Here is a 72,089-nt window from a genome sequence, read left to right as displayed (position 1 = left end):
CCCAGTGATACTGTCTATTTAGCTTAACAAAGAGAAGGTTAAGGGGGATTTGTTTATTGTCTGTAAGTATTGTCATGGGGAACAAGTATTTAATAACGAGATCTTCAGTCTAGCAGAGAAAGGTATAACATGATCCAGTGGCTGGAAGTTGATGCTAGACAAATTCAGACTTGAAAAAGGGGTGAAAATTTTTAATGGGAATTAACCATTGGAGCAATTTACCAAGGGTCCTAGTGGATTCTCTGTTACTGACAATTTTTAATTAGGATGGAATGTTTTTCTGAAAGATCTGTCCTAGAAATTGTTTTGGGGAAGTTCTGTGGCCTGTGTTCTCCGTGAGATCAGATTAGATCAGGGATCGGCAACCTTTGGCACATGGCCCACCAGGGAAATTCGCTGGCAGGCCGGGATGGTTTGTTTACCTGCGGCGTCCGCAGGTTTGCCCAATCACAGCTCCCACTGACTGTGCTTCACTGTGCCAGGCCAATGGGGGCTGCAGGAAGTGGCCTGGGATGAGGGATGTGCTGGCCACCACTTCCCACAGCCCCCATTGGCCTGGCATGGCAGACTCTGCAGGTAAACAAACCGTCCTGGCCCCCCAGCGGATTTCCCTGGTGGGCCGCGTGCCAAAGGTTGCCGATTCCTGGATTAGATGATCACAATGGCCTTAAAAAAACAAACACACACACCTATGAACAGCTTTGCCATCATTACATCTTGGACCTGATCCTGTAAACCCTTTGTACATTGAGCTCTCTGATGACTTATGAGGCAGAACAAAGGCTACAGACATTTATTTACATTCTCTGTCTTTCTTTCTTATCACTAGTATATTATATTTTTATTAGATAATTTTTCTGGTTGGTCACAGGGGAGAACAAACAATTAGAGCTGCATGAATTTTTTTCAGCCAAGTCTATTAGCTGAAAAATGCAGTTCTGGTTTGACCAAAACTGTTCATGAATTTGGTCAAAAAAAACAAACAAACCCATAAATAAATACAGAAAACAATTGTTGAAATATTTTGAATTTTTCAGCTTTTCATTTTGAAACATTCTTTCATTTTGAAATTTAGCTAAAAAACAAAAAAACAGGGTCAAACACACTCCAAAGCAAAATAAAACATTTTGTTTGACCAGAAAAAAAATTTTTTTTGGTTTAGTGAAAAAAAAAATTTGTGTTTTCAGATCAAACAAAAATGACTTTTTTCCTGAATTTTTCACTTTGACCACCGAACTGCAAAATCAATTATTCACTGAACTCTACTAACAATACTGTATTTTTTACTATGAACTAAAACTAACAGAAGTTGTGTTTAGATAAAGAGTGCAGAACTGAGTTCTCACTGTGCAGGCGTCATGTGAATGAACCAATATTCGTCAGTTTATTTCATTGCTCTTATCTTATATCTCTTTACTATTCACTGACAAAATATTTTTATACAATCAGTGTATACTGATTCACCTCCACCTTTATGTTCAACAAAGCTCTCCTGTTCACTTTTGTGATTATTAACCGATGGAGTCCTCTCAGACAGTAGTCCGGTCCACCAACACTTGCTAAAATACACTTTCCTCCCAGTTTGCTGAATCAAGAAGTTTTATCATGTAGGCGAAGGCAGTCCATTGGCAGCCAAAACAGATATGTCTTACTTCACATTTTTTCTTGATTCCAGTACCTGTGAACAGATTTCTTCACAGATTTTCAGATTTACCTTTACATATCAGGTGTGAATCAGGCCCATTGGATGGAACTGTACATAAGAATTCAACTTGCATGTCAAGGGTTCAGAACAAAGGAAACCTAGAATCATATAAATGCAGGGATGGAAAGGACCTTGAGAGGTCATTTAGTTCACCCTCCTGCACTGAGGCAGGACCTAGTGTACCCTAGACCATCCCCGACAGATGTTCATCTCACCTGTTCTTAAACACCTCCTATAATGGGGATTCCACAATCTTCCTTGGAAGCTTATTCCAGATCTTAATGATCCTTATCATTAGAAAGTTTTCCCTAATATCTAATCTAAATCTCCCTTGTGCAGATTAAATCCATTACTTCTTGTCCTACCTTCAGTGGATATTGAGAACAATTGATTACCATCCTCTTTCTAACAACCATTAACATAGTTTAATCTTCTCTCTCAAGATTAAACATGCCCATTTAAAAAAAAAAACACCAACAACTTTCTTATAGGTCAGGTTTTATAAATCTTTTATCATTTTTTAAGCTCTCCTTTGAGCTCACTCCAATTTATCCACATCATTTCTAAAGTTTGATACCAGAACTGGACACACTACTCCAGCTGAGGCCTCACCAGTGTTGAGTAGAGCAGCACAATTACTTCCGTGGCTTACCTAGGACACTCCTGTTAATACACCCCAGAATGATATTAGCCTTTTTCTCAACTGCATCACATTGTTGACCCATGTTCAATTTACAATCCACTATACTCTCCAGATCCTTTCCTGCAGAACTATTACCTAGCCAGTTATTCCCCCTTGTGCATTTGATTTTTCCTTCCCAAGCACAGTACTTTGCACTTGTCTTTATTGAATTTCATCATGTTGATTTTAGACCAATTTTCCAATTTATCAAGGTCATTTTGAATTCTAATCTTGTCTTCCAAAGTGTTTGCACCCCCTCCCAGCTTGGTGTCATATACATTTTAAAAGCACACTCTCCACTCCATTAGCCAAGTCATTAATGGAAATATTGACAAGTACTGGATTCAGGACTGATGCCTGCAGGATACATCCTCTCAGTTTGATGACAAGGAATTGATAACTACTACTTCCCTAGTTGGTTTATGAGAAAATAATGTGAGATTATGTCAAAAGCTTTATAACATCAGGATGTATCACATCTACAGCTTCCCTCTATCCACTAGGCCAGTAAACCTATCACCTATCAAAGAAGGAAATTAGGTTGGTTTGGCATGATTTGTTATTTTCTTGTAATCAGTTCTGACTTTTATGCCTCATTATTTGTAGTCATTTAAAGTCTATCCTTCTCTAGTTAATAAATTTGTTTTATTGTTTTATCTAAGCCAGTGTGTTTGGATTAAAGTGTTTGGGAAACTCCATTTGGGATAACAAGGCATGTACATATCATTTTCTATTAATACAATGTCAGACTTTATATGAGCTTGTACTGTCCAGGAGAAAGCAAGACAGTACAAGATGTACATTTCTGGGGAAAGTCTGGGACTGGGAATTTGCTGGTGTTCCTCTGCAGTGTAATTCAAGGGTGGCTGGTTATAGCACTCATACAATATAACTGGGAGTAACTTACATGCTGTAGACTGTGTGAAAGCAGACCCGGAGTGGTAGCTCTCACAGCAAAGCAGTGTAAAAGCATCCCAGGCTGGAGAACTGAGGGGACACAGCTGGAGTCCAGGCAGATTTGTATGTGGGGTGGCTAGTGCGGGCTGCTGCTCCATCTGCCTGTGCTACCACAGCTACCGTACTATATTTAACTCACTAGCTCAGTGAGAGCTTGCACAAGTCTTCATTATTTGGGACTCAAACCCCACTCTCCAAGTGTACATGTAGCCTCAGTTACTGTATGGGAGTCTAACACTGCTGCCTACAAACATGAGGATTTATCGGTGTTTAAAGAAAGTTTACTGGGGCTACAGGTGACATTGGTGGGTGTTAGGAGGTATAATTTACCATCTGACCAGTGACACAGGCTAGAAGTCATTTACTTACAGTAGCACCCATAATGTGCTAGGCACTTTCCAAACATCAAGAAGGGATGGTCTAAGCTCCAAGTTGCTGATGGTCTAGTGAAAAATGGACAAGGAGAAAGAATTTAGAGCAGCGTTGGGCAACCTGTGGCCCATCAGGGTAATCCGCTGGTGGGCCGCGAGAGTTTGTTTACATTGGCTACCCGCATCTCCCAGTGGCTGCGGTTCACCATTCCCAGCCAATGGGAGCTGCGGGAAGAGGCGTGGGCCACAAGGACGTGCTGGCCGTCGCTTCCCACAGTTCCCATTGGCTGGCAGTGGCAAACCGTGGCCACTGGGAGCTGCAGGTGGCCATGCCTGCAGACGGTCAATGTAAAGAAACTGTCTTGTGGCCCGCCAGCAGATTACCCTGATGGGCCGCAGGTTGTCCACCACTGATTTAGAGGAAGGGGAACAACAAGAGGCAATTCATACACAAAAATGAGCGTGATTCACTGTAACCCACTTCACATAAGTGACTCTTTTAAGAGGGACTTAAATGTCCTTGGGTAGGGCTTTCACATGAGCTTAGCTGTGGCATTTTTAACCACCCTAATTGTAAACTTATTTCTGTCATAGAAGGTCTGAGCAAATTTAAATATCAGTGTTACATGACTTGGTCAGAAGATCTGGTTAGACTGACTGCTCAATGGCCTCACGTTTCTACATCACAAAAGTTGAAAAGCTTCGCCGTTCTTTGGCTGATGATGAAGACGGGGGAAAGAGATACTCAGTGACAACAGTGGTGAATTGCATTATGTTACAATAGCTTTCTTTAGATCTTTGAGAAAATGCTTGGACTTGTAGTCCCACTGCTCTGTTAAAATTGGTAAAGAGAGAGAGGATGAGAGGAAAATAACCTGAGTGCACAGAATGGGCCAAATTCATCCTATGTGGGACTTTGTTGAAGACTTCAGTGGCATGACACCAGGTTGATTTTGCTCCATTATTTCATTCATGTAGATTGATACGATTCTCTATAGGTGCCACACTATGCTCCGGGTATATACAATACAATGGACCGTTCCTCTCACCTAAACACATACATAGATATCCACTAGCACACTGATGGCTTAATTCTGCCACTCTTATTCATGCTCCCTAGTACATTAGTATGCAATTAGACCAACTGATGGGTGGGTTCAAGGTGTTGACCTATAAAGCATGAAATCATTTGGGACCTGGTTACCTGCAAGATCACTTCTGTCTTGATACCACATGGATGCAACTGAGATCTGCAGGGATGCTAAAACTGGACCTTACACACTATGAATATGAGTGCTGGCAGAATGTTCTCATTGAGGGGTCTTTATCTTTGTAATTCTCTTGCCCATTGGTGTGTGGTTTTGTTACCCTTACAGGTATGCTAGTCAACTTTTTCCTTAGGCTTTTGGGGTGAAGCTGCACTTAAGACTCACTGGTTTAGGATTTAGCCTCATAAATCTGATTTTCCTACTCTCATTTACATTGATTAGGGAGGGGAAAAAATATTACTGGCCAAGTATGATACTACTTAATACAGAATCAGAACTCTAATGAGCAAAATATGAGGCAGAATAAAGACAATGGTGTTGCACGTTCTGAAAGAAGAGCCTGACCCTGGGAAATGGTGAAGGTCTACTCAGAGTTGCTGGGATCTTCAACTGTTTTTTTTTTATTTAAGAACAATGGGAATCATGGGTATGCATTATCCCCAAAGATGAGTGCTGTGTGAAGCATGCACCCCATATTTTAAAGATCAAAATAAATTCTCCCCTGCAAGGTCATAAATTAATTTGTATCTATAGTCCAGTTTTTGTACACACTGAGCTCCCTCCCACCAAGGCTTGGACTCCCTCCCATCAAGTCAGCCCGTTCACAAAGCCTTATGCTTTCCCCTCATGCTTTCTAATGGAGAGGCTCCCAGACAGTCCTGGGCTTTTGCCTCCCTCAACAAGGAATCATCACTATTTCTTTCCCAGACCTCAGTTTACAAGAGCCACTCTAGCATATTCCCACTGGGAACAGGTTGTCTGTTACATCTCCCAGCAGGCCTGGCTCCCCGTCACAATCTTAATTCTCCAAGTCCCATTATTTAGAAGGCTACCTGAGAGCTTGACTTGAATCCCTTAAAGGTCCAAGATCATCCCCATGGTAAAGTCCCCAAAATTCTTGATAATTTTCCAGTGATTTAACCTCTGGAGTGTAGAATGGAAATAACTCCAGAGAGTATAAAATACTTGGCTGTGCAATTCCTGAAAAGGTTAAATAGATCCCAGCCAATGCTGAGAGACTGTGGGTGAGGAAGAAACATGTAGGAAAAACTTTTGCCTGTTCTAGAAGCAGTGTAAATGGAGGTGGTCTCTCTTCTATTCCCACTTTATTGTTTCTCCATTTCCCTTCCCTGGGCGTACATTTGAGCTGTCTTTGTTCATACCATTTCTTTTTTAAGATGCATAATTTGGGGTTTGACGTGTCAGAATCTGTTTACATGCTGAAAAATTCTGCTGGTGGAATGACTAGGGTTGTTATTTATTGCTGTTAAAGAACAGAGTAATTGCATAACAAAATCCTGCATTACTCTTACTGTAAATATATACATTAAAGTAGGATGACAGGAGGCTCACATTATAAACTATTATTCTGGTAAGTTTTTAGTGCTGTTATTAATTCCACCGTTTTATGTCTCCATTTATACCTGATTAAGCAAGCCCCTGTTCAGAGATATTTCCATCAGAACTACAATGATGCAGAGAGGGAAGTGTGCTGGCTACTTGTGTCAAGGTGGGTCCAATTTCGGTTTTGATATCGCTGGCCAAGTGATGAATGGGAATTATATGTAAATGAAAACTAAGATATTTAAAATCAGACTCTGATTGTCCCTTCCACCACAGCTGGGCTACACAACGGTTTGCTTAGGTAGGTTTAAATCGTCCTACCTAGAGAAAAAGTGCAGCAGAGGACAGTGCTGATGGGATTGCAAATAGTTTCATGTTCAAATACTGCCATCTAGTGGACATAAACTGTCTATATGTATTTGATTTTTAGAGAGAGAGTAAACCAGTGGTTTCATTGTAAGGTAATATAAACTGATGTGTCTGCAGTTGAGGGCAATATACTTGTTTAGTGAGAATATAATACTTGCCCTAGCCAAAAGCCTGGTGCACAAAAATATAATTCTAACCACACTGCTTCAGGCTGTCTTCCTTGTAGCATGTTGACTTTATATTTTAGGGCCATTATATATATTTTTTAAATGAAGCGTTTTAAATAAACAGAAGGCTATATGGTAACCAGTGAGACTGTTTAGATAGTTAAGAAATGTTACATTTTCTCAGCAGACTCTGACTTTGCATAGTGTGTGTAGGTGCATACTAGTGTAAGGCAAAGGGATGATCAAGACAGGGAAATGAAAAGGAATGCAATTATCAATTAACGTGAGAGCATTATTGTGCAGCTGCTAGAGCTGGGCAAAATGTTTTGACTAATTGCTTCTTCACTGAAACACACACTTTTTAGGGCCCAAACGTCTTTGCTGAATTTGGGGAGAACTGAAAATAGGATTTTGGTTAAAAGAAAACATTTTGAAAAAAAGAGGAACCATTTTGTTGAGCCTTTGATTCAAAACAGCATATCGGTTTCAAATTTGGACAATTTAAAGATAAATGCATAAAATAAGAGGTGGCTTGATAAAACTACTGTATCAAAACAAAAGACTTGAGAAAAAAATGCATTTTTAGTTGACTGACGTGTTTGGTCAACATTATAAAAAAATTAAAAAATTCATTTTCAATAAAAGTGTATTTCAGTTCAACACCCCTCTCCTCCCAGCTTTTCAGTTTGGCCTCCCAAACAAAACAAAAACAAACATTATTTTCTCAGCTCTAGCGGTTGCCAGGTTACCCTTTTCTAACAGGAGTAAGGCTTACAGTACGTCTGCACAGTGATAAAAGACCCATGGCATGGCCACAGCTGGTCTAGGCTAGCTGACTCTGGCAGCAGGGCTAAATATCGGTGTGCAGACATTTCAGAGTGGTAGCCGTGTTAGTCTGTATCAGCAAAAAGAACGAGTACTTGTGGCACCTTAGAGACTAACAAATTTATTTGAGCATAAGCTTCCATGGGCTAAAACCCACTTCATCGGATGTATGCAGTGGAAAATACAGTAGGGAGATATATGTATATACACAGAGAACATGAAAAAATGGGTGTTGCCATACCCACTATAATGAGAGTGATCAATTAAGGTGAGCTATTATCAGCAGGAGAAAAAAACCTTTTGTAGTGATAATCAGTTTCCATTTCCAACAGTTGACAAGAAGGTGAGAGTAACAGTGGGGGGAGGGGGGAAATAAGCATGGGGAAATAGTTTTACTTTGTGTAATGACCCATCCATTCCCAGTCTTTATTCAAGCCTAATTCAATGGTGTCCAGTTTGCAAATTAATTCCAATTCAGTAGTCTCTCGTTGGAGTCTGTTTTTGAAGTTTTGTTGTTGTAATATTGTGAGTTTTAGGTCTGTAATCGAGTGACCAGGGAGATTGAAGTGTTCTCCAACTGGTTTTTGAATGTTATTAATTCTTGACATCTGATTTGCGTCCATTTATTCTTTTACGTAGAGACTGTCCAGTTTGGCCAATGTACATGGCAGAGGGGCATTGCTGGCACATATCACATTGGTAGATGTGCAGGTGAACGAGCCTCTGATAGTGTGGCTGATGTGATTGGGCCCTATGATGGTGTCCCCTGAATAGATATGTGGACAGAGTTGGCAACGGGCTTTGTTGCAAGGTTATGTTCCTGGGTTAGTGGTTCTGTTGTGTGGTTGCTGGTGAGCATTTGCTTCAGGTTGGGGGGCTGTCTGTAAGCAAGGACTGGCCTGTCTCCCAAGCGTAGACATTGAGGCTCAGGCTGGAGCCCAAGCTGTGTGGCCTTCACTCTCACAAGGAGAATATTTTCTTTCAGGGAAGAGCATATATGCAGAGCAGTGAGGGATATCGCTTTATGATATCTGACATTGAACAATATGGTTTTAATATTCTGCTCAGATCCCAGAGCAGTGACTATATATATGTACTATATATTTGATACTGTAATACTTCCACTTTTTCCATAAACTTCTTAAATGGGATCATGTTTCCATCTCTTGTAAAGTTTTAAAAGTAGCATGTATACTTATTTACTTCCAGAAAGGGACACTACACCATAGAAAAGATTTTAGTTGTCGCAGACAAGAGGAAAATACTTAATGAGCAGCAGAGATATTGGGCCAGATGCAATGAGCCATCTATGCCCTTCAGTACAAGACTGGGCAGGAGGGATAAAGATGGCTTGATGTTACTTTTGTGAGCCCCCAAAGCTGGATTCAATTTGCACAGTCATGAGGCCCCAGTACAAATTAGAGCAGCCTTATGCTATCAGCGCCCAGCCCTTAAGGGGCTATTCTGACAAATGAAGATTACTAGTGCATAGAAACAACTCAGACCTTACCTCAGAGAGGGCAGCTGTTACTCTTCACCCTACAGCCTTTCTCTGTTTCCAGTCTCTTCAGTTTATGTGAACCCTGCCTATTCTCCCACAGGTGAACTTGCTTCCAATTAGCAGCCTCCTCCTCCTCTAAATCTCTCCCATTTGCTGTTTAATTGGTTGATTGGGCCTGCCTGGCCTAATTCAACCTTTTTAGGGCCAGTGTGGGAGCTGGCCCCATTACAGCCCAAAGGAGAGAGTGTACAAGCCCTCCACGATGGCTGTCGAGGCCAGCAAGGGGGCAGCAGGCTGAACCAAGGACTGACTGAAGGAGAGCCCGAGAGTGGGTGGAATGGTTTGTTTTGTGTTAAAGACATTCAGGGGATTTTTAGTTTAGACAACTGTGACCTGCCCGGAGAGCTGAGTCACTGGATGAGTAACTGGCAGAGAATCATTATAGTTTTGGAGTGACCATCAGCAGGGCCCTGCGAGAGCTGTGGTACTATGCCTGGCCACAAAGGGGCACCCAGGGGGGAGTGAACTCTGTCACATGTTTGCAAACAGTACAGTAATTGCTCAGAGAAGCGTATCTATGACTATATTATGAGCAGGGACATATGTTATTGCTACCGGTTAGAATGATCAACAATTAAAATAAAGAGAAGTGGCCATGTGGCATCTTTTTAATCTGTCATCAGTGCCCATCAGTCCAGAACATATCACATTGCAGAGACTAACTGTTGTCATCTGATGGCTCCTCAGTGGAGTATGTGAAATGAGCAGTTAAGGTCAGGCCAGATGTTTTTAGAAGATATGCTTTAATCAAGCACAAGTTATTGGAACTACAGGAATCACTGAGTGAAATACTATGGCCTGTGTTACACACAAAGTCAGATTAGATGATGTAATGGTCCCTTCTGGCCTTAACATTTATAAATATGAATCTATTCTGCATCACAAAACTCAGTTTCACATCTGTACTGGCAGCCTCATCAGAGTTCCCAAGGACTGAATAGGGATGGAAACTGAATTACCATTTTAGGTAATCTTAGACCCTTAGGATGTGGTCTGATCTCTTAGGGTTGATGAAGATTGGTGAGCCTAAGGCAAATTGCTCTTCCCCTCTTGATAATGTACCTGTTCTGTAGATAAACAGATTACTTAAATCTCCAGAGCTACCAAGCCAGCTATTTTTACAAGCAATATAATATTGGCTTGAAATGTGGCATATTAACTGCTCTTTCACATGCTTCAAGAGTTCTTGGGTGTAGTTCGATGCATTGAGAAGATACTAGCCTTACTTCTCTTCATTTAGTCAAGGTAGTTTGTAGAAGAACTCATGATGAGGTTTTAAGTAATAATGTGTGTGTTTTTTAAATAAAGAACATCAGAGATTATAGTCCACATCATGAAATTATCATCCATAAATTAGAACACTGTGGACTAGTTGGCAAGTCTCCCCTCCTACAGATTGTAGTTCCTCATCATTAGAAACAATAGTGTCTCTAGAGAGAAGGTCAATGATGGTGCAACATTCAAGGAACAAAGATCGTACCTGCCAGTATCCCTCTAGTCATGGATAGATAGCACAGAGTATTAGGGGATTGTCACAGAGTCTATTTCTTCTATTCTCTCAAAGAGTAAACTTTACGCTCAAACATGCAGGACTGGCAAAAACTATGTCTGCCAGGTCTTCATGTTCAATTCTTTTTGGAACAGAGAAGACAACTTTTTTTCCCTCCTGTAACATTTCAAGTGTCACTATGGTGAACAGCTCTGAAACCTGACCATAGATAAATCACGGAGAACTGGCATGATGAAAAGATGTAAAGTCATGAAAACGTCAGTATTTTGAAAGATCTCAATGGGCAGGTCTCTCAAATGTAATTTTTCTACAATAAGGTTTATGCTTAGGCTTGTAAGGATTAGATTTTTATTGATAAAAATCAGTAAACACACACAGACTAATGCAAAAATATTTATTTTGATGATAATGGAAATTCACAGGTAAGCAAAGTAAGAAAAATGCTGCTTGAGAATTTTAGTTTGGTTTAAGGATATTTACTTGGTACATTTTGCATGTGATGTTGACACTTGGTGTATTCATGATTGTAAAGCTTTTCACTTTTTGAATCTCAACATCTATCGTCATTAAATAATTATTGGCGGGCACCTCAGCCCCATTTTCTGCAGCTTTGGAAAAATCAGTCAATTAAAATAGAAAAAAAGTGCTGGAAAAATACACTTTGATATTATCCATTGAAATGATAAAATAGTCTACTTCTGCCAGATGTATCTATACAGAAACTCTGATGAAATGATAAAACATAAACAAAGCATTTATACCCTTTATATTGTTGCTATTGATCCTTTCTTCATCACTAATGAGATAGACAGCATAAAGAAATGTAGTTACTACACACGTTGCCAATGATGCTAGCCTTGTTTATCCATTTGGCCGCATGCAACACAAAAGTTTCTATGCCTTCTTCAGTGCTGTCCCTTATGCCTGGAACAACAACTCTGGATCACCTGCAGTCCCCACTGCAATATCTGTAAGTGAACTGCCAATTGATTACTAGGTTGAGAAGCAGATTGGGCTAGTGAGCACTTTATTTTTTTAAGAATAGCAAAATCCCCATAAATGTATTAATCTGTATACAGTTGTGTATACTTGATTTTTATCCCTCTCTCCTTCAGGCTTTTTAGTCCCTGTTCTTGCAGTTTTATCTGTATATAAATCTGTATGTAGACCTATATGCCTTTTCAGCAACCCATTGATTTCAGCAAACTCTGCACAGGTAAACTCTTCAAGGAAGGAATTGTCCTTTGCATGTAGTTGTACCACCCCTAACACAACGGGCCTTGATTGTGACTGGAGCTTCTTGGTGCTACGATGATACAAATATTAAATAATAATAATAAACATCTAAATTTTAACATTAGTGAATTTACTTGTTATTGAGAAAACATTAATGGAAGTTAAGGAATTATCTAACAGTTTAAGTCTTATCATTCCATTTTTTAAAATACAAACATCTGTTAATGTTTAATATTGGTATTTCACTCTGCACTCTCCACTCTATTCCTTCCCAGAGTAGGTATCAGAGCATGTGTTCTCATTATTGAAGAAGCCATAATCCACTATTTAGACTCTTCCGGTGAAAGATAAACTCATGTACTATAGAATTTAAGCTTGTAGAAATATTCAGTATGTTCTCAAGGGCCTGCAAAGCCCCAAACCTCACTGGGCACTGCTCTCCCTAAGGGGTTCCAAGTTCAGAGTTCTCTTCAATTACTAAATTGTTTTTCTTTCCCCACCCCATTAAGAACTTAACATTCTTGATGGAGAAGGATGGCAAGTTTCACAGGCAGCACTTCAATGGTGGTCTGCTCTGAAAAGTGATCATACAAAAATTAGAACTGATCAAAAAACAGAATTTCCACGGCATAGGAAATTCCAACATTTTGACATTGGTTTTCCTCCCAAATTAGGAAGAAAGTGGAATATCAAAGCTTTTTGCAGAAAAAACACTGATTTAGAAACATTGGAGCCAGTGCGATACCTCATGGGAGTTGAAGTTTTGGTACTTCATGCTCTTATTCTCCCCCTGTGGGCCAGGATCCCCAGCCAGAATCTCTCTCCTGTGATGTACTGCAGCCTCTCCTTTGGCAGATTCATTGCAGTGCATGATGGGAGATATAGTCTGGCCAGAGAGCCTGGTCTGTAGAGGAGAATGGGGGCCTGAGGCATCCAAACCATGCCTCTCAAGAAGCACCACAGTGGTTTAGGTGGATGCAAACATTCATGGTTACTCACTCCAGCCTGAAATGAAAAAAAAGAGATTTATTTTTAATTTTCCAGCAGTTGAACTTTGGGTAAAAATTGACATTTTCCTGTAGGAACCACAGGCTGTTCCTGACCAGCTCCAGTGAAAGTGGGACCTTTTTACACAGCAGATCTCTTCCTTTTGTGTGTTCAGAATCATAGTCACTTACTTCCTGCAGCCACCACTACAGAGCAGAGTCATGGAGGCTGACAGGTACTGGGGGGGAGGGAGGGTTGGCTCTTCCCTCTCAACCCACATACCACCCACCACAGCAGAGGTGGGAGAGATTGGTGTCACAATTTGCAGCTGGTATAGCCAGGCCAACAGGAAACTCTGTCCTAAGAACAAGAGGGAAACAGGAAGCGTGACCTGTACCCCAAAGGGTGTGTCTGAAGCACAATGCCTCCCAGAACTATTCCTGGAGTGGAGAAATTTAAACACATACATTCCCACCCCACATTGCTCAGGACTATGCCTAAAGTCACAGTCTAGCCAAATATATATATACTGTACCTTATTTGCCCTTCTTTCTAGTGAATGCTTGGGAAAGCAATTATACACCTGAATTTGTCACTTGCACTGTACCTGCTAGTACTTTATCGAAAATATACAAAAGGAGAGTGAATTCAAAGGACAAGAACTTTTGAAAGATAAGAGAAATGCCTCTATAATCAGCCCCATGCTTCAACAAGGAGAATGTACCCAATTGGTCTGATATGCTGTATTGCCCTATATACTTTCCTTCCACATGTATCTTGGAAGGACATTTGCTGAAAGAAAGTGCTACATCAGTTACGGCCACCTCCCCCCACTTTTCCATTTCCACTTGGAGAATAAGTATTTCTAACTATCTCAGGAGCAGAAAAGAAATATAAAAACTCAGTCCATGTGTGATTAAATGGAGGGCCTGATCTTTTACACAGGTATTAATGAGACATGATTCCATTGAGGCGAATGGACATTCACTAGCATAAAAGCAGTGTGAGATAGGTTTTCTGGTTCTGTTTTCTTTTTGCAAATTACTGTGGTATATGCCTAACTGATCAAGCTCACTAGTGTCACAAACCCCCTTCACGCAGGCATCACACTTAGAGCTAATATACCAAGTGCTCCTGGACAGGAGAGCTCAGCCTGCGGAACAACTAAGGAACTTGAAATTCAAAGACAGAACTAAATTTCCTTGTGAAATCTATCACAGAGAAAACCCCACCCCCTTTTGTTATTTGGAGTGGAAAGAAAAGAACTTTCAAACAGTGAAAAAATGACTTTTGACAGCAGTTAGATTTATTAAGAGGAAATTCTGGCAACAAATGTAATGAGAAAGAAAGATACGATGGGAAACAGATGCACTGCCACATGCAGACAGCAGCTCTAATCAGAAAACATGCTTCACATACCAAACCCCACCACTACCTGTTAATTCTATTGCCAAGAATGCAAGAACAGATATAAATCTCTTCTTCGCTTCTGGCTCATTAGAGCAGTCTGCTAGGTTTAATGCTAGAATTGGAACTTGAATACCAAAGCTGAAGTCCCTCAAACATGGCTTGACTCTAGATTCCAACCAGAAATTCTCAGTTTAGACCCAGCTTTATAAGATGGATCTAAACCGTTTTACTGGATCCAAACCCTCTCAGCTGGGTGGAGATTTAGTTCTAAATCCAACACCTTTGCTGAGGCCCATCTCCATTTAATGCCACAAACTGATTTCCTGTTAATGCATTTGTGTTACTGAGTAGATCACATATTGGAATATACTATATTGTATAATGTTTAAAAATAAATTGTCAACCACTTGCTCTTTTATCACTTTAGTCATGCTTTGGTGCTTTGTTTGCACCTCTAATGTCATCTGCTTCTTGCCATCTTTGCTAAGGTTTGTCAAAAAATTTCCACAGCAACTTTTTTCAACTGAAAATAGGGTTTTTGACCAAGCAAAACTATTTGAGGAAAGTTGCTGGCCTTGACATTTTCAATCTATTGACAAAATCAAAATTTTCTGCAGAAGCACTCCCCTGATTTTCCTATCTTTTCTAATCTTTGCACTAGAGTAATGCCAAAGTATACGTAAATATTGGGAATAGCTGAATGCCTGTTATGCACTTCAGAGCAATTAACAGGCATGATCCCAACAGAAAAATCCTGTGGTAGCAAGCTAACTTTTATTTAAATATATGAATAAGGAACTGTATTTTTAAACAGGCATTCTGAGTCTAGTAGAGTTAGTAGATTTGTGAACAGGGTAATTATTAGACTGCTTGGAAGAAGTTAAACAATTGTTATCTGGGGGTGGAGGGGAAATAAATTGTTAGGTAATGGCTCCTAAAGACATCCTTAGGAAATCAGTTAAAAAAGTAATCTCTCATCCTTCACAACCCTGTACACATTTACCATGTTGCTTTTGATCCTGGAAAATCTGATCCCTTACTGGATGAAGAAAAAGAGCAAAGAAGCTTGTATGGGGAATAAAAATTGCTCGATGCAAAGCTGCTGTCCTCCAGGTCACATAAGGCCATCTCTTCAATCTCTGTGGCTTATTGAAATACAGATTTAAAGGCATATTTGAATGTATGGTAAGCACTATGGCTGAACACAGAAAGTTTAGCTCCTGTAGGCTTCGTTCAAGCACTGAGTGGAGTATTTAAAGAGAAGCCAGTAAAAGATTCACTTAGGTCTGGGTGGTGTCTATAGAGAGAAGGGCTGACAAAGATGCTGAGCAAGTTCTCATACATTTGGCTGATGAAAGCCATATGTTACTGTCATTGGATCGAGCATCCAGTGGAGAGTTACACAAATAGACTGTATACCCAAAACAAGGGGGATAACCACAGGCATTAAACTAGGGAGACCTTTAGCCTGAAACTAGTGTAGCAGAGGCTCCTTGTTCAAGACATGCAAATGAACAAGGACAGACACAGGGATAAAGTTTAAGCCGCAAACTACAACTAACTTAAACTTAAGCTTGCTCTGTGGAAATCTCTCACACACACACACTCTCCCCACCCCTGCATGAAGGAGACAAAAGATACCAGTGAGGGACCTTGGTCTGCAAAGACTTCAGCTCTCCCATTTTCCCACCTTTTGATCTGCACAGGACACTGGCTGCAAGTTGAGACCAAGTAAACATTCATACAGTTTCTAATATTAAATTTCTAACTCCTATTCCTATTTAACCTAACTGTGTCTCCATGATGCAATGGGTAAAGGGGAAGAAAACCTATCAGGCATCAGCCAATTTGGCCTGATAGGAAAAATTCTTTCCTGACACAATGAGCAGGTGATCAGGCAGACGCACAACCACCTAAAAAAATGGTAATCATAATATATAAATAGAGGAAGAAAGGTGAGTTCCAATAAAGTGGGGCCGGAGGCTTGAGAAGCCCCAGGAAATTTAAAGTAATAATTGTGAGAAGCAAGAGCCAATCAGCTCACATATATCTGGCTGGCCAATGGACAGTAGCACAGCCATGGGGAAGAGGGCCCTATCCCTGAGTACACTCCCCCTTTCATTCTAAAGCTGGCCAGCACCTTATAGATCCAATCATGTCTCCCATGCATTAAACCAGTGGGTGGCAGCATAGCGGTAGTCTCTACAGGCAGAGTATGGCTTATAAAGCTGTTGAGACCAGCTTGACCCACTGGCTACATTGCTTTGCCTCCAGAGAACTCTGGGCTGTGGACTGATGAAGTAATTTGCTGTTGGCAGGTATGGCACCAGTCAAAGTTTGTCCTTTTTATATAGGGTGGCACTACAGTGGACGACAGAGCACTGTGTAAAGGTTGTCTGTCCATGAATGGTCAAATGGTGGTCTTAAGCACAAAAGCAAAATTTTCATCTGCACATAATTTGAAAAGGAGGACTTGTGGCACCTTAGAGACTAACAAATTTATTTGAGCATAAGCTTTCGTGAGCTACAGCTCACTTCACTGGATGCATTCAGTGGAAAATACAGTGGGGAGATTTATATACACAGAGAACAGGAAACAATGGGTTTTACCATACACACTGTAACGAGAATGATCAGGTAAGGTGAGCTATTACCAGCAGGAGGTGGGGGGGAAACTTTTGTAATGATAATCAATGTGGGCCATTTCCAGCAGTTGACAAGAACCTACAATACCCACCTGCTGAAGTGAAGAAACAGATTGACAGAGCCAGAAGAGTACCCAGAAGTTACCTACTACAGGACAGGCCCAACAAAGAAAATAACAGAACGCCACTAGGCATCACCTTCAGCCCCCAACTAAAACCTCTCCAATGCATCATCAAGGATCTACACCCTATCCTGAAGGATGACCCATCACTCTCACAGATCTTGGGAGACAGGCCAGTCCTTGCTTACAGACAGCCCCCCAACCTGAAGCAAATGCTCACCAGCAACCACACACCACACAACAGAACCACTAACCCAGGAACCTATCCTTGCAACAAAGCCCGTTGCCAACTCTGTCCACATATCTATTATGGGGACACCATCATAGGGCCCAATCACATCAGCCACACTATCAGAGGCTCGTTCACCTGCACATCCACCAATGTGATATATGCCATCATGTGCCAGCAATGCCCCTCTGCCATGTACATTGGCCAAACTGGACAGTTTCTACGTAAAAGGATAAATGGACACAAATCAGACGTCAAGAATTATAACATTCAAAAACCAGTCGGCGAACACTTCAATCTCTTTGGTCACTTGATTACAGACCTACAAGTGGCAATTCTTCAACAAAAAAACTTCAAAAACAGACTCCAATGAGAGACTGCTGAATTGGAATTAATTTGCAAATTGGATACAATTAATTTAGGCTTGAATAAAGACTGGGAGTGGATGGGTCATTACACAAAGTAAAAATATTTCCCTATGTTTATTCTCCCCCCCGCCCGCCCGCTGTTCCTCAGACATTCTTAAGGCTTTTCCCCCCCAGCTCTCCTGCTGGTAATAGCTCACCTTATCTGATCACTCTTGTTACAGTGTGTATGGTAACATCCATTGTTTCATGTTCTCTGTGTATATAAATCTCCCCACTGTATTTTCCACTGAATGCATCTGATGAAGTGAGCTGTAGCTCACGAAAATTAATGCTCAAATAAATTTGTTAGTCTCCAAGGTGCTACAAGTCCTCCTTTTCTTTTTGAGGATCCAGACTAACATGGCTGCTACTCTGAAACATAACAATTTGAGGGTTTTTCCCCCCTCCTCTATTTATTTAATACACTGGCACCATTTGTACAATAGATGAAAGTTTCAAAATAATGGGCCAGATTGTGATCAGTTTCTAAAGACTCTCACAGTGAGAGGAAGTACTACATATTAATGCCTGTGGTACATTTACCATAGCATGCTAGAATTCACAAAACTAGTAAATAAGCCTGTACAGCCCTCAATTACTGTTTATTAAAAAATGAGCATTGGCAAGTAATTTATGAAGACCATATTTGCCAAACAAGCTTACACAATCCAATAAAGCTGAAAACTGCTCTTGTGGCAAATTTCTTTTATTTTACAAAATATAGCTGCATTAAAAAAAAATCAAATGAACATTCCTTGCTCTGTAATCTGATTATGTTAAAGTTTTATTTTGGGAATGAGAAATTCACTTGGCAACACAGATACAACATATTTCTTCTGTACTTCCCAGCACAAATTACAGCAAATGTATGTACAAAACATCAAAGCCAGGCACAGGTAACAAGTTCAAAAAACTTTACATATTGCTACAAAACTCTAGAAGTTGCTGCAAGGCTTTCAAGGAGTCTAGATGGCGGTATAGTTCTTGGTGTAGTTAGTGAGTTTGATCTTCTCTGGGAAAATTATGTTAACTGAAAGGTTTTCCCCATTGTTAGACTGAAGAAAACAATTCTTTTTCTTGCGTAGTAGATGGCTATATTTGGCATTAGCAAGCCACATTTCACATTTGGAAAAAAATACAATCGCAGTTGTACCCAACACAACAAGACATGTAAGCAAGCCCAGAACAATGAAACATATGACCTGACTTTTATTAAGCAAGGGGTCTGTGTTTTGGATTGTTTCTTTCATTGTTATCTTCAAGACTTTATGTTCTTGGTGAGACACTGACTTCGGACGAGCATTTGGGGGTAGATTATAACTGTGCCCGTGTTTGGCCTCTGTATTCACACCATGGAGACTTGTGTTTCTGCGGAGATATGTGCAGGTTACACCAACAAATTCCGGCTTACATACGCATTCAAATCCTCCTTCAGGATGCTCATGACATGTTCCTCCATTCTCACATGGGCTGCTAGCACAGAATATGACACGGCTGCTGCAGGATTTGCCCATATAGCCAATAGGGCAATGACAGTTGAAACCTCCACCAATATCCGTGCACGTTCCTCCATTTTCACATGGGTTAGGTTCACAGTCATCGACATCTATTTCGCAAAAATTGCCAGCAAAACTCGGAAGGCACGAACAGGAGGCATGAGGCGCAAATCCATTGTCATCAACACATGTTCCCCCATTCTGACAAGGAGAGCTGGAACGCAAGACAAAACAGATGGGAGTTTAAAGAAAATGTAAGTGAAATAAGCAGATATGCAACATTTCAGATAATTAAAAAGGGGTAATTTTCTATATTAGATAATGAGCCATGTCAGTTCCTGGTGGAATGTCATTGACGTCCATGGAGTTGCATCAAGAATGAATTTTGTCCAACATCTTTATCAATATACGCGGTCCCCCTAATATTCCAGCATTGATTCCAATCTCTTCTGCACATCCTAATGTACAAATCCTATCTGAAGAGATTTAAAACTGTTTTTGAAATTAAGCAGCCCAATGTGCTTGTCTGGTTAGATCTAGTGATCTGAGGAATGGTTGAGTAGGTATTCAGACCAGAGTGAGCAAAGATATTGCCAGCATGGCTTAGTTTTTCCTCAGTAATTAGTCAAAACACAATCTAGGTATTATATATTCAGTATAAAATATCAACAAGCGTAACAGCTGATGTGGAGACAGTTATTTTTATTGTATGGCTATAGCATAGTCATACCCTGTACATTTGAGAGGCTGGAAGAATTTGTGGCACTTTGAAACCTCAAAGCATTGAAAACAATACATTTTCATTTTTATTTGCATAACTACATTAAGTGAGAATAATTTTGTCAAAAGAAATCATATACAATCAAAATTGTTATTTCAAAAGGATTGGCAAGGCGGTAGCTCAGGAGACTGGTAATAAGGATACCAAGCTTTTCACATCTAGGTCCCAAATTTGAAAGGACCCAAGTCAGTAGTGTTCAAAGGTTGGAACCACCTCATGGCTGCTTGGTTGCCTGTGTGAAATTACCTTATTCCAGTTCCTACTAGATAAGTGTTCACAGTGCAAAATCCAGCCCAGTCAGCATCCTCCTTAATAGTCTTCACAGAAAAGCCAACGGCATGGAAACAAGATAATTCTCTCAGTTCTAGAGGTGGTTCATACACATCAGGGCTAGGAAACACGGGTTGTTTTGCTACACCCTTTCTGTGGAAGGGAAGAGGACTTCATCCTCCAGGGATATCAAGTCAGCATATTTCATTGGTATTAAATTCACTCAATAACTATTAAAGGAAGATTGTACTAAGTGCAATCTCAGAGGACTCAGCAGATAGGGTGGCAGCCAGATAAGGGAGAGTAATAGAGAAGTTGTGCAAAAGAAGAGCGCTATCAGCTACTCAGATTGAATCAATATAGTCAACACTGAAAACATTCACAATGACTTGTTTCACGAATTTTTCTTCCAGAAGTATTTTTATTTGCTGATCCCTAATGTAACCCTGAATATCCCATCAGAATTTAAATATTGTCACAAACCATTTAAAGTTAAATAAGTTAATTCAGAAATGTTAGCATTTAACCTACAAGCTCCAAACATCCCTCCTAGTTATGGTAAGAGATTGTTAATATGTAGGCAAGAGTACCATGAGGCCTTGCAAAAGTTATGTCAGAGAAACAATAGATATTACTAACAGCTACAAGTTAAATTGCTTATAGAGTAGAAATAAGCTTAAGAGTATGACCTATTTTTACAACTGCTTAAGGTTGCTTTGTGCCTTGTATTTGTCTATGCTGTGTGAACAAGAAGTTATGAAATTGTAACCAAAACCACAAGAAAGGGCATGTAGGATGGAAGCATTTAAGAAGAATATTATTTACCTTGTGTATAACCACAACATGACATTACCATATGATTGGCCAATTTATTAAAACATTCCAAACCACAAAGGACACAGTGAAATGACTGGTTAAGAGTTGTTTTAACTCATGCTATGCTTTATTGTTAAGGAGGTTAAAGTTATTATGATAGAAATATAGGGCATAACTCATTTGATAATGAATCTATAAAACCGATGGAAATGTAAATCATTCTGGGAAAGGGTGAGATGCAGACTGACACGCCCCCCCCCCAACTGGTTGGTGAGTACCACCTTTCTGTTACATGCTGTTCTATTTGTAGTTAGAGAAATCTGACTTAATAAACCCGTTTGAGATTACTATTTGATGCGTCACTGACTTACATATTGAACAGAACCCACTACGTTTATTACAGAAACATGTCTTTCCTAATTTGGACTACATTAGTATTCCAGAGAGAGCTGCCAAGAGACAGGGCCATACATGACAGTGGGCCACATTTTGCAAAATCAATGGGGTTGTTATTTACAGCATATTTCGGTCCATTACTTGCACTGTGGCAGAACAGGAATCTCGTGCAAGAGGTTGCAAATGAATTTCCATCTTACTTTCATGATAATTTTACATGCAGCAGCAAAACTTCATACATGAGTCAACAGTGTGCCCTTGTTGCCAAGAAGGCCAATGGCATTTTGGGATGTGTACGTAGGGGCATAGCCAGCAGATCGAGGGACGTGATCGTTCCCCTCTATTCGACATTGGTGAGGCCACATCTGGAGTACTGTGTCCAGTTTTGGGCCCCACACTACAAGAAGGATGTGGATAAATTGGAAAGAGTCCAGCGAAGGGCAACAAAAATGATTAGGGAACTGGAACACATGACTTATGAGGAGAGGCTGAGGGAACTGGGATTGTTTAGTCTGCAGAAGAGAAGAATGAGGGGGGATTTGATAGCTGCTTTCAACTACCTGAGAGGTGGTTCCAAAGAGGATGGTTCTAGACTATTCTCAGTGGTAGAAGATGACAGGACAAGGAGTAATGGACTCAAGTTGCAGTGGGGGAGGTTTAGGTTGGATATTAGGAAAAACTTTTTCACTAGGAGGGTGGTGAAACACTGGAATGCGTTACCTAGGGAGGTGGTAGAATCTCCTTCCTTAGAAGTTTTTAAGGTCAGGCTTGACAAAGCCATGGCTGGGATGATTTAATTGGGGATTGGTCCTGCTTTGAGCAGGGGGTTGGACTAGATGACCTCCTGAGGTCCCTTCCAACCCTGATGTTCTATGATTCTATGATACACTGAAAGAACATTAACCTTGACAGGACTCAATCATTCCATATTCCTGAAGGCAATAGCATAGTACCTGCCAGTATATGAAAAGATTACTCAAATAGTTATTTAAAAATATTACACTTATAGTGGGAGACCCAAAGACTAGTAGGGAATTGAACATCACTGCTCTCATGCTCCAGCTACATGCACACACATAGTTAATATTTGCAACTGGCTAAATGACCTGCCCATTATGGATTCCCACACTGGGACTTGGGTGCCTTAGGAGATCTACTGATAACTGTGGTTTGGACTGCATCAGAAGCTTAAGCTTCAGAGGAATGGGCAGGTGGTGGATGTTCCCCTAGTACCCCATATCTCTGGAGGTGGAATGGCCCCACTTCCCAGACTTTCAAGGTATATCTACATTGCAATGTAAGTCCAGACTCAGACTCAAACCCTTCTATCTACACACAATTCTATCTAACATAGACCCAGGTCCCAGGATCCTGCAGAAGTAGAGGGTTTGAGCCTGAGTCCCAAATGGGCTCAGGCCCAAAATCCATCATAGTGCAGTGTGGGCACAGCTCAGGTCCAAGACTCCCAGACTCAGGTCCTGAGAGTCCACAAATGGTATCCCACAATCCTCTGGGACAACATCCTTTGACCTTTCTATCTCAAGACTGGCTAATCGACTCCCAGGAAATGGAAGCAATGCACCTGGTTCAAGTACAGCTGCTTGACGTTTAACCCTTCCATTTTGTTCTGACCATTGAGCTGCAAGCAGAGTGAACCTTCTCCTGCATTTGTAATGGCTGCCAAAACAAAGGAATCATCTGCCAAACATGCCGCTAGCTAGTCATGGGAGCACAGCCAGATTTTGGTTAATCTCTGAGGCAAGACGAGCAAACAGTTCAACTTCAGCAAGAGTTCCAGAATAAGCCACATATTCCAGCTAATAGCAAAGAAGCTGGCAGCACTGTTCACCAGACCACAAACTGGTGCAGGGAGCAGATTAAGTGACTCAAGCCTGACTACTGAAAAGCCAGGGATAAGAACCACATCTCTGGGAATTTATTGTGTACAAATGCTAAGGAACAGCTGGGAAGCTGCATGCAAACACTATTTCTCAATACATTTGTCTACACTGAGCCATACACTAAATCCACAGTACTTGCCAGTTCATAAGCAGTCATGTCATTCATAACTACAATGTATGGCAATCCCACGCCGCACACACACACGTATTTCATGTGTGATGTGACAGTACTTCTTTTACTGTAAAGACTGTACAAGAACATTCATAAACCTACTATTGTCCCTTTCCATTCGATCATGCAAATCCAGAATGTGGGAACATAGATTCCCTGATTTGTGTTGCTAGGTTACATTCTGTCCCAACTGCAATAAGTGCACTTTCTGTTTGCGTGTACTGGTACAGCAATCCATTACTGCGAAGGTCCATTCAGGGGCAAATGGCACAACTTTGGCTTCACCCAGATTATGAAGAACACAGCAAGCTACAAAAATACAGATAACACAGGCATCCAAACATGTTTGCAAACAGCACTAGTGGGATTTAAGTCTGCCAAATGAACATTCAACCACTGTTCTGTGCCTGCTGAGAGTGTAATTGAATTGTCTTTTGCCAGGCCCTCTGAGATCAGAATATGATTTCATAAGCCAAGGCAAAAGGGGATACATAGGGTCCACCAGGGTAACAGTGTAGACAGTGACTCCATTTATGACAATCATTTGGTGGGAATATTGTCCCAGCCTGTCCTTGAATGTAGACTCCCAATCATTGAGAAACCCTGGCATTATGAACTTTTCCAGTGCAGCCCATGCTGGCATCCATAAATCATCTTCAGAGGTCCACAAGGGTCTGCCTAGTAATGGAGCAGTACTCTTTGCAGTTTATGTACTCATGTCCTCCTTGAGGAGACCAAATCATGCGCATGTGAGTCCCATCAATGGGCATGTGAGTCCCATCAATGCTTCTGGACTGGTACTGCTACCCTCATGCATGTCATGGTGCTGGAGTCTTGGGACAAGCTGCTCACAAAAATATAGCTTTCTTCATGCAAAAGTTCTGGATCTACTGCTGGTCATTTCAGGTCCCTGTGATGATGTGATCCCACCAGTTTGTGCTTGAGGCCTGGCTCCAGAAGCACTGGTCTATATACGGAATCAGTGGCTACACTGAGAGTTGCAAGCAGCATTAGCAAGTTCCATTCTTCCAGGTCTATATCCTCCTCCTCTGTCAGGCACCTTCAGTAGGTCAGAAACTGCCACTGGAATGTCCACCAGCATATCATGGATGTAATGCCCGTTTACTAAAACGGAAGTGAAAGTGCAAGCAAGCGAAGGTCTTCAAATGGTGTCTCCTTCATACTGCTGGTTCCAGACTGGGAGCAGACAGACCCGAAAGATACAGACCCGCTTGGCTTAACAGAGAAATCTTTGGTGAGCTTAAACACAAAAAGGAAGTTTACGAGAAGTGGAAACTTGGACAGATGACTAGGGAGGAGTATGAAAATATTGCTCGAGCATGCAGGGGTGTAATCAGGAAGGCTAAAGCACAATTGGAGTTGCAGCTAGCAAGGGATGTGAAGGGTAACAAGAAGGGTTTCTACAGGTATGTTAGCAACAAGAAGAAGCTCAGGGAAAGTGTGGGACCTTTACCAAATGGGGGAGGCAATCTAGTGACAGATGATGTGGAAAAAGCTGAAGTACTCAATACTCTTCTTGCCTTAGTCTTAACAGACAAGATCAGCTCCCAGACTGCTGCACTGGGCAGCACAGTATGAGGAGGAGGGGGGAAGCCCTCAGTGGTGAAAGAACAGGTTAAGGACTATTTAGAAAAGCTGGACTTGTACAAGTCTATGGGGCTGGATCAAATGTATCAGAGAGCGCTGAGAGAGTTGGCTGATGTGATTGTACAGCCATTGGCCATTATCTTCGAAAAACTGTGGTGATCGGGGGAAGTCCCGGACGATTGGGGAAAGGCAAATATAGTGCCCATCTTTAAAAAAGGGAATAAAGAGAATCCGGGAAACTAGAGATCAGTCAGCCTCACCTCACTCCCTGGAAAAACCATGGAGCAGGTCCTCAAGGAAACCATTTTGAAACACTTGGAGGATAGGAAGGTGATAAGGAACAGTCAGCATGGATTCACCAAGGGCAAGTCATACCTGACCAACCTGATTGCCTTCTATGATGAGATAATGGCTCTGTGGATATGGGGAAAGCAGTGGATGTGATATACCCTGACTTTAGCAAAGCTTTTGATACAGACTCCCATAGTATTCTTGCCAGGAAGTTAAAAAAATAAGGACTGGATGAATGGACAATAAGGTGGATAGAAAACTGGCTAGATCGTCAGGCTTAACGGGTAGTGATCAATGGCTCGATGTCTAGGTGGCAGCCAGTATCAAGCAGAGTGCCCCAGGGGTTGGTCCTGGGGCCAGTTTTGTTCCATCCCATCATCCAGATCATTATTGAAGATATTGATTGCACCCTCAGCAAGTTCACAGATGACACTAAGCTGGGGGGAGAGGTAGATACACTGGAGGGGAGGGATAGGGTCCAGAGTGATCTAGACAAATTGGAGGATTGAGCCAAAAGAAATCTGATGAGGTTCAACAACAAAAGCACAGAGTCCTGCACTTAGGATGGAAGAATCCCATGCACTGCTACAGGCTGGGGACCGACTGGCTAAGCAGCAGTTCTGCAGAAAAGGACATGGGGATTACAGTGGACGAGAAGCTGGATATGAGTCAACAGTGTGCCCTTGTTACCAAGAAGGCTGACAAGAGATTGGGCTGCATTAGTATGAGCATTGCCAGCAGATCAAGAGAAGTGATTATTCCCCTCTATTCAGCACTGGTGAGGCCACATCTGGAGTACTGCATCCAGTTTTGGGCTCCCCACTACAGAAAGAATGTGGACAAATTGGAGAGAGTCCAGCGGAGGGCAATGAAAATAATTAGGGGGCTGGGAAGAGTGAGGGCGGATTTGATAGCAGCCTTCAACTGCCTGAAGGGGGGTTCCAGAGAGGATGGAATTAGGCTGTTCTCAGTGGTGGCAGATGACAGAACAAGAAGCAATGGTCTCAAGTTGCAGTGGGGGAGGTCTAGGTGGGTTATTAGGAAGAACTATTTCACTAGGAGTGTGGTGAAGCACTGGAATGGGTTTACTAGGGAAGTGGTAGAAACTCCATCTTTAGAGGTTTTTAAGACCTGGGTTGACAAAACCCTGGCTGGGATGATTTAGTTGGGGTTGGTCCTGCTTTGAGCAGGGGGCCGGACTAGATGACCTCCTGAGGTTTCTTCCAGCCCTAATCTTCTATGATTCTATGAAAGATAGCTCAGCAGGATCTGTCTGGAATTTGAAGGGCTGCAACAACTTCCTGTAATGTGCGAGGTGGACTGTCAAGTTTCCTCACAGTGAATTATGAACCAGGGGCATGAATGGCCACAGCTGGGAAGTGTGCTAGGAAGCCTGGGATACGATGGTTTGACTCAGGTCTGCGTACTCCAATGTGGATACTGGAGTCCTAGGTTTCATGGGGGAGTGAAGCATTGAGGGGCTCCCCAGAAGTACCTGCCTATTATGGTAGAGGAGTAGGCTGGTTGTTCTTTGTTTCCACCAAGTGAAATAAACTATTGGTGACTCCCTGAACATCTCCCACTGTAGCTGGGAGTTGGGAGGAAAGCTCCTGCAAGCCTGGAATTGGGAGTTTGCAGTGATGGGGTCTGGAAAGAAGAGTGGGTTTTTATACTCTTTCAGGATTTCGCAAAAGTAAAGTACAGTTAGTAAAGGGAGATTGGTGACGTTTGGGGTGGTGGTAATTAGGAGAGCCAGAAGGCAGATTACAAGCCAGACTATACTGTCTGGTTAAAACAGAGAATGACAGGATTAATTGTCCTGTGGTCCACTGGAAACTGGGTGGTGAGCAGGTGCCTCGAAGAGTCCGGCAACCTCTCTTGGCTCAAAGTAAGATTTATGGTGTTAGGAAAAAATCAGTCAAAACCCTTTGTTATGGGGAGGGGGGGATTTGAGCCCTTGTGTTTGGAATGGGATAATTCACCAACTTCTTTGGGAATTGGGATGAAAGTTGGAGAGAGAATAAGAAGGGGTGTAAGATCATGATTAAAGGTCTAGAAAAATTGTTGTTCTTAACCCCTGAGGACAAGAAGCAGTGGGCTTAAATTGCAGCAGGGGAGGTTTAGGTTGGACATTAGGAAAATTTTTCTAACTGTCAGGGTGGTTAAGCACTGGAACAAATTGCCTAGGGAGACTGTGGAATCTACATCATTGGAGATTTTTAAGAGCAGGTTAGACAAACACCTGTCAGGGATGGTCTGAATAATACTTAGTCCTGAGATGACCTCTCGAGGTCCCTTCCAGTGCTATGATTTTATGATCATCATCTGAATATTGCATATGTGTAAAACAAAGCAGAACAAAATTTAGAGGAATCATGGGGAATTTTAAGAACACCTTTATTATTATTAACATAAGGTTAAGTTTATGATTAAAATAAGTAATATATTAAAGTTAATTCTCTAAGAACACAGCAGCAATTCTACTGTATTAAACACTCATGTTTTAAGACAGTGTTTCACAAAAAGTGGTGTATGAACTACCAGCCAAGTGGATATGGCCACTCCATTGTTCTCCCGGGACTCTGCTCTCATTTAAAAAAAAAGTTGGCTCTAGGTGTTATGATTGTGAAGAATATTTTCAGCACTTGATCCAAGTGTAACTGATACAGTGATATCTGCCTGAGTTTGCCAATAAGCTGAAATAATAGCTCTGATGTGCGAACTGTCCTATTCATATCAAGTGTTAACTCAGATGCCCGTGATGACACTTGACAACATCAACACTGATAACTGTTCCATCCAGGCATGTAAGAAAGAATAAAAAAGTCATAAAGATCTACATCAGTAATTCCCAAAAAGTGGGGTGCGCCCCCACCCAAAGGGGGGACAAAGGGCTAGAAGGCAGTGGGTGCGGAAGATGTATAAATTAAACTGGGTAGATCTTTAACAACACAGAGTTGAAGGGGAGTTGCAATTTGTTTAATATTCCTGAAGGAGTCTCAGCATTCTAACATTTGGAAAACACGCTTTAAGGAACGTTAGGAAACAGGACACATGACTTCCAAGCCAGCATATGAAAACAATAATTTCCCCAGGACACAGGGCCAGATCCAGTAGGTGGCATTCAGGAATATTTTTGTGAAGGTCAGGAGCTCATCTGTAATAATTTATGAACACTGTATGTGACCTAGTTATTGGGATAGTTACTGGAATATTTATTACATGTAGGGTGATCAGATGTTCCGATTTTATAGGGACAGTCCCAATATTTTTTTCTTTTTCTTATATAGGCACCTATTACCCCCCGACCCCCTGTCCCAATTTTTCACACTTGATATCTGGTCACCCTCACTGCATGCATATGTTGGTTTACTTTAATAGCAGGCTACAGCTCACTTCATCGGATGCATTCAGTGGAAAATACAGTGGGGAGATTTATATACACAGAGAACATGAAACAATGGGTGTTACCATACACACTGTAACGAGAATGATCAGGTAAGGTGAGCTATTACCAGCAGGAGAGCAGGAGGTGGGGGGAACCTTTTGTAGTGATAATCAAGGTGGGCCATTTCCAGCAGTTGACAAGAACGTCTGAGGAACAGTGGGGAGTGGGGGGGGGGGTAAACATGGGGAAATAGTTTTACTTTGTGTAATGACCCATCCACTCCCAGTCTCTATTCAAGCCTAAGTTAATTGTACCCAGTTTTCAAATTAATTCCAATTCAGCAGTCTCTCATTGGAGTCTGTTTTTGAAGTTTTTTTGTTGAAGTATTGCCACTTTTAGATCTGTAATCGAGTGACCAGAGAGATTGAAGTAATAGCTGGTAATAGCTCAACTTACCTGATCACTGTCATTACAGTGTGTATGGTAGCACCCATTGTTTCATGTTCTCTCTGTATATAAATCTCCCCACTGTATTTTCCACTGAATGTATCCGATGAAGTGAGCTGTAGCTCACGAAAGCTTATGCTCAAATAAATTTGTTAGTCTCTAAGGTGCCACAAGTCCTCCTTTTCTTTTTGCGAATACAGACTAACACGGCTGCTACTCTGAAATCTTTAATAGCAAGGTTGTTAACAAGCAGAAAGGCTACATGATGGCTCCAAATAAGCATATTGGGGGTCAGTAAGACAGAATGCCTGAACTATTAGCTGTGAAGATGCTACTTTCAGGCTAGAGCCAAGTCAGAAGTCTTGTTTTGCCAGGGCTGGGATTGAAGAAATCAAAAGGAGCACAGACAAGGTAAAAAGTCTCCTTCTCCGGAGATCAGGCAATTGTCAGGGAGCTGTTCACGGGGTACAGGCTGACAAAAACACGGACACCTACTTGGGGTTCTAAAGAAGTTAGGCCTTCCTATGCATTAAGTAAGACAGATGTGCGTAGCCCTTTTCTTGGTTTAAAATCCATTTTCTCTTATGCTTTCTTTGTTCTTACTGTTAAGATTAAACAAGACTTTGTTTAAGAAAGCTGTCTAGTTCTTCTAGTTAGCACTGATCACAAGCCCTCAAAGGGAAGACTTGCCTGTGCAAAACCCAGTCAGGCCACATGGTGCTGAAGTTCAAGAGTGGGAGAAATGTGGGTTTCACACCAGAAAAAGGTAAGGGCATGAGGCCTAACACCTGTGGGGGTACACTCAAAGGTGTTAGGGTACACTCAAAGGTGCAATTAGCCCTGAACCACGACAGAGACTCCAATCAGATCAGAGCCCCAGTGTAGCAGGTGCTGTACAAAACACATAAATAGGAGACGGGCTATCGCCCCTCCATAACAAAACACATACCTGCAGAGCAGTGACTGGAATTGTGTCCCTGCAATTCCTAAAAGCCAAACCTCTACCGTCTGAGTTAAAGGAAGATTTCTGTTAGGCTTTTGTTATGCCACGAATTCCCTTACCGAGCACTGAACATCAGCCATCCTTACACTGTAAACTGCAACCAACCAATGAGGGTAAAATAACTCACACGTACACAAATTACCCAACCTGGCCCCACTGAAGTCAATGGCAAAAATCTTCCACTGACATAACAGAGCACAGGTTTGGAACAAAGTCATAGACTCATAGACTTTAAGGTCAGAAGGGACCTTCATTATCATCTACTTTGGCCTCCTGCACTTTACAGGCCACAGAACTTCACCCACCCAATCATGTAATAGACCCATAACCTCTGGCTGAGTTACTGAAGTCCTCAAATCATTATTTAAAGACTTCAAGTTACAGAGAATCCACCATTTACAATAGTTTAAACCTGCGAGAGCCCCCTGCTGCAGAGAAAGGCAAAAAACTCCCAGGGTCTCTGCCAATCTGACCCAGGGGAAAATTCCTTCCCAACCCCAAATACGTTGATCAGTTGAACCCTGAGTATTTCAGCAAGAATCTCCAGCTTGAAGTCAGTGAGAGCATGTTTGGGCAACAGCCTTATACAAAATAAATATTTGTTTGCTCAATTACAACCCATTTTCATCAAATATAATGAGTGCAGAAGTTTCCAAGGAGATTTAACTACATGGAAAGGCTGAAAGGGTTGTAACAAACCATTGTTGAGCTAAAGGGAGACAAGGAAACCTTAGACAAAAGTCAATGTTTCAAATTAGGATAATTATTTTTAAAGTGATTTATAACACAGAAATTGATTAATTTTCTTCAAGCTTTGCAGAAATATTCTGCTTCAACCTCAGGGGAAATCTGCCAATTTTCAGGCTAAGACAATTTTCCAAACCAAAGCTCTAGGGAAGCTAAAACAGCATTTTATAATGTAAGCTGGTAGCAGCCTTAACCGTAGTGAAGCTCCTGCTTTATCATAATAAAATGCACGAGGATTAAAGGACTTCAGATACTAGGAGAATGTGAGAAGACCCTTGATAGAACAGAATAGATTCCTCCTAAGAATCTAGAGCTGGCTGGATTTTTTCAAATTTAATTAAAAAATTATTCACATTTTTTTCATCATTTTTCAGACAGTTCTGTTCCCAGCTATATTATTAAAACCTAGTGACAACTGAGTCATGGACAAAATGTGCAGCCAAAAAGCCATCATAACACAAGACTCATAGGGAATAGGTTTCTTAATTAATAGGTTCAAACCTTAAAGTCTATTTTCCCCATAGTAATCTGAGTTCAGCCATTAATATAATATTGCATGTAGAGTTTATTGTATCAGAATACTGCCAGCCTTCATCAATGAATAAAAGCTTGAATTTCACTAAATTATATTCCTTCTAATCCCTTGTTGCTGTTTCAGCCTCTTACTGTTTGTCTGTCCAAATCTTTTGTTACATGCTTAATTAAAACAATATCCATATTTCAGACATTATATCCTTAATTGATTTCATTTACTGGTACTAATTTCCTTTAATTTATACATTATAGATGATTTACCTTACAGTACAGGTCTAAGGAATAGTTAATATTTTGCATGTAAACACCTGCCAGTTGTCTACTTATCTACTTTATGGGCCATGCTGTCAGACATATGCCTAACTTGTACATGCAGATATTGTGACTGCATATTCAGTTATGAGCATACAAATGACTAATTAGACACATGACTGGACAGTTTTATGCATGCTTAATGTGACTGCATGAGAAAATCTTCCAAACAGCCAGTTAGTTAAGTACTTCAGAAAGGGAATCCACTTAAGTCAAGGGAATTCTTTCCCTGGGTTTTGTTGGGCTTTGGATCAGGCCCAATACATATCAGAAAAGCAGTTTTTACAAATGTGAATAAATAAATGGCCACTTGGATGCCAGCTACAGAGGTTAATGGAGGTGCTTGAGCTGGGGATGTCTTTGTACAGAGGAGAAGGAGCTGCTGGAAGGCTGTTCTGCGCAAGAGGCCTTCACTATCAAACACAACCCTCTCCTCTGTCCAGTCCCATCCCGCTAATTCAATTTGTTGACTTTTAGGTCTTTCAACACTGCTAGGTCTGCTTGAGCGAATGTGCTAAAAATAGCCACGTGGCCAGGGGTAGCAGAGGCAGTGTCTCGGGCTAGCCGCCTGAGTTCACACTCAGGGAGACCAGATGGTTTGTACTCAAGCAGCGAGCCAAGCTGCTGCCTATGCTATCCCCAGCAACCCTACTATTTTGAGAACATTAGTTCAAGCAAATCTAACACATATCTGTCTGCTCAAGCTGGGATGCACACGCCCAGCTGCAGTGTCGACATACCCTTACAGCATGCTGCCAAGCTCATCCATTTGGACAGGCATTTCGGGAAGCCTGAAGTTTGGTGGGTTTAGCTGACCATAAAGGCAGGGGCTACTCGGAATGTGGGTGGCGAGAAGAAAGAAACTCCCTCTCCGCTCTGTGGCCCAAGGAAGCAGCACAAACCCCCGCCCCTTCTCTGCTGATTTAATGAGAATCATAGAATATCAGGAGGTCATCTAGTCTAACTCCCTGCTCAAAGCAGGACCAATCCCCAATTTTTGCCCCAGATCCCTAAATGGCCCCCTCAACAATTGAACTCACAACCCTGGATTTAGCAAGGCCAATGCTCAAACCACTGAGCTATCCCTCCCACCCAATGTCTCCCCTTATTTAACTACTACACTGGGTGTAGAGTTTTATGGGAGTTCAAATACCTTGGTTTTACAGACAGGGTTCTTTTGTGCTAAAGGAGGTTGCTGGTTGGCTACTGCTCTTTTGGTCTTAATTGGATTGTATTTTTAATTATTTGTTAAGAGCACCTAGAACGTACTTTTGACGTTTATCTATTGAAACTGTAAAAAAACCCAAACATAATATTATTACAATATGTGCAATTTTGAATATTTGAGGTTCAAATTATGCACACAGACTCATGCTAAAAATCTGATCAGATTTATATAATAGGAATAGATCAGAATTAGTCAATTTGAGTCTAGAAACAAATAGGCTAGAAACTAAACTACCATGTCGGCGGAAAAGTTATGTGTTACATATCAAACATTTTATGATTTAAGAAAGAAAACCAGAGAAAAATTTAGTAGGATTGTATATTTATATCAGAAATCAATATTTACCCATTAATAATGCAGGGCCCTTTTTTCAGATGGCAGTTTTTTCCTGTAAATCCCTTGGCACACAAACAAATATATCCTCCATCTCCAGTCTCTATGCATGTTGAATTATTGGTGCAGGGTTTTGAAGAACATGGGTGAATATCTGTGTTAACAAAAACAGACAGTTTTGTTACATCAAAAACCATTAGTCGTAATGTTAAATATTTAGCACATGAGAAATCAGGGTCTACTTTATCATATAAAAGTCATGAAATAGTAAACAATACAAAAAGACTAAGTGCATTTTTAAAGGTCCTTCATCCTGCATTGCATATATTTTGATTTATTCTTCTCTCTAATGGAGGGCAGATTGTTCAGTTACTTCATAGTCAGTCAGCTTGTTCCCCACCCATTAGCTCTTACTTTGTGAAATACACTTGGATTGCTTCTCTCTATGAATAAGTAATATTAACAATAAAAAGTTAGAGGTGGGGGGAGAGCTACTGATTACTATAAACACCACCTCATATTCCCAACTACTTCATGCATGTAAGTCAGATAAAGCAATGTGCAATCTAAAAATGGTATATTTACAAATTTCTCCAGATTGCCTGATGTTTCAAGTCCTACACAAAAGCATTTTACGTTTTAAAAGAGACAACTGGTATTTGTAAGTAACAAAACACAGGAGCTGTTTAGGAATTTAGATTTTCTTGGGCAGGGAGGGTGTCAGCAAATGCCAATTTGGTTGAAACTGAAACTTTTCTTAGGAGAGGGCTGGTTTCAATGAAAATTCATTGGAAAGGTTACTTGGGTCCTGGTTGGAAATTCTGGGCACATCTGCAATGTGGAGAACCCAGGGTCAAGTCCTTATTCTGCCTGATCTTGTGCAGGGACTTGAGCCTGGGTCTTCCAACATCCCTAATCACCATCTTTACTATTCTGGCATCATGGTGTCTATCTCAATTAAATATTCATTGGGCCAGACAGAGAGAGTGACTGTGTAGCTCGGTGGCTCACCTGAGATGTGGGTGATGCAAGGACTTGAACTTGTGTCCTTCAAATTGCAGGTAGATGCCCTTATTAGACTATTGGCTACTGTGGAGGGCTTCTTGTTTACCTGAAAAACTTTGAAAGGTCTCAGTTTCATCCCGATGCAGAATGGGAAAATTTTTGTGGGATGGGAAAACTGTTTCCAGCCCAGCTCTAGAAACCACCTTTGAACTTCAACTTGTTCCTCTCTCTGTGGTATAGTCTTTGCTGGTTGGCATTTACCTCTTACATGATGGTGCCAGAAGAGTGGACCCTGTTATATTTTTGCCTGGTAAGTCACGCACGTAACCTTTCACAATTACCCTCTTAGACTGAGTCTCCTCCAGAGCAACTATTGAAGATTTAAAATGAAATAAATAAATAAGTAAATGAACCAAGATAACATGGCAGCTGCTGTGAGGTCTTGCAACTTGCTGCGAGGTCTTGCAAGCTCACACACGCATTTTGAGTGACAGCACTGTGCGTATACCTTTTTCTAAAGTGATAAATAAGGATGTGATGAATATTAAATTCTACTTCCCACCTAAACCCATAGGATAATGTGAACCCAGAGGAATATCATGAAGCAATGTAAAATATTAACCATAACTATAAACGTTGTCCAGTTACAATTACAGTAAAATGCTCTTCCCCCTGTATAGGGGCCTATTTTCCACTATCTTAGTCTGTCCCGATTGCCACACTACCACTTTATGTGAACTTTTGTGTGTAAACGGTGGTTTCCACAAGGACCAAAATAGCCTCGACTGCATTTCGCAGCAGTGTTGTGTGCCCATTTTGGCAAGCCTTAAGGGGAGCTAACCAAACACAACCCTGATACAGGAGAAAGGAGATACCCTGCAATAGACACACATTTAATAACATTAAATAAGAAACGTATAAGAAAAAAATAAGGAAGGAAAGAAAATAAGGCATATAACAGCTCACTAGCTAGGAAAATGACACAATCCTTGAGCCTATAGGAATAAATTCTCTACTTTAAAAAAAATCCAACATTATTCTTGAATTTCCCCCCACCCTTCTCTCAAATGACGGATGAGCTGTGGAATTTCTTACCACCAGAGATAACTGAGGCCCAGAGCTTAAGAGAATTCAGAAAAGGATTAGCCATTTACATGGATGAGAATATCTACAGTTGCTTTACATAGAATTAAAATAGGAGGTACAAAGAGTTAAACCCTCATGTTTCAGCAATCACTAATTGTTTGTATTAGGAAGCAAATTCCCCAGTAGCAGTTCACTGGCGGGTTTCTTGCACCTTCCTCTTAAACGTCTGGCACTGCTCAGTATCAGAGACCATTAGCTGGACCATTGATTTGATCTGCTGTGGAGACTCCTATGTTCCAAACGAGCTGTCATTAAGATACCAAGCACATATTCTGAACACCATAGTTACTATAATGGCACTAATTTTGTGGGCTTTTTGCCTTGGTTTCCATAGAACAAATCAGCCACACTGGTGTTCCCCTCTGTTTCGAAAGTTATTCTGTGTGGTACATACACCCTCTGTGGCATGTCACAAAGCTAGCTCAAGAAAGAGAAACCCTCTGTAACAGGGTGGCTTTCACCACAGGCTGGGGCTAAGCCAACCCTGATCATAGCATGAGTCTCACCTGAGAGCAATCAAGTGATTTTGGTGTAAAAGGAGCAGGAGGGTGCAATAAAGGGGGAAACCTAGGAAGCTGTGGCAGCGTTGAGAGAAAGTGAGGAAAGGCTCCTGCAGTGACGACCCAGAGACCAGGGGGAGTTGCCCCAGGCAGGAAGGCCTGGGAGAAGGCCTTATGTTGTGTGGATTTAGGAGGACCTTGTTTGGGGATTTTGAGTTTTATTTGCAGTTTATTTTATATTTTGACCAAGAAAAAGCTTGAAGGGAAGTTTTATTTGAACAGTCCAAGTGGGGAAACTGAGGTAGTCTGCCTGTAGCCTGACCCTAGGCCAAAAGGGGGTGCATGAGAAGTGGCCAACCTGGTTACACCCTGACACATGTGTATGGGTTTTAAATATGGGGTTGGATCCTGCAAAGTGCTCTACCCTCTTGCCTTGATCCGGTAAAGTGCTCAAGCATGTACTCATCTTCAAGCATGTGATTAAATAACTCAGGGTATGTCTACAAGGGGATTAAAAAACCTGCAACTTTCCCAGGTCAGCTGACTCAGGTTCAACAGGCTTGGGCCCTGGAGCTTAAAAATTGGTGTGTAGATATTCAGGCATGGACTGGAGCCCCTTACCAACAATAATACCACCACTGCTGGCCCATTTCCTCATAACAAGGCTGCACCAACCCCCACATCTGAATATCGCCAAACAGTGGCTGCATACAGAAACACCTTGGCAAACGTATACAGTCTTTAAAAGTTGCAAAAATGGAGGACATTGAGGAATTGCAACAAATTCCCATAAAAAGGTGCATTACTTAGGAACTTTCTTGATTCTTTAGAGCAACATAGTAATTGTATGTTTTGATCTGGTGTACACTCATAGCTATAGACTGCCTGAGGAGCTAAAAATGCCAGTTTAGGTCCATTCACTTGTGAAAATGTAACAGTGGTTGTCTCCACTTCTCACATGCAAAGATAAAATGTTAAGGGGGATTCCTTTATAGGTAGGAGTCTAGTATTTTATACTGAGGTACTGTATTGGATTTAGTGTTTCCATATGGAAGTCAGTTATTCATACATGCTAACCATCCCAAATTGGGCAGAAGCCTCCTATTTGTCCTGTGGAATTTCCTCTTTCTTCCTAACCTGATCAAATCTGGGTTAGTGGTATGTGTTAGTGAGTTATAGCAATTCAGCACAACTTTATACAACCATCTTCCTAGCAGAGGAAGGTCCAATCCAATGACTGAGCAGTTGCTCCATGTCATGTTATATTGCTTTATTGGATCATGACAATCACGGGTAAAGGCCATCCAATAACAGGGAGGAAGCTTCTCTCTGCTGACCCAATATGAATTAGAGAACATGTCCAGACTAGCTAAATCCATTGGACTGGCATGATTTTCAATATACCTGATATACCCCGACATCAGACAAACAGCTAATTCTATCATTCTGATTATTCTTGACATGTCCTTAGCCGGCCCTGGATTCAAGTTTGCAAAAACTGACTCCTAGTGGTGAGTGAAATAATTTTTGGATGTCTGTAGAGCATGCTTGGTATTACTAAATATAGAGATAATAGGTAATATTTTCAAATCCACCCAAGTTATTTTCAAAAGGGACTTAGTGACTTAGGACCAGATTTTCAAAGTATTTAGGTGCCTAGAGATCTAGATCGGAAACTTGTGTTATTTTCAGAAGTGCCAAACCAGATCAAGTTTCTAACGCCCATTGATTTCAAGTGACTAAGTTCCATTTTTAAAAGTGACAGATTTTCAATGGTATTTAGGTTCCTAAAGATGCAGATAGGTGCCTAGTGGGATTTAAAAACAAAAAGTATCTAATCTACTTAAGTGTTTCTGAAATCTCTCTAGGTACCTATCTGCATCTTTGGTGTCTAAATACCTTTGAAAATCTGGACCATAAAAACCCAAGTTTAATTCAAAGATGATGGGATTTAGGCTGTAAGTCACATAGGAGACTTTGAAAATGTTATTCAATGAGAATTGCCTAATGAATAAGAAGGATTTCTTGAACATCAAGTTACAGAACACAGCAACAAACTAACTTTTGATAAACTAGAAGATGATGAAACCCAGAAGACTGGCAAAAATATGAGCCCACTTCTCCTTTTCTACTGGTGTAACACCAATGTAACTCCATTGAATCACTGGAATTTCTTTTGATCTACAGTGGTTTGAATGAGGGAAGAATTGAATGCTATACTTTCTAATAGTTCCATTCAAATCCTTTGCTAGAAAATATTTAGTCAAGCACCAAACTCATGTGTTTATTTCAACTTATACTATCATCTGCACATGATGTTGAATAATGAATTATTTCAACTGATTGAACACACCCAGGGGGACTTCTTACATTTACGGAACCAGTGTAGAATTTGTTATTTACCATCTGCATGTGACAATCATAGTTAAAAATGGAATTAGGGTTTTATACATAATTCTAACAATATCCAGAACTATATTATACAAGATATTGTGTTTTCACCTAAAATGTGAATGCATAAGGCTTTTTTTTTCTCTCCCCCCTTCACCGCCCCCGCTCCCCCCCCAAAAAAATTCATGTCTCTTCGTGTTTTCGGTCAAATATTCATTTTAGAAAGAAAACATCTAGGGAAAAACTTTTGCATATTTCTAACACCAGATGGAGCTGTAATCACTTCATTTAATCTCTGGGAAACTATGTTGCTCTATTAAAGGAAAGTATTTGCAAACCTATGTCACAAAGGCTGCCAACCCATCCTTCTTCACAGACACATTGCCATGGTTTGGCACAGCTGCCATGCACACAACCAGGAAAAGGAACACACTGATAACAGAGAGCTCCTTGCCACCCAGGTTGACACCTGAAATAGATGCAAGACAAGATACAGAGGTTTTTTAAAATAATTACCAGGCTGTTCTCCTTTTAAAAGGCACAAAAAACTGAATTTGCAAAGATAACACTGCTACATGTAATGCATTTGGAAAAAAAGACTTTCAATGTTTATAAAATACTGGGGAAAGAATTAAAGAAAAACGGTTCACTTTAGGTGCAAGAAAAACAAATATTTTAAACCTAAAATAACTTAGCCCTCTTAAGTATCTTTCTATAGGTGCTCCTAGGATATTTTAAAAGAAATATTCTAATTCTCAGAGGCATCCAGGTTTCTTTAATATGCTATACAATTCTAGTTACAGTCTGTTAGTGGAGAGCTGTGTCCTTATAGCATCACATTTTCAGCGGGCAAATTGTTCTAATTTCTGTCTTTTTTTTTTTTTTTACAAGAATAATCAGTCCCTTCACTAATAACCTCAGCTGGTAGATCTCTTTACCTGCATTCATTAGGACTTTCACAAAATCCATTCACTGGGTGGCAGCCAGATTTACAAACAACATCTAGGAGAGAGATTTGTAAAGTGTCAGTACTAAAAAGAACCATATCCTCACATTCTATATAGATTATAGATGCTTTAAAACTAACCAAAAATGTATAAAATTTAGATTTGTTCTCATTCTAAAAACAAAATGTAACTTTAAATAAACATATCTCCTAGCAATTCAGCTGTTAGACACCTGGAATGGAGGTTCCTCAGAACTGTACAAGTTAAACCACTTTAGCATATGGACATTTTTTGCAATATTAATATCAATTTACATAAAATTGAAAATGACATAAAAGGGTCTAAATCGTTTTGCACATCACAGATACTATTATATTTTTATTTATACAAAAGTACCTTTAGTCAGAAATAATTTGCATTCTAAAAATTTGATAGTACACATGTTGAATCCATTCGACAAGGCTGTGTTATGAAGAAACACTAAATTTTGATTAAAGTGTACGAGAATAGCAAAAGTTAAAGAGCAACAGGCACGTTTTCTTTGCAGACAATTGAATGTAAATATTTTAATCTGTTAAATAATCGTAATCTCACGTGCAATCATTAACGTTTGAAATAATGACATGGCAAGAGAAATCCCTGCTCGCACTCAGTGAGAAGAAAAGCGCCCCTCTAAAATCCATGAGAGAAAATGAGAACTTGGGAGGAACTTGAACTAGAAAAACACGCGTAGGGTAGAGAAATACTCAGTTCTTCAACAGTGGCATTAAAAAAAAAAAATCAGCGTGAGACGACCTCTGGGAAGTTTTTAAACCCGTTTACTTGCGTTAAGGTTGCAAGTTCTTCCCGTTCTCGCCAGCCACTGCACACCAAGATGACAAGAGGAAACACTGGGTCTTCTGCATTGTCGTCTACTCGGTCAGCGGCGGCTTTCCAGGACACGCTTCCCGGAACATGGCGGGTGCGGGTGCGCCTGTGGGACCGAGTAACGCTCCCCACCGCCGCTCGCTCGTAGCGTGTGTGCGTCCCGCGCCGGGACACGGGGACGCACGTCCCCGCACCGCCTTCTCCCTCTCTGCGGCGAGACCGAAGAAAGTCTCTCCGAGCGCACAGACAGGAGCTGGGAGCAGCAGCAGCCGAACGGGTAAGGAACCAAAGCTCCCCCCCGCCCGCAGCAGAACTTTCCGCCCGCGACAAAAGTGCCATGAACTCGCCCAGGCTGGGGCCAGCCGCAGCCTCCCGCCGGGCGGCCCCGGCTCCGGCTCCCGCGCGCTCTTACCTGGGGTAACGGGCAGGATGAGGGGAAAGAAGCAGCAGCAGAGTAAAGTGACAGCCTGGAAATCCATCACCCCGCATACCAGGGGCGCGCTCCCCACCTACGACGACGGGCACATGCCCGTGGCAGCAGGGCGCCGCGCTGCTCCCCCACCAGTCCGGAGAGGGGATCTGGCACCCGGCCCCCCGCCAGCTCCGGGGTGTCTGCTCCGCTAGCTCCCTTGGCACCTCCGGGGGTGTCTGCACCGCCCCTCTGCAGCAGCGGGCGGGGAGACTCCGTCTTTGCTGCAGAGCGAGCGAAAGCTCCCCCCTAGCCTTGGCAGAGCTCACAGCGGATCCGCTGGCACAGTCAGGATCCGGCTTATAATTAAACTTCTGCGTGAAAGGTGAAGGGAAGTGTTGGGGGGGGGGGGGTGAGAAGAGGCCTCTCCCCTTCCCCAGTCCCTCCAGCCTCCCCTGCCCCCCTCCACGGGGGGGGGGGGTCGCATCTGCATCCCCCACCCCGCTCGTGGGCAGGGAAGGGGTCGCCAGGGATTAACTTTGTTTCGGGGGTGGCTCGTCCGCAGGGGGGGTTGTGCCGCTCCGCGGAGCTAGCGGGGGCTATCCCGGCACTGGGGAGCCAGAGGTCGGAGCAGAGCAGGGGGATCCTGTCCTGCGCCCTTCCCCGCTTGCTTCACTGCACAGACGGGGCAGGGCGGCCGGCTGCAGCCGGGCTCCCTCTGCTAGTGTCCGGTCCCTTGCCCAGCGGCAGGCGAGGGGGCTGAGCAGCGGGCAGCCCCACGCACCGATTGAGCGAGATCCGCGCCCCAGGGTGACCACCCATCCCTGGATTTCAAAGTGCGTAGGTGGGTTTTCCTTACATGGGTTTATTGGCCAGGCAAGGTCCAGTCCCTCATCACCTTCTCCACTGACTAACGGCCTCTGGGCACCCAGGCAGGCCACTTACAAAATAACCCGACCAGGAGTCCCCCTAGATGGTTAGATCCACATTTTCCAGAGTGGCTGCCACTTTTGGGGTGCAAAATTGTAGCACCCTGAATCTCTGGCTGCTTTTGAAAATGTTGGCCCTGTTGTTTAGATTACTTTGTCTTTTCCCTGCAACATTGAAAAGGACCCTGCAAAGGAAAAAAATATACCTCCACCCCCTTTCTGGATTATTTATTATGCTCAAAGGCAGCTTTCAATAATTCTGGAGATGGGAGAGAGGTTGAGAAGAAAAAACACTTTTTCCCAGCCTCTGTTTTCTTTTCCACTACAACTAGCAGGTTTTGTCTGGCCTGTTTTTGCTGGTGGACTCTGTGGATGACTGAAGAAGTGAGCTGTAGTTCACGAAAGCTTATGCTCAAATAAATTTGTTGGTCTCTAAGGTGCCCCAAGTCCTCCTTTTCTTTTTGTGGATACAGATTAACACAGCTGCTACTCTAAAACCTGAAGAACTAGTGGAATTATGACATTACAAGGGACAAGAAAATGAAATCTGGGCAACTCTAGTAGCAGGGAGTTTTAGTTAGAGTGGTTTAAACTATTGTGTTTGTTACCAGGTATTTAATCCTAACTGCCTCCACATAGTTGGCTAGATGCTTTCTTTGGGGAAGCTGTAACCTCTATCCCTCAGGTAAGGGCAGAGAAAGCTCCAATGCTAGGTTTCTAGTTTTCCAAGGAAGGCTCCAACAAAAACAGGGAAGACAAAATTTAATTTGTGATATTTCTAAGGTTAAAAACTTTTCAGTCCTTCATTATATATCAATAAAGAACAACAACAAAAAATAAAAAGACAAACCTCCTTTCCCCTTGAAGGGTCACCTTCAACTGATTGTGTATTTTTCTGCGATTGTCCCTCCCTGTACTTTTCCAGTTGTAGCACAGGAGTGCCTGTGATTTCAGCTCCCTGATTTAGAGCCAGATTGGCTAATTCTTGTTGCTTGCAGTCCTCCTTTAAAGAAATTATTGTCTGTTATGTTTTAATTAGTGTCTTTTAGGATTCCCCAGCCCACTTTTTCCTCACTTGTTGATTAATGCTTCTTTCCCTCAGACCTTATTTGCTAATTTGTCAACATTTATGTGAAGTACAGGGGAGCTGCCAGTAATAGTTTATTAACTGTTTGATTGTTATAGGCTCACCAGGGATTAATTCAACCAGGGGTTACTTGCACATATGCAGGAAAGGGGACAATAGCTTTAGGCAGATTGTTTATTGGTTCTTAAAGACAAATCAGATATCATGTTTTACTCCCAACCATGCTGAGTTCATCAGTAGGGAACCAAGTGGGAAAAGCTGGAACAAATAACTTTGGGGTGTATAAACTACAACCCCTGAAGAACATGGAAGAGTGAGACAGGAGTTCAGTCTGCTCTGAAGCAGTCTCTGTCTGCAGCAGTTTGGGTGGCTTGGGTAAACTGGGCCTACCTAACCTATAGGTAAGAGAGAAGTGTGTGCAGAACCCTTGAGTTAAGAACCCTTCTCCCTTGTTATGCTTTGTTTATACTATTGAGATTAAACAATACTTTGTTTGGAAAAGACTTTTGGTCCCAGCTCCTGAAGGGAAAACTTGCAGACTCCATACCCAGTCAGGAATCACAGATGGCACAGGGGATGCTATAAGACCAGGTACCTGCTCTAAGAATATAGGAATAGCAGAATTCCCTCCTGAGAGAAGGGAAGACACAGGGCAGTACCCATATACTCTTATTCTGTGAACCCATTCATTACTAAAATGAAGACCAGTAACTCAGGCCAAGCTTTCTGTTTTTCCTCACACATTCAACCAGTCAGAAGTATATGCAGGATGGCTTATCCTTGAATTTAGATATTATGGATCAAAAATTGTCTATGTAATTTAGAAACATCTTTTATGCTGCATGTTTGGCTATATTTCTTACACAACAGATAATCTGGGTGGTTAAAACCCCCATAAGTATGATATCCTGTGGTTTCAAATACTCTGATAGTTAGTCCAGGAAGATTTTATTCTCTCTCTCCTCCAGTCCTGATAGTCTGCAAAAGACACCTATAGTAGCTGTTATTTGTCATTACCAGAATGATAATTCATAGATTTTACCACCACACTCATAACTGTCAATTTATATGATCTCATTGGTACTGAAAACACTTTTGACATGACATTCCTCCCCCTCTCTTTCTATCTCTGCTATTGAATACAGACTGCATTTATCCATACTGATATTTGACATTTATGAGAATTTTGTTACCAGGTTTTGGTTACACATACTGTATAACACTCACTCTCACTTAATATGTTTTTAATCTTGCGTTCCGTGTTTTTATGTGTGTATGCAGATGCTTTAGTGCACAAATGCTCTCTATTTTTCACAGCAACTCCATCTTTTTATTACATTGTATGTCAGATGTGCCTCTCTGATTAGCTGAATTAGGAAATAAGTCCCTTTCTCTGTCTTTAGTTTAAAGATCTCCTGAAATAATCCTGCCAGTTTTAAATCTAGGAGGTCAGAATCCCTCCTGCTTAAGTGGAGACTGTTAAATCCGAACAAATTTTCAACGCAGAAGTTCCAATGTTCTATGAATCCAAAATAGTTCTCCTCTCTATATTATGCCACCTGACATAATATGCAATCAAACAGCAAATCATTGTCACTCAGCTCAATAATTACATCCACCTGTCAGAAACACTCTCACCCAGCCCTCTGTAGTCTTTTCCACATTCACTGAAAACTGTCAGACTTGGGTTCTGGCAAATCTTAGTGAGTTCCCCTAAGAATACCCCATTGGTGATCCTAGAAAGGTTTACTCTAAGATCTGGAAGCAAAAGCACCTCACCTAATCTTTGCCAACATAACAAGAAACTAACTAAGTGGTTGTTTGTCAGGTATCTAGATCTCAGACCATTCAAGGTTTTAACGATTGTACCCCACACCCTGAACCAGCACCTAGAAATTAATGAATAACCTTTTTGAAAGTCTCAACATCCCACCAGTTTTAGGAGATGGATAGTTGCCCTGAGAACTAGCAGAAACTTCTGTCTGGCCTTCAGAAGTTTCCTTAAACTATGGCAATCCAGCACAGAGTGGTCAAAGGCAAAGATTACAGGAGCTGAGTCAAGATAGGACAGGAAATTCCTCAACCTCTTCACCAGTAACATGCATAAATGGGTGCTAAGGCTCACTTTCAGAAACTGAGAATCCAAAAGCAGCAAAGGATCCACTAAAGCCTTGAAGCTGTGAACTGCCATTGTGGATGTGTCCATCCACTCCTCCAGGTGCTTCCTCTGCCCAGTAATCATAGAATCATAGAATATCAGGGTTGGAAGGGACCTCAGGAGGTCATCTAGTCCAACCCCCTGCTCAAAAGCAGGACCCATACCCAATTAAATCATCCCAGCCAGGGCTTTGTCAAGCCTGACCTTAAAAACTTCTAAGGAAGGAGATTCCACCACCTCCCTAGGCAACGCATTCCAGTGTTTCACCACCCTCCTATTGAAAAAGTTTTTCCTAATATCCAACCTAAACCTCCCCCACTGCAACTTGAGACCATTACTCCTTGTCCTGTCCTCTTCTACCACTGAGAATAGTCTAGAACCATCCTCTCTGGAACCAGCTCGCAGGTAGTTGAAAGCAGCTATCAAATCCCCCCTCATTCTTCTCTTCTGCAGACTAAACAATCCCAGTTCCCTCAGCCTCTCCTCATAACTCATGTGTTCCAGACCCCTAATCATTTTTGTTGCCCTTCGCTGGACTCTTTCCAATTTATCCACATCCTTCTTGTAGTGTGGGGCCCAAAACTGGACACAGTACTCCAGATGAGGCCTCACCAGTGTCGAATAGAGGGAGACGATCACGTCCCTCGATCTGCTCGCTATGCCCCTACTTATACATCCCAAAATGCCATTGGCCTTCTTGGCAACAAGGGCACACTGCTGACTCATATCCAGCTTCTCATCCACTGTCACCCCTAGGTCCTTTTCCGCAGAACTGCTGCCTAGCCATTCGGACCCTAGTCTGTAGCTGTGCATTGGGTTCTTCCGTCCTAAGTGCAGGACCCTGCACTTATCCGTATTGAACCTCATCAGATTTCTTTTGGCCCAATCCTCCAATTTGTCCAGGTCCCTCTGTATCCTATCCCTCCCCTCCAGCGTATCTACCACTCCTCCCAGTTTAGTATCATCCGCAAATTTGCTGAGATTGCAATCCACACCATCCTCCAGATCGTTTATGAAGATATTGAACAAAACCAGCCCCAGGACCGACCCCTGGGGCACTCCACTTGACACCGGCTGCCAACTAGACATGGAGCCATTGATCACTACCCATTGAGCCCGACAATCTAGCCAACTTTCTACCCACCTTATAGTGCATTCATCCAGCCTGTACTTCTTTAACTTGCTGACAAGAATACTGTGGGAGACAGTGTCAAAAGCTTTGCTAAAGTCAAGAAACAATACATCCACTGCTTTCCCTTCATCCACAGAACCAGTAATCTCATCCTAGAAGGCGATTAGATTAGTCAGGCATGACCTTCCCTTGGTGAATCCATGCTGACTGTTCCTGATCACTTTCCTCTCATGTAAGTGCTTCAGGATTGATTCTTTGAGGACCTGCTCCATGATTTTTCCGGGGACTGAAGTGAGGCTGACTGGCCTGTAGTTCCCAGGATCTTCCTTCTTCCCTTTTTTAAAGATTGGCACTACATTAGCCTTTTTCCAGTCATCCGGGACTTCCCCCGTTCGCCACGAGTTTTCAAAGATAATGGCCAATGGCTCTGCAATCACAGCCACCAGTTCCTTTAGCAGTTCCTTTAGCAGTTCCTTTAATGTCCTGGGGCTTGGTGCACTGATTTCTCAGCCCACAAAATAGAACAGGCAGCCTTCATTCCACTGTGGTCCTTTCTTCCCAGCGCCACCTTTATGAGAATTTATAATGAGTCCAAACTGTACAACATCAGCAGTATTAAAAGAAAGACAGGAAATACAACCAACAGTTTCCACATACAAACCTGTAGGCAGGGCCCGAGCTGTCTCCACAACCTCAGGCTCTGAGGCACCCTCTTTGTATTTTCCTTGGTCCCTCTAATAGGTTAGGGTTAAGTGGCTGCTGCATTAACCCTTTGGAGTCTGGTCTCAGGAGTGCCCTTGGATCCTGTCACATATCACTTATGTCTTGTCTGGAGGGAGATTCAGCCAATTTGTCTTTGGTCAGCTCCCAATTTCATTCAGATACTGTAAGACTCTAGAGACTACAGAATCTGGGTTCAGTGAAAAGGAGCCAGCAGATCATCATCAGTATGTCAATGATACTACAGCTCCCAAAGACCTCATTAATAATCTCTGTTTACATATATTAAATTGAGAGGTAACAAGAAGAAGCCATATGGGGGATCACATATGGGAGCCCCGGGAAAGGAGAAAATGAAAATTCACTCAACAGCTCTCTAAAGGAAAGGAAAAATCAATTCTAAAGCAGTCCCATCTCACTGACAAGTCAGCAGTGCCTTGTGAACAATGGCATCAAAGACAGCTGACAGCTCTAATAATATCAGTGTGTACACCTTACCTTTATCCATCACTAGGAGTTCCTCAGCCAGAGATGATATTAATACAAACACACACAGACACACAGCTTCTCTGGGGGATATATTGACCGATAACTTGCTGGTTTGAACCACAGTAAAAGATGGTATTTAATATTATACTCTATAACCTGTGACCAGTGTTGTCAATAAAGAAAAGTTGCTCCAATAAAGATTGAGGCCAATTTGAACCCACCAGAACCATTCTACACTCGAGCTCAGGCTGATCCACCTTACTCCTCTCCCATCAGGCAACAGTACCTCTTCGCTCCCCTCTCCTAGGGCTTGGTTCTGTTCTTGCTCAAGTCAATAGCAGGACTCCCACTGACTTCAATGGTGCGGCATCAGGCTGCAAGCTACTGCTTTTAACCACGATTAGATACAAACAGAATGTGCCTCTCTGCAAAACAAAGAAAACCTACAAAAATACATGGAAATGGCAGCCCTTATTTATTACCTCCAAACTGCCAAAGTATTTTGGACAGGATAATTGTTTCCCCATCAGAACAGAAACAACTGAAGAAACTGACAGGTTTCAGAGTAACAGCCGTGTTAGTCTGTATTCGCAAAAAGAAAAGGAGTACTTGTGGCACCTTAGAGACTAACCAATTTATTTGAGCATGAGCTTTCATGAGCTACAGCTCACTTCTCCGATGAAGTGAGCTGTAGCTCACGAAAGCTCATGCTCAAATAAATTGGTTAGTCTCTAAGGTGCCACAAGTACTCCTTTTCTTTTAACTGAAGAAACTGTAGCTGAAACAAAATGCTGCCCCTCAACTCCCAGCACAAACTTTAACCTCACACACTAGCCGATGACAAACAGCAGTGCCACCCATCAGTCAGTTAATTCAGGCCAGAAAATACTGTTGGCCATTTCAGTAAACTCATCCGATGAAATCCTGGCCCCAGTGGGAAACCTACCATTGACTTCAGTGCGGCCAGGATTTCGCCCAGTCTCTTTCACTGACAGAAAGGCTCAACCAACAAATGTGATCAAGGAATTAACACAAAAAAAACCAACCCCATATAATTTCTCACATAGTAGTTTATCAACTGAAGAAATGGTCAAGAAATGGAAGAAAAATCCACTGAGAGAATAATACACTCCTGCAAATATAAATTAGGAAACTAATAAACATACTCAAGAAAGAAATAATCTACTACAAAACAAAAACCAAGACCTTAGTAGTTGATGTTACAGAAAGGCTCACTCCTTTCTAGGATGTATGTAGAAAGGCATCTTTTGGAGAGCTAGGAAGATTTTATCGTCATTTATGCTGTACTGGTAAATCTGTACATAGGAATACTGAAAACATTTCTGGGCTCTTTTGTTCAAGAGAGGTCTAATGATGCAGAGAGGTTCAACAAAAGGCAATATGTATTTCCAGGTCTTATGAGAATGAAGGAACAACATTTGTTTAGCTTAAAAACAAGAGAAACACAAAGGTGGGAGCATATTGTCTCTGTGAATATATAAAGGGAAAATGACAGAAGTGGGAAAAGAAGTGTTCATGGTGGACTGATGTAATAGCCAGAAATAAAGTAGAAAGAAAGATTAATTTAGCTTAGATATATATAAACCCTCTTTACCAGTAAGGTCAATCAAACAGTGGGACTGTTTGCCAAATGAAGAGAAGGCAAAATAATTGGATGTCTTTAAGGAAAGGTTAAGAACATTTATGGAAAGAGTAATATAAGACACTCAGTGCTTGAAGCAGGTGTTTGGATTAGTTTATCCACGATCTCCCTTTCAAAGCCATCATTTATAATATCTTTCAGTGCTAGAAAATGTTTCCTTCAAATTACTACTTTACAAAGCATGAGTTTTAAAAAACGTGCTGAGCATTCTGAGAAGTACCAGTGATAACTAGGAAATTCATATAATAAAAAAAACCCATCAAGTCCCAGATGTTTTAGTCATTTTCAGCGGAAGCCGATGCTCCATTTGTAAAGTACACCACCTCCTTACCTCTTCTTTTTCAGGGTTATGAATTGGGTACTGTGTATATAGCTAGACTCTGAATAGTCAATCAGTATGTGTGATACTTTTGTTACCACTTTACTATTATTACATTTTAAAAAGTATTTTAAGTGCATTCCTGAGACCAGTCAAGTCAGTTTACTCTCTGTGTTTCTTCTAACTAGATCTGAGCCTTCATTTCAATGGAGAGAGATAGAGAAAGAGATTATTAAATATATTAAAATTAAGTACCATGTTCACATTTACCTGAATTTAGAGTAAATTATTCTATTTACTAAAAGGGGTATTAATAAGGAAAAATGAACATGCATGCAGTTTGCTTTGAGACAAACATATCAAGATGAAAAGTTCAGTTATAAACCTTAAGACCCTAAAATCTCCAGTATCTTCTGATACTGGCAGTTTCAGCCTGCTCTCTGAGCTGTAGTAGTACTGAAATCTTTCAACGTATTGTATTTTTAGATCTTTAAGGTAGCCATGTCTGAGGCTGGAGATGCTTGCAGTAACTCAGGGGAGAAGGCAGTGGTTGGGCAAAATACAAAAACAAAAACCCAACCCAAAAACCTTTTTCGTCCAGTCACAGTTGTCAGACTCTGGCGTTCTGGTATTTGTCTGTTTCAACTGGATTTTGTTCGCTTACTACTCTAACTACAGAAGCAAGACTATATTTTCATTCTCAGTGTTCACCATGGGTGTTTGTAGCTCTGGATATAGAGTTTATGGACTAAAAAACTAAGTTTATTTTTTTCACATGAAGCATTTTTTTGTTGTATATACACCCATGTATGGGTACTTGCTTATGGAGATCTGGTTCCATCCACAACAAGAACGCTTCCTCAGTTATTTCTGCCTAAACACCTAAGCATTTTTCCAGTCACTTAAAATTACCTGAATGTGTAAATGCAAAGTTAATATTTTATAACAAGAAGTGTCATAAGAATTCACTGCATGAAAAACAGGGGGAAAATACAGAAAATGAAGTGTGGTAATAAAATACAACATTTACATACGACCTCTCCTAGCTGTGGAACTATCTTCTCTTTCCATCACCCAAGCCAGCAATAAAGGAGTCTGTCAAAATTCCACTCCTTCATATGATAATGTCCCAGAATTCCTTCTCACAAAACTATATTACCTAAAACTGCCAATAAAGGATAAACTTCCAAATAAACCAACTAAAAAGTTACTGTATTCATAGATTAATTAATTTCAAGGCTAGAAGGGACCATTGTGATCATCTAGTTTGGGCTCTGACATAACACAGGCCAGAAAATTTCACCTGCATCAAGCCCAAAATGTCGTGTTAAGCTCAAGCATATCTTTTAGGAAGGCAATCGTGATTTAAAAAGACTTCAAGTGATAGTGAATCCACCACATGCTTTGTTAAGTTGTTTCAAGGGTTAAGTAACCTCACGATTAAAAAAGTGCTCCTTATTTTCTGCCTGAATTTGTCAAGCTTCAGACAGAACTAGTATTCCATTGAAAAGGGTGTATATTGATATACAATTAAAATTATATAAAAGGAGTTTTTATAGAGGAGGTGGGGAAAAAAGTCTTAAGTAGAGATGGTTCATATGGAATTAAGATATAGATATATCTCCATCATCTGAGCTTCAAGTTTTGGGTACAGGCTGCAGCCAGATCTGAATTACTGCTGGTTTTGGTTTTACAAAATCAGTCCCCACCAGCAGAGTTTTGCAAAGCAAAGACAAACAAATAACTTTACATGCAAATAGTGTTTTTCATTTGAGGATCTCAAAGTGCTTTGCAAAAGTATATGTTCATACCCTTTTTCACAGAGGGATAAATTGAGGCACAGACAGGTGATGTAACTTGTGCAAGATCTCACAATGTGCTTGTGGTAGAGAGGGACTGAATCCTGGTCTCCTGGCTCCCAGTTTCCTACTCTGAGTGCACTGCTTCCCTTGCAACATGCCAGTGAACCAAACACTTTGTGAGTTTAGGCAAGCCTCTGATCAGCTAGTTGTCCAAATACAGGAAGACTGTAATGCCAACTGATGAAGGCAAGCTACTACCACTGAGGATCTTTGTAAAGACCCCTGGGGCCATGGAAAGACTCAATGTTGGTAGTGAGGTGATCCTATTACAAAGTGTAGGAAATGCTTGTGGGAAGGGTGAATGGCTACATGAGAGTAGGCATCTTGTAGGTTGAGGGCAACAAATCAGTCTTCTGGATCTAGGGATAGAATTATTGTCCCTAGAGTCTTCATTCTGAAATGCTGTGCAAGGACAAAGTTGTTCAAATTCCTGAGGTTGAGGATTGGTCTTCACCCTCTGGCCCTCTTGGGGAGTAGGAAATATAGACGGAATAGAATCCTCTTCCAACAAATGCGGGTGGAACCGGTTCAATCACTTCCAATATTGAAAGAGACTACCTCCTATTGTAGGAGCTCCTTGTAAGATGGTTCCTGAAGAGGAACAGGGAGTTGAGATGAGATGGGGGGGTAGAGTGGTGTATGGAGTAATCCAGTGACAACCTCAAAATCCATTTGTCTGAGGTAGAATCATAGAATCATAGAATATCAGGGTTGAAAGGGACCCCAGAAGGTCATCTAGTCCAACCCCCTGCTCAAAGCAGGACCAATTCCCAGTTAAATCATCCCAGCCAGGGCTTTGTCAAGCCTGACCTTAAAAACCTCTAAGGAAGGAGATTCTACCACCTCCCTAGGTAACGCATTCCAGAGTTTCACTACCCTCTTAGTGAAAAAGTTTTTCCTAATATCCAATCTAAACCTCCCACACTGCAACTTGAGACCATTACTCCTCGTTCTGTCATCTGCTACCATTGAGAACAGTCTAGGGCCATCCTCTTTGGAACCCCCTTTCAGGTAGTTGAAAGCAGCTATCAAATCCCCCCTCATTCTTCTCTTCTGCAGGCTAAACAATCCCAGCTCCCTCAGCCTCTCCTCATAACTCATGTGTTCCAGTCCCCTAATCATTTTTGTTGCCCTTCGCTGGACTCTCTCCAATTTATCCACATCCTTCTTGAAGTGTGGGGCCCAAAACTGGACACAGTACTCCAGATGAGGCCTCACCAATGTCGAATAGAGGGGAACGATCACGTCCCTCGATCTGCTCGCTATGCCCCTACTTATACATCCCAAAATGCCATTGGCCTTCTTGGCAACAAGGGCACACTGCTGACTCATATCCAGCTTCTCGTCCACTGTCACCCCTAGGTCCTTTTCCGCAGAACTGCTGCCTAGCCATTCGGTCCCTAGTCTGTAGCTGTGCATTGGGTTCTTCCGTCCTAAGTGCAGGACCCTGCACTTATCCTTATTGAACCTCATCAGATTTCTTTTGGCCCAATCCTCCAATTTGTCCAGGTCCCTCTGTATCCTATCCCTCCCCCCCAGCGTATCTACCACTCCTCCCAGTTTAGTATCATCCGCAAATTTGCTGAGAGTGCAATCCACACCATCCTCCAGATCATTTATGAAGATATTGAACAAAACCGGCCCCAGGACCGACCCTTGGGGTACTCCACTTGATACCGGCTGCCAACTAGATATGGAGCCATTGATCACTACCCATTGAGCCCGACAATCTAGCCAGCTTTCTACCCACCTGTGATGTGTCCCAGGCAGGTAGGAGTTGCGACAGGCAGTTTCCAAAGGTGGGTTGGATGGAACAATTGCACAGCATAGAATCTGGTGGAGGAGTTTGCTTGATGCCCTCGACCAAGGCATCAAAACTGCCTCTTATAGGGAGGTGCAGACTGGGTGTTTGTAGATTAGACTGGGTGTTTGTAGAGGAGGGTGGACCTCTCTTTTGAGGTTTAGGTCTCCTTCTGAAGGACTTGGAGGGTTTGGGGAAGGTGGGATGGTATTGAAATGGCCTGAATTGTTGTGCGGTTTGAGACCTGCTATAACATCTTTTCATTGCAGGGACAATGTAGTCTTTAAGGGTGTGGAGAGAGTCGTCAGTGTGCTCACTGAAGATCGTTGGCTCTTCAAAAGCAAGGTCTTTGACAGTGTTCTGCACATTTTTCAGGAGGCCAGAAGGTTGAAGCCAAGATGCTTTTCTCATAACCATGGCCCTACCCATGGATCTGGAGGCTGTCAGCAGCATCTAGGGTGGCCTGCAGGGAGACTTTATCAGCTAACTGGCCTTCTGAGATGAGGGACTGAAATTGATCTTTGGTCTCATAGCAGGAGTTCAATAAGTGTGTGAATTTCAAATAGTTGTTGAAATCATATTTTGTCATTAGGGCCTGCTAGTTGGCAATTCTAAATTGAAGAGAACTTGATGAGTAGCTCTTCCTGCTCAGTAAGTCCAACTGTTCGGACTCCTTGTGCAGGTGAGAAAGTTTAGAGTGAGCTTGATGGTTCCTTTCATTGGCTGCATCTACCACTAGATAATTAGAGGTGGGATGGGAGAAGAAGTGCTCCATTTCTTTCAGTGGAATATAATAATTTTGTATCTGCCCGCTTATAGATGGCCAGATTTGTGGTGGGTATTTACCACCAAGTGTAAACAGGAGGTAGCCCTTCCAATTAATGAGGCACCGCTATCTTTCCCTGGGGGCTGGTATTCAAAATATCCACCAAAGAGTGCTGGGACTCCTCGACCTCTTCTAGCTGAATTTGTAGTGAATCTGCCAGGTGTTTCACGAGGTCTTGAAAGGCCCTGAAGTCATTGGAATAGGATGGCAGTGGTGGCATTACTGCCTCAGCTGGAGGAAGAGGACTTGGCTGAAGGAGGCGAGACCTCTTTAGTCTGTGGTTCTTGCTCCTCTTGTGAATCATCCAATACCACGGAAGTATGTGGTACCGGAGGGTTATATGGTACCGTTGGATAACAGTGTTTCTTTTTGAATGGTATCCTGTGGAATTGTTCTCTGAAATGACCCAATGGGTTCCAGTAAGCCCACTGGGAAGGGGGAGTAGGAAGGGAATCTGGAAGGCAGTGGAGGGCTATGTTCGCCAATGGCCAAAGCCAAGGTTGGTACCAGACCTGGGAATGTGAATCAGCAAGAAGATGGTGAATACAGGACTGAAGAAGTTTCTGAATCTTCTCTGACCCCCAGAGCTGTGGTAAGATGATGCTACTAGAGCATGTGGGGTAGGTCTGCATGTGCTGAGGTGCCAAGAGGTGTCAGAGAGTACCAACAGAGTTGGTCTCTGGGAGCAGAGGGCTTGTGCATGCAGTACTTATTATTTGGCACCACCACTTTGGTACTGGGTACAGACAAATCCTCAGTGGTACCTTCTCAGGGATGCAAGTTCTCCTGAGAGTGAGTTGTATGGGGTGACCTACCCCTCTTCATTTCCCTTTTCAGGGAAGTATGCTTCCTTTTCCTGGAGGTCTTGGTCTATGGGCCACTGAGGAAATTCCAGCAGACACCTGAAATGTCAAGACCAATAGTGGGGGGCAGTGCATGGGAAGCGGACCTTCTTGAGCCAGGGAACATTCCTTTAGGAGGCGTTTCAGTCTCATCTGCCAGCCCTGCTCATGGACATTGCTTTGCACTCTCCAGTCGAGAGCACACAGGCACACACACATCCAATGGTGGAGCACCCATAGGGACATATACTCAAAGAAGAACAATTCATTTCATGTCAGTATATAATTGGAATAGAATACAAAGTTTAGTTGCATCACCTATACCCAGCCCGGGCTGGTTCTGGCAGAGGAGACCTTGCTGTTCATATTACAAGTGGACCTATTCTCAGCTCCCTGAGGCTAAGCCATTGATCCTCTCCTGAAAGGTCCATCTCCATATACTCCTTTAATAATCATTTTGGAGTTTCATCTTTTATAATTTCCTCTTCCCTGCTATCAGGAATCATACCATCTATAAGCTATTCATATTCACAGTTTCGAGAGTACTTGCATTTAAACTAATTAAATGTTTCATCTACATGTTGTTTGCAAATGTTGAACACATGCTCAAAGGTGATATTTCTCTGAGAGTAATAATCCTCAGGCATTTTGATCAAAACTGATTTCCCCCTCCCATCTTCAAATAGAAATGTGTTATAAAGCTCCTGGGCATGTTCTCATGCATAATGCAGTAACAGTGAGCAGTTCAGTTTTTCCGATATGGTGCTTTTCTCTGTTGCAGACATTTGTATTTTGATCAGTTCTCCAGTTTTCAGAGAGGTAATTTCTAAAGGAAACCTTGGTGGGAGAAATTCAATGGAGGAGTGCAGTGCTTCAGAGACTGGAAATGGAACAGAGAATCTGTCACGCACTAGATCACTGGTTCAAATGTTGCTTCCTGTCTGTAACAACCAAAAGCAATTTAATGACCTGGATATGAATAAAAATGTTTCCCATGACTGACAGGACATAAGAATGTCCTTCCAGTTACACTGGTACAAATCCAGAGACAAATTCCTGATTTACAGTGGTGTAACTATTCTTATATTTTATTTTTAGATAGCATAAAAGGGACCTCGAGAGGTAATCTAGTCCAATCCCCTGCACTCATGACAAGACGAAGTATTATCTAGACCATCCCTAACAGGTGTTTGTCTACTGCTCTTAAAAATCTCCAATGATGGAGATTCCACAACCTCCCTAGACAATTTATTCCAGTGCTTAACCACCCTGACAGTTAAGAAGTTTTTCCTAATGTCCAACCTAAACCTCTCTTGCTGCAATTTAAGCCCATTCCTTCTTGTCCTATCCTCAGAGGTTAAGAAGAACAATTTTTCTCCCTCCTTCTTGTAACAACCTTTTATGTACTTGAAAACTTATGTTCCCTCTCAGTCTTCTCTTTTCCAGACTAAACAAACCCAATTTTTTCAATCTTCCCTCATAAGTCATGTTTCTAAACCTTTAATCATTTTTGTTGCTCTTCTCTGGACTTTTTCCAATTTGTCCACATCTTTCCTGAAATATGGCACCCAGAACTGGACACAGTACTCCAGCTGAGACCTAATCAGCACGGAGTAGATCGGAAGAATTACTTCTCGTGTCTTGCTTACAACACTCCGGCTAATACATCCGAGAACGATGTTCACTTTTTCGCAACAGTGTTACACTGTTGACTCATATTTAGCTTGTGGTCCCGACTATGACCCCCGGATCCCTTCCCGCAGTACTCCTTCCTAGGCAATCATTTTCCATTTTGTACATGTGCAACTGATTGTTCCTTCCTAAGTGGAGTACTTTGCATTTGTCCTTATTGAATTTCATCCTGTTTACTTCAGACCATTTCTCCAGATCATTTTGAATTATAATCCTATCCTCCAAAGCACTTGCAACCCCTCCCAGCTTGGTATCGTTTGCAAACTTTATAAGTGTACTCTCTATGCCATTATCTAAATCATTGATGGAATATATAAAACATCTAACTACTGTATCCTTCTGTTTTCTCTTGTCTTATGCTTTGAATGTAATCTTTTGGGAGAAGATAGTCTTTGTTCTGTGTTTGTACAGCACCTAGCACAGTGGGGTCCTGGTTCATGACTAAGGTGCCTATGCACTACTACACTACAAATAAATAATTTAATATTTGTATTGTAATAATCCAGAGGCCCCCCAATCAGGCTTGTTCTAAGCACTCTGCAAACATATATAAAGACACCAACCTTGGCCCAAAGAGATTTCAATCTACAAGAAACAGACAGAAAAATCAGAGATGGGTGATGGGAAGGGATACAACAAAATCATAGTAAAGCAATTATGGTGATGGCTGGCAAGAAGTAAGATAGCTCAATGGAGTTTGGTTTGTTTTTTATGGTGGAGCGATGTATAATAAAAAACTCATACACACATAAAACTGTTAGAAGAACATTATTAAAGCTGTTAAGTTAAGAACTCAAAAGTTAGGAAATGCCAGAATTAAGATTACCTATGGAACCTTAATTTAACCCCCTTGTGCATATACAGTATGATGCAGTCTTTGATTACATGATCAGGTACTCTTTTTTCCCACAGGACCGTAGCCCAATTCAGTGCATATTTAACGAGCAGCTATTCAAATATGTGTGGTCGCATGTCTTATTTACTGTTCTGAATTCATACCCTGCTCTGAAGACAGAACTATTTCCTCATGGGCTTTTTATGGCACTCATCATATTAGTATTTAAATGCTTCACAAACACAATTTTTTTATGAGACACAAACATGTTCAGATCAAAATTTTCCAGAAATTTGGGGTGCCCGATTTGAGACATCTATGACTTGATTTTTCAGAATTCCTAGCAATATAAAGCACTATATATGTTCATAGCACAGCTCCCCTCGACATCAGTGTCAGTGCTCAGCACTTCTGCAAATCAAAGGCCAGGGTCTCAAGCCAAGTGCCCGCTAAGCTGCGTGGACTTGCGGCCACACAACAAGCTATCAAGGGCCATGCAGGCATGCAGCCACAGGGGCCTGGACTAGAGAGGTACGGGGCATGCAGGGCTGTGGCAGGGAGAGGCAACTATCACCCAGCCCCAGCCCTGGAGCTGCTGTGGTGAGAGAGAGCTGTGGAGAGTGTTCTCTCCCCATCATAGCTCTGGGGCAGCCTGCACCCCAAACCCCTCATCCCCAGCTCCACCCCAGAGTCTGCATCCCCAGCTGGAGTCCTCACACCCCACCCCCGCACCTCAACCCTCTTCCCCAGCCCTGAGCCCCCTCCTGCCCCCCCAACCCCTCATCCCTGGCCCCACCCCAGAGCTCACACACCCCCAAACCCTAATCCTCTGCCCAAGCCCTGAGCCCCCTCCCACACCCTCAATCTCCCAGCCCCACCCCAGAGTCTGCACCCCCCTGCACTCCAACCCTCTGCCCCAGTCCTGAGCCCCCTCCCACACTCCAAACCCCTTAGCCCCACTCCCCGCCGGACATCACCTCCATATTGGTGCACATAACAAAATTCATTCTGCATCTGGATGTAAAAAATTAGAGGAAACATTGCAAATGAGGCCCCCAGAAAATGAGAAACACAATTAGTGACCACCTATGAAAAATTTGGTGGAAGTGACCTGCCAAGCATCACACAGGAACTCTGCGTCTCAGGGAGGGATAGAATCCAGTTTGCCAGGGCTGCATTCAAGTCCCATAACCATATCAGCCTTTCTATTTCTCCAGTCTGCTGCCTCATTCACTACACACCTTCCAAGAGGATATACTATGACTGTGGGGCCTATTTCTGGTCCCTTGTCCAATCACACCTCCAGGCAGAGTTCCTCTGGGCATTGTCCACTGACTTGCTATACCCTTTTGAGTAGCAGTGGATACTGTCAGGGGTTCCCTGCTCAGTGTCCCCTTCTGGTTCCCTCATTTTCAACCTTTGACCTCACTCCCATTCCTGTTTTCTCCTTCATTGTCCCAAGCAATCACTTGTGGCCTGAGCCCAGTGGTTCCTGCTCCAGAGTCGAGTAGTGGGCTTAGGAGGATAGAAGGTCAGAAGAAATAGCCACTAGGCACAGAGTCCTCCCCACTAGAGCTCACTACTCCTGGCAGGGCATCATCCACACCCCTCTCCTGCTGCTACTCTACTGTCCTCGCTGGGCCTCTACCCACCCCTGCCCCACAGCTTCCTCCTACCCCACAGCCATGCTGCTGCCAAGGAACTGCCCTAGGCATTTTGCCAGCCAGGGTGCAAGATGTTTTTGGTGCCTCCTGGTGTGGATGAGGGAAACAAAAAACAAAAAGACACAAGCCCGAGTGGCATGACACTTAGGGTTACCACCTTTGAAATGCAAAAAATCTGGCACCCCCAACCCCCACAGGGCAAGACTGCCTCAACCCTAACCCGCAACCACAAGGCAACTCCATAACTCCCTCTCCCAACAGCCACTTTTAGTATCTAGAGAGATAATCTTAACTATATGTGTTGAGATCATTGATAACAAATGTGCATTAGTTTTATCAGCACATTTTGCCAGCCAGTCTTTGTAGTCTGTTTTGTTTAGCCAGTTGTTATGGTATGTGCAGTTTCTGATGCTTTTTTGTGGTTTAGGAGGATCACTGTTTTTCCTCCTCCAAGCCAACGTAGCTCAGGGTGTGCATGTGAGTTGGTACCCAACACCTGCAGAGGGTATGTGGTACCCCCAGAGTGGAATCTGGCCCATTCTCCAACAGTAACAAACACACATTCACACTTTTGCTGCAATTTCTCTTGTACTCTGTGTAACAATGAAATGGAGCCAGAGTAGGATGACCCATTTGTTTGGTTGCTATGACAATGTGTTACCATGCAGGGAACACTGGTTCAGAGCAGCCTTGCTACTAAGCAGTTGTGGGCTGGGGATATCTTAAATAAAACAATAATTTCAATGAATCTTCCATTGTCATTGTACCAGCAGTTGCATTGACATCCCTTACAGTAATGTAGGTGTCTGACACATTTAGACAGACAAAGGCTCAAAATGCAGTAAGTGTTTATTTGAGCAGAGATTGGCTGAACTAGGTGGGTTTTTTAAATTACCCTTAAAATTAACATAACACTGAAATCAAAATATAGCAGAAAAGCAACAGGGGATTACAGAAACAAAAGCTGAACTTTATGAACATTGTAGCAGGAGGAAAAATACTTAGAGTACAGTGGTAGCTGCTGACATCTGAAAGTGGTTAGGCATTAAGAAACATGTAGATATGCCCCACACCTGATTTAAAGCAGTGGGTAAAGATTGTTCTGTATCTGACGCAGAAGAGGGGAAGCAATGCATTCTTTGTCTAGAAGCATGAGAAGCTTCTATTTATTTCTACATACGGGAAAATACTTTACAAAAAGATCACTTTGCCTCATTTCTTCAGAAAATCTTTGCCTCTCACAGAGATTTAGATCACCCTGTGTACGTATCCTGGAGGGCTTTTCAGACTCTTGGGGGAATTTTATGCACTCCCCAAATCTTTCAGGTTGTCACAAGAGTGAGAGGATTAGTTTGAGACTTTTACTTTATCACATTAATATACAGACATTTATTATTATTTGTTTGTATGGTGGTAGCTCGTAGGAACCCAGTCAAGGATCAGACCACAGCCTGCTAGGCATTGTACCTATTTGCCTACTTTTTTATTTAAATCCTTTGTCTGATATCCTGTAGCTTTTCTGGAATTTACCTCGGTGAGTCCCTTTAAACCTGTCCCTTTAGCCCAGCTGTAATTTCTGGCCGAACCTTTATAAGACATTGAGCTGCCTTTTATTAAATGACACTTGTCACAATTAGGGCAAGCTGTGCTTTAGATCCCATTCAGTCCCTCATGAGTGCACCCCTCAGTTGATAGGCCTGGTTTACTGCACTTCACCCGTGGTGGAAGCATGCAGGAACTCTGGGCTACAGCCTCCTCCTCTATTACCTTGACAGGCACAACTGGGTTTGGTACCTTGTAAGTGCTTTTCCTCCAGGGACCTTTGGCAAAGGAGCTGATTAAACTGACTCAAAAACAGCTTCTTCAAAATAAAGAATTATTTATTCATTCACCCAAAGGTACATGGCACACAGAGCAAAGGGTTAGAAGTAAAGGCCTATGTGCATGTTTCTCCTTACCTACAACTTAATCTTTCTTTGCAAGTTTTGGTAAATTCCATTCATCCCAGCTACCTCCATCTCTGGGGCTGGGAGAGAGCGTCTCTCTGTGCAGCATGCTCTCTGTGACTCTCTCCCCTGGTATGCCTCAGGTCACCCTGGGGGTCAGCCTCAGTCAGTTCACAACACTCTTCCAAAACAATTTCACTCCTCACCCTTCCTGACTAGACCGGCCTCTTTAAAGTTTTAGTTTTCCCTTTGGTCCTAGGTTTAGGCCTGGGAAAAGTAAACCTTGACTGGTTGACGCTAGGCAGGGGCATTCCTCAATTAATATTAATATCCCCCATTAAAGAGCTCTTTGTCATTGTTTCATTTCTTGTTTGCTTCCCACCCATCCACTTCCTGTGATTCAACTCCATGCAGCCAAGCAAGATAATATCAGACAGGTAAACTGTGGTGCTTATGATATTTATAAAAAATAATACAGAACTCCCGCATTCCCCACCACATTCCTATCAGCTGTCCATGTCTGAGCCTGGGGTTCCTCAGCACATTTGCTTTCCCCAGTTCTTAGTACAAACAACCCCCTCAAGTCTTGTCTATTTTCTGTCCCAGGAGTCTGGTTCTACTTTGGTTAAATAGGAGCCCATCCCTACCATATATGCTCTCCTTTCCTTATAAAGTTGCCCAATACCGAATAAACATAACCCTTGCCTCTCTTTACACCATCATCACATCTACACCTTGAGACACTAACATTCTCCTTGTCTAACTGCCTTTGTGGCTGGAACTTGAAGCGTTTCATAGAAAACTACCACAGGAACTCTCAACCTAAGATTTTTTCCTAGTAATCTAAATTTAGTTTCTAGGACCTCTCCTCCCTAATGTTATTAGTTCCACTAAATACCATGTCCACTGACTCCATCCCAGCACTCAACAGAAGTGGTATCTAGTGGTCTGGTGAACTGTCTAGTGGTCTGGTCAGATCTGCCACCTTCACACCTAGTAGAAAAGTTGTCAAATAGTCAACTACCCAGCTATTGACATTTCTAATGCTCAGATCTCCTATCACCACAGTCTATATCTCATAAATCTAACCCCATCTCCAGGAGCGAGCTCCTTGTTATGTGGTGAATGATAACCTCTTCTCTTTCTATGGGAATGCGTGTCCCAATGCATGGAATTTGTCCCTCCATTCCCCTGTTGAACTTTCTTCTTTCCTTTCACCTAAGTTATTACTTAATCCCCATCACCACAGTATTTGTGCAGCTCCCAAGTATTTAAAAATAGAACTAATCTTTTTCTCACTCTCTGCCTTCTCAGCCTGTTGGAGAAATAGCTTAATTAGTTTATAGGGGTTTGTTTGTGTATGTGAATGAGTAGGTGTGATGTGTATATATGTAAAGAAATTATTGAAGGATAGCAAAGTCAAGGAGACAAATGTTATATTTAGGCCTGAAAGTGATTAGTTCCCTCAGCATCCTTTTATCTCTTGTGAGAGTGAGTTGCGCAATCTAGGTTTAGCATAAGAACGGCCATACTGGGTCAGACCAAAGGACCATCTAGCCCAGTATCCTGTTTTCCAACAGTGGCCAATGCCAGATGCCCCAGAGGGAATGAATAGAACAGGCAATCAAGTGATCCATCCCGTGTCGCCCATTCCCAGCTTCTGGCAAACAGAGGGTAGGGACACCATTCCTGCCATCCTGGCTAATAGCCATTGATGGACCAATCCTCCATGAATTTATCTAGTTCTTTTTTTGAACCCTGTTATAGTCTTGGCCTTCACAACATCCTCTGGCAAAGAGTTCCATAGGTTTACTGTGTTGTGTGAAGAAATACTTCCTTTCGTTTGCTTTAAACCTGTTGCCTATAAATTTCATTTGATGACCCTTAGTTCTCGTGTTATGAGAAGGAGTAAATAACACTTCTTTATTTACCTTCTCCACACTAGTCATGATTTTGTAGTCCTCAATCATATCCTCCCTTAGTAATCTCTTTTCCAAGCTGAAAAGTCCCAGTTTTATTAATCTCTCTTCATATGGAAACCGTTCCATACCCCTAATCATTTTTGTTGCACTTTCCTGAACTTTTTCTAATTCCAATATATCTTTTTTGAGATGGGGCGACCACATCTGCACGTAATATTCAAGATGTGGGCTTACCATGGATTTATATAGAGGCAGAATGATATTTTCTGTCTTATTATCTATCCCTTTCTTAATGATTCCCAACATTTTTAGCTTTTTTGACTGCCACTGCACACTGAGTGGATGTTTTCAGAGAACTATCCACAATGACTCCAAGATCTCTTTGAGTGGTAAAAGCTAACTTAGATCCTGACAAAAGAATCCTGACAATAGTATTGGTCCATTGGTAGATGGAAATGGCAACATCATCAATAACACAGAAATGTCAGAAGAGTTCAATAAATATTTCTGTTTCGTATTTGGGGAAAAAAACAGATGATAGTTTCATTATATGGCGATAACACTCTTTCCATTCCACTAGTATCTCAGAGGGATACTAAGAGGGATGTTAAACAAAGACTAAAATTAGACACTTAAAATAAGCAGGCCCAAATAATTTATATCCAAAACTTTAAAAAAAAAATGCTGGCTGAGGAACTCACTTGACCATTAATGTTGATTTTCAATAAGTCTTGGAACCCGGGAAGTTCTGAAAGACTGGAAGAAAGCTAATGTTGTTCCAATATTTAAAAAGAGTAAATAGGATGACCCAGGTAATTATAGGCCTGTCAGTCTGATATCAATCCCAGGCAAGATAATGGAGTGGCTGATATGGGACTCAAATAATTAAAGGAAGGTAATATCATTAGTTACAATCAACATGGACTTATGTAAAATAGATCCTGTCAAACTAACTTGATACTTTTTTGATGAGATTTCCAGTCTGGTAGATAAAGGTAAGAGTGTTGATGTAGTATACTTAGACTTCTGTATGGCGTTTGACTTGGTTCCACTAGAATGACATAAAATTAACCTGACATACATTAAATGGAATAAAAGATGGTTAATTGATAACTCTCAAAATGTAACTGTAAACAGGGAATCATCATCATCTAGTGGGCATGTTTCTAATGGAGTCCTGCAGGGGTCTGGTTTTGGCCCTGTGCTATTTAATATTTTTATCAATGACCTGGAAGAAAATAAAATCATTGATAAAGTGTGCAGATGATACAAAAATTGTAAATAATGAAGAGGACATGTTGCTGATATAGAGCAATATGGATCGATTGGTAAACTGGGTACAAGCAAACATGTGTTTTAGTATGGCTAAATGTAAACATATACGTCTAAGAACAAAGAATGTAGGCCATAATTACATGATCAGGGACTCTAGCCTGGGAAGTAGTGATTCTGAAAAAGATTTGGAGGGGTCAAGGTGGACAATCAGCTGAATAGGATCTTCCAATGTGATGCTGTGGCCAAAAAAGCTAATACAATCCTTGCATGCATAAACAGGGAAATCTTGAGAAGGAATGGAGAGATTATTTTACCTCTGTACGTGGCACTGGCACGACTCCCGCTGGAATATTGCGTCCAGCTATGGTAGTCACAATTCAAGAAGGATGTTGAAACACTGGGAAGGGTTCAGTGAAGAGCCATGAGAATGATTACAAGGCTTAGAAAACCTGTCTTATAGCAATAGACTCAAGGAGCTCAATCTATTTAGCTTGACAAAGAGAAAGTTAAGGAGTCACTTGATTAGTTTATAAGTATCTATGTGGATAATAAATATTAATAGGCTCTTCAATCAATATGATCCAATGGTTGGAATTTGAAGCTAGACAAATTCAGACCAGAAATAAGGTGTAGATTTTTAATAGTGAAAATAATTAACCATTGGAACAATTTACCAAGGATTGTAGTGGATTCTCCAGCACTGACAATTTTTAAATCAAGATAGAAAAACATCCAAAAAGGTATGCTCTATTAATTATTTTGGGGGAAGTTGCATGACCTGTGTTATACAGGAGGTCAGACTAGATGATCACAACAGTCTCTTCTGGTCTTGGGAACTATGAATATATGAACTCCCCCCTAGCTTTTGTTGCTGGGTGCCTCAATGAGTCAGAGAGAATTCCTACTGATTTACCTTGGCTGTTAATGCAATTGGGAATCTTCACCTTTCACCCAGTCATTTGCAGTTCCATGGACTACCCACCATACTCATTGTCAGAGCAGTATTCCATCTCTCCCTGCTCTCACCAGATGTACAAGAGCTAATTTTGGGAGCAACCTCTGTTCAATTCCCAAAAGATGATGGGTGTGGTACAACAGAAACTATTTTTATAGCGCCCTTTTCAGGCATCCTCTGATTTTGTGAGTGTACTTTTGAGAGCTTGATCATTTGTATGTGGAAAATTGGAAACAAAGGACAAACTTTGGCCCATAAAATGAATATGTATTCACCCATTCATTAAAATCTTCTAAAGGAAACTTAGGTAATGAGCATGTTTGTTCTCATGATTAAAGTTCTAAAATGGCTTGTAGGGCACTAGAAATTATTTGTTTATTTACCACTTAAAGAACACAAGTGATGTTCCATTGCGGCTATGCGTCCCTTAGTTAAAATCAACTAAAATCTTAACTCCTATACTATAAATTGCTTCAATTCCTTCAGTAATAACTTCCAATAAAATATCAAAGTTTTGAAAATTAGAGTAAAAGGGCAAATCCTCTATGTAGTGTATTGTTCAATATATACACAAACAGCAGGCTACTAATATGTACTGTAATATCACTCTTCTGCTTCACACTAACTAATGTTCATAGCAGTCCTACAAGGCATGTAAATCAGTATCATCATCCTCACTTTTCAAAGACAGAGGTAGGGGACTGATTTACTAAGGTGCTGTACACTGACAGTTATAGAGGAGGCTAGAGTAGATGATCGCAATGGTCCCTTCTGGCCTTGGAATTTATGAATCACATCACTACTACTAAGTCTACCAATTCATCTCTCTGTCTCAGCTGCTAGAGGCTATTTCTTACTATTCACTGGGTTTCATTCCATCATTAAGATACACTAATTTTTATCATTCTGCTTCTTCAGCTCATTTATTTTTTAGTTTCATCAGTCCTCGAGGTATCATACATCATGGATTTTCATCTGTTATCCATTTTTCTCTTACATCTTTTATTGCTTTGCTGTATAGCAAATTTCATCTTGTGAGTTTTTGTCCAGAAAGCATTGCTGATATTACATAGATATTCCAGGACATTTTAAAAAGAGGCAGGTTTCTCATCCTGATGCTGGTCAAGACCCTGATCCATCAAAGGATTTCAGCGTATGACAAGTAACAGCCCTCTGTGGGTTGGAGGGAAGAGGATATGAGTAAAATATTTTTTACGCCATCTATCCCTGGAGATAGGAAAGATCTCTTGGAGCTATGGGCAGTTGGGCATAGGTTAGAGCAGCCTTGAGATTGCTCTGAGTTATGGGGGATCTGAAATGGCTCCCAGCCAGTGGCAGGACTGGGGAGCCACAGATGTGGCTTAGTGATGCCATCTTTGTCACACCCCAGTGAGGCTGAGATGGGTGATCTCAGCCATGTCTGAGGATCAAGGCCCATGTACTCACAAGTGTTTGCTATGAAGTACAGTTTTAGAAACATGTCTGTGTGCACAAAGCTTCTCTACTTTTTTCCCTGAAATATGAACAGAGACTAGATCTTAACCTGGTGTAAATCAGCCTAACTCCGTTGAATAAATGGAGCTAGGCCAATGTGTCCCCACAGTCTGTGAAAACAGGTGATGGGCAGCTCCAGAGCTAATTAATCTGACACTTAATCAAAAAGGCCTTTGAAAAATAAAGACATCAGTAATCACTGAAAAAAATAGGTCAGTGATTCTCAATACAGAAAATATTGAAGAAAATTAATTTTGGTGAGTAAGAAGGGGCTCTATTTGAGAGTGCAATCGTGGTTAACATATGGAAGAGTAAACAGTTATTCCCAAACTCAGCATAACATTCTGCCAATAAAAGTAAATGGTGTCATCATTCCATCTGAATCCAAAACATCCTAGGAAGTAGAGTGGTATAAATTGCATATAAGGAGGACAATGAAAAGGATAAATATACAAGGGATATAGCAAACATAAAAAGAATGTTACGGTTCACTTTGTGATGGAAACAGTTGTATGGAGAGTCTGAATAAGCTCTTCCCTGACATCTAATAATGAGCTGGGGAGAAGATTTCAGGAACCACACAGTGTTATGTATTAATTTTAGAGAAGGCAAAAATCAAAGAAATGCCCCTTGTACTTGGAGCAGAAGGTGGTGACATTTCTGATCGTTCCTAGGGGAACTCATTCCACAGTATTGGGTCAACCCCCACCTCTATCTAGTCTCAGGATACTTTGACCACACACACACACACACACACACACAAATAGTGGTTATCACCTACACCTACTATTAAATTAGCACTTCTCAAATAGATTGTGCTTTCAGAGTTCCTGAATTCACATGCTTCAAAAACTGGAGTCCCTACACTAGAAATTACTCATCAACTGGCCCTCTTCCTAATGATGAAGACAACTCTGATTTAAGAGGTGTTAATTTGTTCAGTGACCATGTCCAGATGGTATTAAAGCTTTAGCTACCCAGGTGACCACATTTTAAATCTAGTCACCCAGGAAACAGTTATTTTCCACAACAAAAATTCAGTCCAAATACAATATCTTTTAAGAATTAGTAAAGCAACAATTTACTTTTTAAATAGAAAAATAACCCCATTTTATTCCATAGAAGATTCCCATGTTGCTTTCAACAGTTTTGCTTTAAAAAAAATTTCCCTTTCATTTTTATGCACACAATATGGTCGCTTAACAGTGAGAGATGAATAAACAGCATTTTGTTTAATTTATACATCCCTGTGCTCTAAGTGAGCCACTGTGAAATGTCATTTGCTTTCAGTGGGAAGCCACAGGTATCAAATTGATTGGTACAGTATCTTTGAGAAATTCCTGAAGTTATTCAACATTCTTTGTTTCACAGCAAGTGTTGCCTTTAATGTGAGCAACTGACTCACTGTGGTCAGAGCAAGAGAAATAGTGAACTTTTTGATGTCAGCCAGCTCTTCCAAGGCTTGCACAGAAGTGCTGTGCAGACAAAGTCTATCACCGACCCAGTTTAGGATGGGGAAAGCAATAGATACAAGTGACTAGGGGCTGATTTCTGGTCTGCGTCAAGCTCAGTCTTGACTTAGTGTGGGTTTGGGAAAGGGGGGCAGATAAAGATAGCTCTAAGTCACTCATCTGCCTTCTCCACTACTCAGGATGTATGCGATGATCAATATGGCTCCAGGTGCAAGTGGCTGCTCTAATTTGCGTGAGCTGGAAGGGTCTTTGGTGATCCTGGGTTGGTAAAATGGTGCCTATGTGCATCATATTCCAGACCCAGGCCCTTCAATTCTGGCTGGCCCCCTCACTGTGCTGGAATGCCCCCTACATTAAGTAGGGTCAAAGTGAGCGAGATTTAAACCCGGCAACACTGGATGCCAGCCAAGAATTCGCCTACATCATGGGTATCTTCAGAATGCAGGATTCAGGTAGGTGTCAGCTCCTTTTGCAGTTTACTTAACCAAGATGGTCCTATATTTATTTATACATACTTGTGAATCTAGATGATCTGAACTGAAGTAAATACGGTCTTTACTGGGTATGTAATCTGGTCTAAAAAAGAGTTGAAATTGTATCCTGTAAAGCAGTGGCAGAAACAATTTGGGGAGCAGTAACATAGATGAGCTTACCCTACTCACAAATTCTAAAGAAATATAAAGCAAAAACACAAAAAAGACTCAAAGCTCTATTGATGCAGAAACATATTACTTTGTTGGAGCTCTTAATAACCATACAAATCCAAGGAGAACACTGGCTCTGTGTTTCTGAAGGAAATCCAGAATGTTATTCGCAGAGCTTGTCTGCTGATGAGTGAATACTGCAACTCCACACCTCATCTTTTAATACCCCCCCATGCTGTATGGATGGATGCATATGTGTACATATCAGTTGATCTGAAGGGCTAACGCCTACCATTAGATGTGCTGGTCTAAGGAACAGGTAAAATTAGTGTTAGGAGAGTTTTGAAAAGCAGAAAAAAAACTGAGTATTTTGTAATTCGTTACATGGCGCTCACAATCTGTACGGAATTTTCTGAATATCTCCCACCTAGCAACATGCGCAAATAGATTTGATAACTAATTATGGAAATATTAATTCCATACATCCTTACTGGGGCTGCAAAAATTTTATTTTCTTACATACATCATTTCATTGGTTCTGCAGAAAAGTCTACATGCCATGTATACGTTTCTCTAGCATAAGAGATGCTAAACCAAATCCATAAAGTGGGTCTGGTTAGGCCCCATTCCTGAAATCATATCCATGCATGTGGGTCCTGAGACTAGACATAGGTGCAGAGGTCTACTTGTGGGGATGTGATTTCAGTATTTCACACCAAGGTCCATGGACCTGCCTTATGTGCTGGAGCTGCTTTGAGGGTGCACAAGAGTTAAGGGAGGGGGAAGGGAAGTGTTTCAGCTGTTGCATAGATTCTAGTGTGGGACAACTTGGCTTATGGATGGAGAAATGCACAACATGAACCTTATTCCTCCTCTAGGTCTTCATTGACTTAAGTGAGAATTGATTAAGATCTTCCTTAACTGGAATGGGAGTTAGACTGGGCTGTGAAAAAGGAGAAGCAAGTGCCACAGGCTATCAGGTGCAGCCAAATGGAGGCCTGATTGAGCCCTCACAGGGCCATAAATACCACCACAAAGAGGCAAGTAGGGAAGGGGGGGTGTCACTTTCTCACTCTTCTCAGTTTCCCCAGAATCAGCTCCCAGCACTGAAAAGGGTTTTCCCACCCTGAAGCTGGTTCCTCTTTGCCTCTTCCCCTGCTGGCTGCTTCCTGTCCTGGTTCTCAGTACTGACCAGAATGGGACAGTAGCAGGTGAGGGTGGGGACGTTTGAAGGTGAGAAGATAAACACGATTCAGTGTTATAGATCAGAGGAGTCCAAAGTAATCTTGAACCCTGTTACAGCTCTGCAGCAATCAATACTGGTATCCCCCTCCACTCAACTCACTAAATGACCATGCAGAAGAGAGTGGACTTACAGCATGCCCTGAGGGTTAAACTAGGGCTGCTATGGGCCAAAGAAGGCAGCAAGTTCCAAAGATAATATGGAAAGGTGCTAGGGAGGCCCTATGGTTTTGTTGAGTTTGGTGCGCACTTATTAGCATTTTAACACAATGTTCCTATACTGGCAGTTCATTCTCATGCTGAGCGGTACTAGTAGAGAACTCCATATTAAATGCCATAGGGGCTTAATTCTGTGGCCTCAACTTCATTTTCTGAAATATTTTAAGGTCCTTTGAACTGAAGGAGATTGCTCCTGGCTGTTCAAAGTTCCCCAGGGACAGACCTTCACATCCCACACAGATATTTTTCCTCCCTGTAGCCTCCTCTCTTCAACTTGGTTAACTCCAGGCCCCCGTTCCCCCACTGGCAGTCACACTCACTTGGGGCTACGGTAGTCAATTACCTTTCCTCAGAGGACTCTTAGCATTAGGAACCCTGTTCTGTCGCTGCTGGGTTGAACTATCTCCCACTTTCCTCCACCCTCTCATTACTGTATTTCTTCCACTCTCTTCCTTATGCTCGTTCCCCTTGCTCAAATGCTCACACTATTTTCTTCTGCTCTCTTGCTTTCCCCACCTCCAGCCGATTCCCATGGCCTCTTTGTTCTTCTCCGTATTGGCTGGCTCTAAAACCCCACAGCTCCCACTTGGCTGGCTGATTCCCAAATCCTTGTGGCACGCTGACATTTGTGCTGCTGGCTAGGTAGCAGAGGAGACTATATTTCACTGTTCAGACATAGCTGAGAGTCTGAACAGAGCAGACTCATATGGCAAGAGGCTGCTGAGCACTACATGGGAGCAATGCTTTTGGTGCCAACTGGCCATGCCAGCACTGGAATTTGGTTATTGCTGCTTTGGGCCACCATGAAAAGAAAGACCAGTAAAGAGTGGGGAAGAAGCTCCTCCCCTGATCAATAGTCATGATTCCAAATATAGGACACACAATCCCTTTAAAATAAGGGGCCTAATGGCAGAGAATCAGAGTGATAATACAAGTGACTTCTCTCATTTCTCATTCTGATGCACTTCTCTCTTCTAGCAAGTATTTTTCTTTATGCATTTGCATACTGGAAAAAGTGATCATAAATTAGCTGCCTAAACCCCTGCTTAGTCTACTGAGACTTGCTCATTTACATTTCATGCATCCTTTGGATAGGAACAATATATTCACAGTGAACAAACAGCTGTTATTTTTCAACAGTAAAGTCTCCAGATCCTGAAGGCCATGTTCAAATAATGTTCATGCTTAGGGCCAGCAAATGTTTTACATTTAGATAATTAAAATAGGGAGTTTTTTCTATGGGTATGAGCCTTTTCCTCTCTATTTGCAAGTGGTGTGGTCTACAGCATCCTTAGATGGGCATGTGATCCCCTCTTCAACCTTCTACATTCCAGACTCCTTGTGCTTAGGAGTCGATGGTTTGGTGATGTAGAGTACTTAGGGATTACCTTCACTACAAGGGTAAGTCGACCTAAGTTACGCTACTCCAGCTACATGAATAACTTAGCTGGACTCAATGTAGCTTAGATCGACTTACCCCAGTCTCTTCACTGCACTGAGTCAACGGGAGATGGTCTCTGATCGACTTCCTTTACTCTTCTTGGCGAGTTGGAGTACCAGAGTAGACTGGAGAGTGCTCTGCTGTTGATTTAGTGGGTCTTCACTAGACCTGCTAAATCAACCCTCTGCTGCATCGATTGTAGCAGCATTGATCTCCCTGTAGTGAAGACAAGTCCTTAGTGTAGCTATTTAAAGCTGTGTCTCACCTTATGGCTGCACAAGCCAGCCTCAGGATTTGTCCCTTAATGCTGACAAACATTAAAACATCTCTAAAATCCATCCATTCTTCTCCACTCATGTTGCTTGTAGTCCAAATCTATAAGCAGTTTAAAAAGCCGTGTTAGTCTGAAAGCTTGTCTCTCTCACCCATAGAAGTTTGTCCAGTAAAAGACAGTCCCTGTGTAGACTATTCCAATTGGCAAGGTGAGAGAAACAGTGTACTGAGACAATTGTTCATGTAAACATGCAGACCAAGCCCTCTGCCCTCTCCTTCTCCCCTCAGTCCACACCATGTAATGCCTCTCCTATGGCTCCCATTTCAGAAATTGGTTCCCCACCCCCAACCCATACAGAGTCCAACAATAGCCTTTCAGTCTATGTGACTTTTATGTTAGATTA

The 72,089-nt window shown here is 41.9% G+C and overlaps 1 protein-coding gene across 3 annotated transcripts; it reads right to left on the bottom strand.

Moving 5' to 3' along the window:
• Positions 1-18,561: 18,561 nt before the first annotated feature.
• On the bottom strand, positions 18,562-41,148 carry DLK1 (delta like non-canonical Notch ligand 1). Of its 3 annotated transcripts, none has more exons than XM_048855781.2 (5): positions 40,787-41,148; positions 39,499-39,562; positions 38,899-39,029; positions 33,531-33,672; positions 18,562-19,505 (listed from the first exon to the last, which is right to left on the bottom strand). In XM_048855781.2, the coding sequence occupies exons 1-5, from the start codon at positions 40,851-40,853 to the stop codon at positions 18,761-18,763; spliced, it is 1,149 nt and encodes a 382-aa protein (XP_048711738.2). In that variant the 5' UTR covers positions 40,854-41,148; the 3' UTR covers positions 18,562-18,760. The 3 variants fall into 3 exon arrangements, with proteins under 3 accessions (XP_048711738.2, XP_074985980.1, XP_048711739.2); XM_075129879.1 differs by lacking the exon at positions 40,787-41,148 and adding an exon at positions 40,102-40,269; XM_048855782.2 differs by lacking the exon at positions 40,787-41,148 and adding an exon at positions 39,904-40,023.
• Positions 41,149-72,089: the final 30,941 nt, after the last annotated feature.

The sequence above is a fragment of the Caretta caretta genome, chromosome 6 (genome assembly GCF_965140235.1).
Source record: "Caretta caretta isolate rCarCar2 chromosome 6, rCarCar1.hap1, whole genome shotgun sequence".
NCBI lineage: Eukaryota > Metazoa > Chordata > Testudines > Cheloniidae > Caretta > Caretta caretta.
Note: the sequence above shows the minus strand (reverse complement) of the source record. Positions and strands in the feature narration are given on the sequence as shown.

Excerpts from the sequence above, each read along its gene's own strand:
- DLK1 (XM_048855781.2), bottom strand. The coding sequence starts at position 40,853 with ATGGATTTCCAGGCTGTCACTTTACTCTGCTGCTGCTTCTTTCCCCTC. Across the intron at positions 39,030-39,498 it reads GAAAGTCCTAATGAATGCAG|GTGTCAACCTGGGTGGCAAG; the intron begins GTAAAGAGATCT and ends CATCTATTTCAG. Across the intron at positions 19,506-33,530 it reads GGGCCCTGCATTATTAATGG|CTCTCCTTGTCAGAATGGGG; the intron begins GTAAATATTGAT and ends CTTGCGTTCCAG.